We start from the raw sequence: 72,089 nt of genomic DNA, 5'->3' as shown, positions 1-72,089 counted from the left end.
ATCGGTGTAACTTCCAAATAGGGAAGCTCAGAATTTCACCAATGAGTATACAATAAATGTGCATTTTCGTCGGGTTAAATATCCTGTGTTAGTTGGGAACGAAGTGCTATGAGAAATGTGTTTTTCGTCAGCAGTGCTTTTTCGAAAGAACTATATAAACCAAAAGAGTAGGATGTAACTTATAATACTGCCGTTGGCATGAAAACGTTTTATTTAACGCGTGTCACAGCAAAAATGTTATTTATCGGGGCGTCATATTTTTCACATATTTTCATATATTTCATAAATAAGTAAATCAGGAGATGATAGAGGGAAAATAAAAAAATATTTGAGGCTCAATGCCCCAGTATAAAAATACAAATGAATTCTGAGATACTTTTGATTAAAATATAGAATATAAATTTAATTTCTTTCAATTACGTAAAAAAAATTTTTTTCTGAGATTATTGTCAACATTGGATACATGAGCCAACCTTAGAGAAAACAAGGATTTGACTTTTTCGAACAATGGAAGATTCAACTATCAAACTCTCAAAAAATAATGCTCAGCTCAAGCCAAAACTGTAAGTAGAATATAAAATACATGGCTAGAGGCCCTTTTTTTTAACTGATTAAGTTGAATGTAAACGGAAGCGAAGTTGCGTCGAGATTGATTAAGGTAATAATTACGATACCGATAGTAGTAGTAGTTTCCTAATCAAGCGTAGCCAGCGATTAATTCAAGCGAATTTTTCGACCTCTCAGTCGGTGCATGGAGTTTAGGTTGATACCATCAAAGCCTCTTTCCTTCACCACTCGAACAACTCTTCTCAAATCGCTCCGATTACAGGAGAGCGTCAGCAGACGCGGGGGCAAGCCCCTGGGTCAGGGAACTCGGGTCGCCCCGCACATGACGCTATGCCGACAAACACTGAAAGCGATCGCGATGGACGTGAGGGGATTGATCGTTAGGGCGGGGAAGCAAAATAAATCACGCACGCTTCCATTGAAGCGCACCATCTCCTCTCCTCTTCCCTCCCAATACCAACCCTTCCTCGAGTACGCAACAATCACTCCACCCATTCATGGCCGCACGATTACGGAGTCTCTTGTCTTCTGTCGAGGAGGGCGCCACTTGAAGTAGATGGGGGAGATGGTGGGGTGGCAAGAGAAGGATCGCCCTCTGGTGAGTGCGGGTGGGGACGGGCGGGTGGGTAGGGCGCGGTCTACTATAGACGAGACTGTCACGGAGAGCAAGAGGCGGAACTGAGCGAACAGGAAAGGATTCCATCCCAGCGGGAGGGCAAGAAGCTTTCTGCTGAATGAGCGCGTAAAAAGAGCTCCAATCAGCGGTCGTCTGTATCTATCCGTGAAAGGACTGGATTCATTAGTCAAAAGAATTTTAGTGAGAAATACATACCCTCATTAACCATTTTTAGTCGCATGGTTAAAAGACGTTGTGTAAAAATTCAAGTCCAGCATTGTTTGCCGGAAAATTCTTAGAAAAAGTCAAATGCTTTGTTACACAGAACAAGTGCTTCAGTGCAAAACTAGATAATATTAGGGCAGTTGTAGGATACATGAAGTTTTGGTTCACACAAATGAAAGAAATAAGGTATGCAGAATCAATTAGTCGTAGGCCATTGATTGGAAAATAATACTCCTAAGATAATATTGAATGGAATTCAATCAAGGGAAAAAATGACAAATCAAACTGTGATTTGGAGAAAAATGTACGTTATTTTACCGAATAACAGCAAATGTGCAAGTTTGGTAATACCTAAGGTTGTAATTCCAAAACGAATACTTCAGAATCCCTCAAAAATTTACAACCTATCGGTATCAGAGTATGCTGATTCTATTCGCCGCAGGTTCGATTCCATTCCATTTCGAGTCATTTTCGGAGCACCAGATGAGCTGCAGATACGGAGGGGATGATTAGAACAGCTTCAAACGCGAATGATGTGAAGTGCCATGAGGTACGGGTTTTAATGCGACGTTGCGAATTCTCTTTGCGAATGGAGCAGGTTGAAGGAGGCAGCATTCGCGGATGGCACAATGCTCAAGATCTCGCGCGACACACCTCGGGGCCCTACGTGTCATCCTGCTCATTGTTGGAGGAAGCCACTCGCTCCCGAGGCGACTATAAAGACTAGGGAGACAAGAAAGAATGGGATGGAGGTATTAAGGGCTCACTGAGGGAAAGGAGAGAGTGCGTCTGAGTTGGGTGGGGAGATATTTAGAAAGGGAAAAAGACCCAGAGGGCTGCTTCCACGGAGAGAGAGAGAGAGAGAGAGACACGGGGGGAGAGAGATGAACAGACTGGAGGTTAATGGACATGCGCTTTTCACGAAGCGCGACGCTCCCCAAAGCGTGTGTGTCCTTTTTTAAAAATTTCGTTTTCATTCCGAGCAAAACGCTACCCGACGGTTTCTTTAACGAGCAAGGTGGCTCACCTCTCGATTTTTCAACCTCGTAAACGAAATGCGCTCGTTTTTAATGGCCAGAGACAAATTAAATGCAGGAGGATTCATTTGTACCTCTAAATGTCTTTCCCGCAAGGGTTCCAGACGCTTTGACATGATTGAAATTTTTATTTTATGGGATGAATAGTCTTTGGTACGCTACCAAGAAAAAGATACCCTAATATTATGCATCAATATAAACGTAGATAAATATTTATATTTCACGCTTTCGAAAGCGCTTATCACGAAACTTAATGATGACGAAAATATGAATATACGACAGCGCGCCTCTTTGAGAATAGGATAAACGATGATATGGTCCGTCTACAATCAACAAGACAAACCTTACGAGATATCATCACGTATTTGTGCTTCGAAATTCTTATTTCATTCAATCTAATATAAATAGCCCTTATCTTTGACGTTCATCCTTCCCTCCAATAATGTTTCAACCCATTATAAACTCATGGCTGAAGTATAATTCTACTACGTCTGATGTACCATCAACTGGTTTGGAAGATTGTGGGAGATACAGGAGGTGGATGAAATTTAATAACAGGTTGTTATGGTGAAGCAAAAATAAAACTCGGAAAAACTGTTATGCGGTCCGTTAGGTCTCGCTGACAGTTTGGCGAGGAACTTATAATTAAAACGCGTGGGAAATGGGAGGGATGGTGATTCAATAGAAATAAATAGATTGGCTCTAAATATAGTCACGATTTGTTTGAGAGGCGGTATTTTTATCTCACGGGTTGCAGTGAGAGTAAGAAGTCGGCGATTTTCAGACTCAACCACGGAAACGTCTTGACGTCGGTCAAGTGCATATATATACTTATGGCAATAAACATCAAGACTTGTAGTGTATTGGGACACCGGAACACAACAGACACCGATGATGCAAAAACTAGTCTAAATGCAAAAGTTGCGAGTGAAATACTTCACATTTGACTATTTCAGCCTCTTAAAACGCTCTGAATTTGATAAGAGGCGATGCATGAAATATTCTATATCATGGATCGTATCAACCGACTTAAGCCATATTTATATTGAAATGTATATTATGATAAAATTGCGACGCAGAGCTCATCTTGTGACCATCCTATTTACCTTAGGGGGTACCGAAGGCCGAAACAAGAATGTGAAATCGAATTATCTTTTGAAAGATTTCCAAAACATATGATTGAAATGCAATACTTAACGACATTATGAGGTCAATTTGGTCACAAAACTAAGACTAATATACTTTATTCCCCATGGTTCCTGCATGAACTTCTATATCCGTTTTCTTTCCACTGTCAGCTCTTTCCAACCCAAAGCGCACTTTTTAGATTGCATTGTATTTTACGAGAAAAAGTTTGATGAGATGTAATGCAAAAGTTTAAAAGGTAGTTTTTTTGTCTCATGTAGTGCGCATCTAGGCTGATTTTCATACTGATATTCGCGTATCTTGCTAGCACTGGAGTGGGAAAATACTAAATATCAATGATAAATTAATTAGTTGGGTAGAAAAGGAGGCAGTGAAAATAGGAACTATACGATATATTAATTGATTAAGAGATATATACGATAAAAATGGGATACGTAATAAGGATTGCCATAACTGATGAGCTTTTCTCGTATTTAGACAGGATGGATGGTGTCCATGGGTTAAAAATTTACTTTTATTTACCTACGATTAGAGATCATAGAACAAAATACATCAGAAACAAAACAAATTGCATTCAGACAATTGGAATTCATTAATCAAGGTTTGCACTTTAGACACTGAAGATTATCTCTGAAGCGTTTTCCTGCATAAAACTGAAGAATACCCAAAAGAATTGGAAAGCGACTACTTGGAGAAATGCAGCCGTTTTGTGCAATTTTAAGATTTGCTGAACCACAATTATGGTGTCCCCTCTTCGTTCAGGGACCGCAAGTCGACCCCATCTCATTTTATAATATTTTTCTCCCGCACTCGACCACGGGATATAGATAGGACACGAACCGTAAAAACGGAGAACAAGGCGTTCCACAGTTCGAGATGATGTTCACTCCTCCACGCTCTTTAACACTTTCGATGGACTAGAAAGAAGTGGGCGTGGGTGAGGACGATTAAATAATGGCCGAGGGGGCAGCGCGGGTGGTTATGGCCACGGCCAAGTGGGCGTGAGAGACACGGACCAGGAAAGGCAAACCGGGAGCTCATCTCAAAAGACCACACGACGAGATCCGACGGGGATCATATAGGGGAAGGGCGCAAGCCCGCGGGCACCCGCGCATTTTTCTTGCCAAATTATTCCCCCTTTGAACGAGTTGACTCCGAATTGCGAGTCGTCGCCTGTCCCTCGGTTGCTGCTGCCGCGGGAGATGGATCCCTCTTCGCCCACGCGGGTCGTTACACCTCGAGCAATGATGTCGATGACGTCAGGGGTCCGAGGTCAAAGAGACGAGGCCTTCAAAGCGAGCGGCCCTCCTCCTCGCATTCCCCTCCCTCCAGCCCCCAATTCCCATGCGTCGATCCCATTAAAAGATCACGATTCGATTTTATCAGAGCGGGGGAGAGATAGCGGTATTCCCTTGGAGTCGATCTCCCACTAATTTCGAGATGGTGCGATTTAATCCCACGCTGTTTCGGAGGGTGAGCACGAGAGAGTCGTTGATTCATCACGAATTAATGGCTCTTCAAAGGAATGCGACAGTGTATTAATTTGAAAAATAAATCATCGTATTACCATAGAACTTATTACGTCAGCGGGTCAAATGTTGAGGCACAAAAAATGATTTACCCAGATTCATTTAAAAAAGCTATGGAGCCTTTAAATGGGTAAATTTCCGTGATGATAACATTATTATTCCTTCTTTCTTGACCAAAAACATTGCTTTGACGCCCAAGTGGCAAAATTTATTGTTGTATCATTAGTGCATCATCATTTTAGTCCACCCAGATGAGGGAATGTGGGCATATTCCAATCTTAGTCTCATCAATGCTCACGGCTATCATGCAATTACTATGGGTCACTAAGGAATTGCTAAAGGACCTGCCATTATAAATACAGATTAATGAATAATCAACCGTTTTGGAGGTAGGACTCCAACTTCCAACCCCTAAGGTAACAAACAAAATCTTTAATATTTTTCGCACCAGGTATGCTAATAGTTAACTTGGTTTGTAATGTATTAAATCCATAATTTATTTACTACTTAGAGGTTGACCAGCGGAGTTCGACGCAGAAAAAAAGTTGTTCAAATATGCAAAACTTAAACTTTCTATTTACGTGGTGTATAGGATTAAAAAAAGGTGCAATTGTTACCGTTTGAGTTATTAGGTCCACGTCAGAAAAATAAGTTCGTTACGCATAGATAAAATAAATTATGTATTAACGCTTCATTTTAATATTATAAATAATTAACAACAACGGGTGAAAACATTAATGTCTTTTGCTCGTAGTGAAACCTTTTTTTACCCGGTTTCAGCAGCTTTTGAGAGTGGAGCAGCTGTTAAACTTTCTTGAAGGGTACGCAATACTTCCCTTAAATCTTTATCAAGCCAGTCATTGTGAAGCTGCTGCCTGGTGAACAAGGAATGGCCTTTGCAATATTTTTATATATCCGTCAATTTAGCAGTAAGTTTATTCTTGGAAATTTCGTATTCTAGAAACCTCTTGGTATGCGAAGTAATATATTTTGCAAGGAAAAACAAAAGTATCTTCCTTACCAAGGGTTCCACTTAGCTGGTGACCTAAAAGGGGTTAGGAGCATACATAACCGTGCATGAAAAATGGGGACGATGTGAGCCATTTCTTGGGTGTACTGGAGTAATACGATCAAGGCGAGCCATTTCGATGCATTTCATCAGCGAATAAGTTCATGTATTTTCGTCTGAAAAGTGGGCCATATTATACACCGGTTTTTGTAGTTGAAAATCACTCATACTTGTCATGGGAGAAAAATAAGATAGTTTGGACTAGACTTAAGTGCTCAGGCACTTCCGTTTCCGTTGGACATGGACCAAGACTTTTCAGTCGGAAATACTTATCCAATTGTTTCATTAATAAGCAAACGTTGGCTCTTAATCACATACCTCTTTGAAATAACTCCTAGAAGAATGATAACCATTCTCAATAGCCAGTTAGTGTACAATTGGGTCGTTTCCTTCATCAAAGAAAATGAAAGGTATTTATTGCGATTCGTTACCCAACATTAGTGCATTCATAATATACTAATTATTTGGTTTTGGAAATCCCAGTTTAGACGAATGTTAATGGTCAATTTCAACCTCATTTGAAAAAGGCCAGATTGGCGCCCATGCAATGCCACTCCACGTGACGTCACAGGGACCCAGATGCTATACGAGTAGTCAGGAGTTTTACATTGTCTGAGATTACCAATGCATGCATGAGGCACAGAGCTCAGGGAAAAATCTCTTAATAATCACCTTTAAAATTGCCTATGGTAGGAAAGTTTCCTTCCTTTGATAGGGTACTAATAATCCTTATTTAAGCCAATCGCTCCCTGCTAGCAGCCTGCATCGTGCGGTACTCAATGCCTCGCACCAAGGTGGCCTCAAACAGCAGCAGCAAGAACCAGAATGACGTCACACGGGCTTTTCCAAGCATTCATACTTAGCCGTCGCGTTTTTGCGCGCTTGAAAATTTTCACTTTTCACTTAATCGCGAAAAATAGATATCGTCATTTAAAAATCTGAAAGCATTAAATACGTACTCCAGGAGTAATAATCTTTCGATTTAGGCAATAAAAAAAATGAAACCACTCAATTGTAGACAAAAATCACCAGCTCCACGGGTTTATTTCCCCGTAAAATTTTATTAGGGGTTTCGTTGGGTTTTCCATCATTAAATTTTATTATCAGACATTCACTCTGGACCTCAGAAGACCGTTCAAGGAGTGACTATCGCCATCGAGAGCCGAATCGTGCATTAAAACGAACTGTAAAACATTGAACAAACCCTTTCCATAAGATAATAAATGTAGTATTTGACGTGTGAGGCCACAAATCAGTGATCTTTGAGAGCAAAAAATTGCCAATTTCGAAGGTTATTTGCATAGGAGACTGCGTCCCATAACGGTACTCGAGTGGAAAAGTGCCGCTGCCCGCCTATTACTTGGACGATGGACCGCTGGGTGAGAGGCCCGTTCAACCGCTGGAAGAGCCGAACGACCGCATAAATATGGAAAGCTCGGGTCTGTTTCTCCGATTCATTTCGAGCGGTGAAATTTTCATCTCCACTGTCTCGCCACTCTCCGCCTCGTAATCGCCGTCGAAGATTTTTCCTCTCGCCTGGCTCGGAGAAAAACGCCGACTAAGCCTCTTTCTCTGCCTCCATGCCTTTCAGAATCGATATCGCACTGTATCTCTCCCTCTCCTTCCCCAAAATGGGCAGTTGCCCGCCCTGCACACTAGGCACTTGAGGAGATGCACTGTGCCACCAAGGGCTTTGGAAGGGCCTGCACACTGAGCTGGGAGGGTTGACATGAGGCGGGGGAGCAAGGGGAGGAGAGGAATTCCTCCGAGACGAAGGGATGGCGAAGAGGAGACGGGGCTGACAACCATCCCCCCTGCGTTGTTTGAGGGCGTTGCGAGGATTTCCTACTCCCAAAGGGAAAGAGTCCACACTCCTAGCTGTCACTGGAAAGAGGAAGCGAAGTAGACAAGGGGCTAGGAGCGTGAAGAGAAATAATAGGCTGATAAAATTGGAGCTGTTGCCAAAATTGACTGATTTCATGCATACAGAATATTATCATACACACAATCCTGCGCCTTTATATTTTAAGGATTTCTATGTGTGAGGAAAAAAACAGCAAACTGTTTCCCTGGCCAGCCTGAAATATACTTCTCCGCATATCCTCTCTAATTCTCAATATACCCTATATAATTAACCGATCACGTATGTAACTTGAAGAAAAAGTAATTGGTTTTATATTCCATCAGCAAACTAATCACAACTTTTTGTAATACATGGTTAGGCGGTAGTAATTCCCAACAAGTTGGAGTGAGAGATCCATAGGGAGTTACCCGTAGGGCAGCGGTTCCCAAACTGGGGGTCGCGACCCCCAGCGGGGTCGCGGGCCATTAGGAAAGGGGTCGCGAGATGTATACAAATAATATGGTGAACTATGTACTTAAACTTAGACAACCATTTTTAAGGGGTCGCGGCTAAAACTTATGGGCTAAAATGGGTCGTGGAAAGAAAAAGTTCGGGAAACGCTGCCGTAGGGTATACATATTCATATGAGAGGATTCAATCATTAAATCATTGATTTATCACCACATGTTATTTATGAATGAAATAATTGGATAAAGGCGCTGATTCCCGTGTCCGGAAATGAAATATATGCCACTAAAAGAGACCTAAAATCGAAGAGCACGACATCTGTTTTGACATCCCTTGGGGATAACAGCAAGTAAAACTTTGGCATTCAAAGGATTGGCGTCGGGCGGGCGACAGTAAAACAAAAGGTTCAGTGAGAAAAGACGTACACATGTGGGCGCGGGGCCTCCCGCTTTTGTTTACGCGCGCATACGGAGTAGGGCCAGTCGGTGTATGTGTGGCTAAGGTGGACCGCCAGGGAGAAATGTAGTGGGAGGACGGGAGAGAGGAGTAGGGTGAAGATGGAAGGGGGTGTGTGCATGGATTGAGGGAGTGATGGAGAAGGTGAAATGTGGAGGGGGGAGGGAAGCAGGAAGCCGGGAGAGACTGGCAACCCGAGGGGGAAGGGAGGGGAACCGAGGGGCGCGCTGCAGATGAAATCATTAAAGGAGATGGAGGCTCACGCAGGAGGAAGGGAATTTATACGTACGGGAGGCACTCCGTGATGGTGGCGTAAACAAAATGATACGAATCCGGTAAAAACGCGAACGTGCCCGATTTTGGGGCCACGGAAGAGTCTGCCGTGAAGGAGCGACGGTCCAAAATGTTCCAGGAATGCCGGGATCGTTGTTCTTGTCTGGCTTTACCAAATCGGCAGCTTCCATCTCGGAGATGCGGGAAAATTTCATTAATCCGAGAAGCCCACCAACGTTGCCGGGGCAAAATTGGTCTGGACCATTATAGAAACGTCTGTTTCCCACGAGTTATACAAGTCCGTTGAAACAAGGTGACTGCCATGTCATGTCGTGATATCGTGAGAGCGTATATCACGAGGTATATCACGATTAGTCAGACGGAAAATGAAGGGCATGCGTTTTAATAATGATTAACGGATAAAGTGTGACTGTTGGAAAGAAAAGCTACCTTAGAATTCTCTTACAATGAGAAGGAAACAAATATGGACTCCAAATTGATTGAAACGACCAGCTACTAGAAAATTCACCAGCGGACATCAGTGTACCGACGGATCGCATCATTCCTACGACTTTTTGTAAGTATAGATAAAAGTCTTACTATATTACTATAAACTAAGCAGAAAAGTATCACATTCCATGGTAATGCGGGTCAATCATTCAACAGGATGGGCAACAATACATTTCGACGATGAAGGAATGCGTACTCCTTGGATTTTTATCCATGAAGGCAATAATAGTAATTAAATCTAAACTCGAAGCACGTACGTGGTGGAAGGGCTCCATATTAATGCTAGTAGTTTAATACATTCTTTGTGTCCATGCGGCCTAGGGTTTACATTTTTGCTACATCAATTTTAAGTTCATAGCAACCTTGAAATATTTTACTCCAAATCCGAGGATCAGCATGTCAGCATAACTCGTTATAAAATAGCATAGCTCATAATCTTTTTAAATGTATACATTTGTAAAAATGTATACATTTAAAAAGATTTACAAATGTATACAGACTCCGTCACGTCGTGACCCAAATGTGAGCCTGCAATTATCTAATAAAACTCCACGGAGAGTGCGTAATTGAATAACTTGAGGACTCTCTCACAAGCTACTGAATATCTGATATTAAAATAGCTTGGAAGTCATATCTACGTAAGAAATGATAATTTCATACCATTTATCGACGCCCACGGTAATTAGAAAATCTTTGAAAAAGCGCTAATTTAAGCTTGAAGCAAGGAACGATACGCCTTGTTTAGAACTATAGAACGCAAGAGTACGTGACATAAAAATACCTAAGTATTCACATGAAAAAGTAAGATTTTTAATGTGACCCAAGAAAAGTACGTCGTCTAAAAATGTGTAGAAGTAGTGAAGGTGATCGTAAAATGCAAGTGGATGAAAAATTGAAAGACACCGGTACGGTCCTTCTGCGTGTTGTATAAGAGTTAAAAATCATAAGCGCTCCCTAGCTTCGTTCGACCTCAATTGAAGCGGGACTAATAGTCGTCACGCACAAATTATTAACTTATTAATCTTTCAGTGCCACACGAAAAGATGGCTGATAACGATGAAACATCTGAATCTTCGGGAACAGTTTTGATGCATAAGAACGATAGGACGAAGATTACTCTTTTCAATGCCTATGTTTTGTGCTCTGAAGGCAAAATTGGAGAAATTCGTGACCAGAATAACTAATTTTGGAAAGCGCACATGGAAAAAACAAAGTTATACATGAATCACGCAATTGTGTAATCGGAGGTTAATAAAATTATTAGGGACGAGCAATCTGAAAACAGGGCTCTTGAACAAAGACGACTAATTGAGAGGATAATGGAGAGAAGATGTTGTAAATTATATCTGAGCAGTGATAAGAGCAAGGCAAATAATGGAAATTCTGGGAATCATACGGCCCCGGCCGGAGTGAAATTCGTATCGCTGAGGACTTCAGCAGCATTTTGCTGAATTGTGCACTAACATACTCTACCATTATTATTTTGAAAGTGATAGAGAGCATTCGGATTTACCATCAATCACCAATAAGGATATCGCAAAGGCATTTTGAGAGGCCTAGTGTGGCATATTACAGATTAATTGTCATTTTCAAGACACAAATACTTGTGCTTAAGTATCTATCCAGCTTCAATACCGATCGCATATTCCACAAACATTTTTAGCGGCAATTACGTAAGAACTTATGTAGCACACCTTCATCTAAGTTATGGCAGTTTTCCGAGAAGTAAATAACGAATGCACGGCAATACAATAGCTCAATTGTACGAGGAACTATTATAGCTTGTTTATCTTCGGCCGCCTATAATTTTATCCGAAGACTACAGCAATATTTGCTACAACGAACATGTATTTTTCTTTAATTCATGATTACAGCCGTAATTAGCTACATGTTGCATTATTAACATCCTAGGAGGAAGTGGAAATGAAACAATAAGAAAGTTCCGAGAAAATGGGCATTGAAGGACGCATAGAGACGCGGGCAATGAAGAAATTAAATTGAAATAGTAGTAATAAGTTTTGAGGGACTTCGAGCTTTCGAGAGCAAAGGGACTCGTGAAGACGGTCAATGAAGAAGGTTATTGAGATAGAAGGATGTCCGCAACCTTTTGTCATCATATGTTACCACAATGAGTTGAAAAAAAAAATGAAGGAGATTCCGCGCCAATATCCCCACTCACGACCCCGCGTTGTTCCCTTCTCAAGATCGCCGCCAAACTTTCTCCTTCACGATACCGCTGTACCCTCCTCCATAACTCCTCCTTCAACCGTCTCCTCCTCACTCCTTTCCCGGCACTCCTTGTCCATTCCTCCTCGTAAGATTACCTCCCCTTCGTTCTCGTGAAATTTCCAGAAGACATCCTTCCCGTCCACCACGCTTTTATTTCCCTCGATTCTCACAACAGTTCCTCTTATACCTTAGATTACCATTGCTAGCCTACGGCAGTTTAAATAAAAAATTAATCTCATTGCTGCCGAAAAGTTTCTTTGTTTTAGGGCGTTCTTGTTGAACTTGGAAATGTTAACAAGCTGCTTATCTCACCCTGGGGGACAGTTGCCAAATACTCAAGTAGCAATAGTAAACGAGGACGTGATCCCTGATACATTAATTCAACCAAGAAAATTACAAAACACTCTTAAAAAAAGGTAAATTTGTGTAAGAAAACGTTGAATTTCGTATTAGCAATATAATTTGTTGTCTGTTATTATCAGGGTATATTTTTGAATCGGAAAATGCTATGATGACGTATCGAATTATCGTTTCGTTACGCCCCCTCAATCTCAGAAGCTATATTATTCTTTCTCTGCATTTCCTTTGCTCTCCATGGAATTCTATGTCATATCATCTCATCCTCTTTCCTCTTCGACATTCTTATCACACTGTACCAATTACGCATGAGAAGCAAGCAAAATCACTGATGGATTTGGAAATATACCACCAATCTGATAATATTATCAATTAATCCTGCTATTGGAATTTCTGCCATTAAAGATTCGCCAATTCTTCGATTGTATTAAGTTGCTGATTTTTATTGGACCAATTAATTAAAAAATGCAGCAAAATATTATTTTTTGCTAATCCAAGTTCTAGAGCGCTATTTATACATTCCACGCACTAAATCTGCTACATTCAAGTAATGTCTCATCATTAAGCATCCTCAGTCTTTTTGATAGCGAATAGAGCCCTGCAAATGGAGGTCGTACATAAAATATCCATATGTATGATCTAAGAAACTGTATTGGCAAATGATAAAGTTGAGTTTTTGGCATCTTAAAAAAAACAATTTATTTGCGATATTTTGACTGGCAATTAATTTTACTTATTAAAAAAAATAAGAGTATGCCTATTGAATATCCATACCTATTGACAGAAATTTATCATAATTGGAAGAATAAACCGTATTTATGTACGTCGTGAATCACTCCTGCATATCAACTGGATTGGAAATATAATAGTTAATAGTATAGCTAGCATAAAAATGGTTATTGAATGAGTGAACAATGAGCCCCGAAATTACCATAAAAATTCATTTCTATTCCATACATTTTCTCTCGAAATGGTAGCCGACGCATGCGAAATAACAAGAGATGTGCGCGCTGTCGAGGAAAGAGAGATATGGCAGACGAGAGATTGAGTAGAAGAGAAAGGAGAGAGATCGGGAGAGGGCAGTTTTCCCGAAGCTCGTGACCTGAGTACCGCGAATCTCAAATACGATAAATGATGGCGTAAGAATACAATCATCCTCTTACTATTCAATTTTATACTCTTCTCTCGGTCATGTGAAGCTTGCAGAGACTTTGGGCACATGGAAGAGGAGAATGAATTTTAAAATAATATATTCATGACTACAGACATTATTCTCTCTCCTCTCACTCTCTCCCTTTCTCTCTCTCTCTCTCGCTCAATAATAGTATGCTGTTCATTTTTGTGCGATCGATATGATGAATAAAAGATTTTTTTACCTACAATGCTAAAGAATGCTCTTTTTATTTCAATTGATTCACTATCACCAAAATTCAAAAGAAGACGAAATAACGTACATCTTGAACGCATGTTAATATATATTGTAATATAAATTCAGTTATAATATATTTTCCATCCTGAGAAACTTTTTTAAATGTGGTTTCAAAGAATTTTAATATATATTCTCAACATTTTATTGGAATAATTTAAAACTATCGTAACTCTATACAATTGGAAAGGGAACAAATAAAAAATAATAACATTACCAGGTTGGTCTTTAGCATCTTGTGGTCCAGCTGGTTCCAATAATTTTTCGGCTTCTTTTTCAACTTTAGCCTTCAGTGCAGCAGCAGGGTCCTCTGTTTGAATCGGCGGAACAGGAGATGGCATGGGAGACTTTGTTTCGGTCTCAGCCATTCTTGATATAAGAATCACCTGTACCAATGTATACCACTTGCTCACAAAGAAAAACTCCCTCTAGGCTGCAATGATCGAGAGGGTGTTAAATCCTCAAGAGATTACTTCGACACACTATCAATACACAATGGATTCCACGATCTCCACAGCGGATATCCTCGGAAAAAAGAGTGGCGCGTTTGAACGTGTTCGGATGCGTGCGCTGAGACGCGTCCGTGTACACTCACGGAAGGCCCACGGCAACAACACTTCGGAGTGGATTCGTTCGTTTGCCGCGCAAACCAACTAGTGTGCACCGGTAGGGGAAGCTGTTCCGATTCCGAGTTCGTACGGAGAGGCTGCCGCAGTTCCGTAGCAGTTCACTGGGAGAGCGGTGGTGGCGCTGACAACCACTCATCGCTGAAACTGCCAAGCGCAAATCGTTAGGAAGAGTAAAAAAATAGGAAATGAATCTTTTCCATTGGTAAATAATGTTCGCGTTGACAATGTAGATGCTCATTTAACGAAAAGAGTTTGTTAAAACACAGCTGAAATGAATACAAGTTAGGGTAATGGAACTCGCAAAATAGGCCTACCATGTTGGATTGGTACTATTTTCAGTTAAATATTTTATTTAGACGTTTATATTAAGATTCGACATATAATTAAGCATACGTGTTTCAATTTTTGAGGTTTAGGAAGCAATAAAATGTGAAATGGGACATAATCACAACAATATAGGCTGGAGTTATATTACCGTCATTTATTGATAAATGATTTGTAAGAATGTGATAAAAATAACAGTCATTGATTGCTCTGTTTTGGAAATAATTTGCGGAAGTAGACGAATAGGCTAAACATAAGTTAAAATGAGATCTGATTTCCTGTTCTCATTATCATTCATGCGCAATGGTGAGAGCAATATCCCACACAGCACACTCAAAATTTATACCGTATAAAAGTTGCATAAATGGATAGGTATAATATGCAAATAATATTCCGTCGATTATGCACATAATATGCGAATAATATGCACATAATATTTAAATATTATGCCGCCGTAAACTATTACTATAATATTGACATAATATGTATATTATTACATTGTTAGTAGCATTTCATCGTTAATTATGATTCATATAAGAATCATAAATCAGCAGCCACCCAGCAAACTCAAAAATCCTACTCAGTATAAAAGTTGCATAAATGGATAGGCATAATATGCAAATAATATTCCGTCGATTATGCACATAATATGCACATTATATTTAAATATTATGCCGCCGTAAACTATTAATAATATTGACATTGTATGCATATTATTTCGTTGTTAGTAACATTTTATCATTAATTATGATTCTTATAAGAATCATTAATTAACGGCCACCCAGCAAACTCAAAATCTATTCAGTATAAAAGTTGCATAAATGGATACGCATAAAATGCAAATAATATTCCGTCGATTATGCACATAATATGCGAATAATATGCACATAATATTTAAATATTATGCCATCGTAAACTGTGATTGTATCCGTAAAAATCGATGATCATACATCCTCTGTATCAAAAAATGTGAAAAATTATGTTTTAATATATCACTAACAATTTCGTATCGTTCGCAGAATACTCCGCAATTATTATTATTGTTTTATTTTCCACACCGGCATACTCCGGTCTGGCGAGGTAGGCAGCTTGGTAGCCATATTGCCGTTGCGTCACGTTGCGTCGTTGTTAGCATTGTTAGCAGTTGTTAGTCATTGTTAGTTGCATGGCCCTTAGGGCCTTGGTTAGTTGCAGGCAAGGGGACTCCATTGTATTATTCGTGGTTGCGGTTAGTTGTTGCCGTAGTTGGGTGCATTGAACGTATATTGAAAAATCTAAGATTAATGAGGAAAAGATGGGTTTAAGGAGCTATTTTATGTCACAGCACTATTCTGGTAACGCATATACGATAAGGAATGATAAACTTCATGGTATGAAGAACAGGACTTTATTTAAAATCAAAGTAAGTACACGTGAGTCGTTGTCGTTTGTCATAGGGTTTGCAAGCAAATCTGAAATTATTACGCTCCTAATTTTGAGAGTTATTCCCAGTTTTAAATTACCTAAATGTATATATTATGACGGTACTTTTTCAGTCAGAGTCCCATCTTGAAAAGTGAAGGAAGGCTATTCCAAGGAAAGACGAAGTTGCTACTTAGGTACTGATCCAGGTTGTGAGCTGCACTTTCGCCCTGAAGATATCACATACTTGATGATATATGCATATAATTATTTTAATTTGTGATTATTAGTGACAATATGATCTTTATTGTTTCCGAGTGTATTTTCAAGAACGGCTTGCTTACATCGTTTGCGTGATTGCTCGCCACAACTCTATGACTTACAGAGACAATTATGCGATTAGAAGACCTTTTTGTGGTTTGGAATCACATTTTGGACCATTTATAATACATTCGTTAAGAAAAGACCGTAGATGTTCAACCATGCGGATGTCATGGAAGGAATCATCGCGAGTGTTGTGATAGTGAATTCGTGTGACATAGTGCTTTTTAATCTCAATTTCATGAGTAACGATTATGGAAGGGTGAATGTTTGCCTTTAGATGTCATTTACATGTTATTTCAACCAAATTTGCGATGATATAGGACTCCTAACTGAATGTTTGAAAATTTGTGATACAACGCTGAAGGTAGGAGGATTGTGCCCTGTTTTAGTGCAATGTACCTATGGTGTCTCTAGATGAATGATTTATTAAATTTCTCCTCGTTTCCAGAAATCACTTTTTATTTATGTAATTTTCGAATATAATGTAACTGCATATTATCACACATCAACGGTATTAAATGTGCATAAAAGGTACGTAGATATGGTATATATGTGCATAATATGCAACTATATGGCAGCCCACATCAATGGTATAAATCATGCATAAAATGTACATAAAAGGAGCATAGAAATGGTATATATGGGCATAATATGCGCATATATTTTAGGCCACATCCATGGTATAAATTTAGCATAATATGTACATAAAAGGTGCATATATATGGGTATAATATGCGCATATATATAGCCACATCAATGGTATAAATTGTGCATAATATGTACATAAAAGGAGCATATATATGGGTATAATATGTGCATATATATAGCCACATCAACGGTATAAATTGTGCATAAAATGTACATAATATGTGCATATAAATGGTATAATGTCCTCATAAATTGCGATATATGCGCATAATATGCGGAATATATGCACTGATGGAATGGCATAATATTTGCATATATACGGAATATATGAGGACATTATACCATTTATATGCACCTTTTATGTACATTTATGTACATAAAAGGTGCATATATTCCGTATATATGCAAATATTATGCCATTCCATCAGTGCATATATTCCGCATATTATGCGCATATATCGCAATTTATGAGGACATTATACCATTTATATGCACATATTATGTACATATTATGCACGTTTTATACCATTGTGGTGGCATAATATTCGCATAATATTTGAATATTATGTGCATATTATTCACTTTGTGCTGTGTGGGATAGCACCCACCTACAGTTTAAGAACAGTGGGAAAAAGATGCATGATGAGCGTTGTCAAATGAATATATAAATAGCCAGTATATTTTTATATAGATATTTTATTCTGTCTAAATATCATTTCACTTGAAATTTCTTATTAGCAATAAATGGCATTGCCTACTCTTTAATTGCCTAAAAAAGTCATTTAAACGTTCCGCGCTGGCAATAGATGGCGTGAAATGACCTGCAAGTCTGGGATGATAATTGATTGGGTGATTGTCGGCCAACCATGGATGCTAGAATCATTTTGTGTTCAAAATGGGGAAGAGATATTACTGTGATTACTGTGAGCGTACATTTATTGACGATATTCAAGCCAGGAGAAAGCATTTATTAGGATTGAAACATACTATTCGTGTCAAGGAGCATTATGCATCATTCAAAGGTAAACATCCGCACTATTATTTTATCTGATGGCAATTAATTTACTTTTCCTCTCATATTCCTAAACCATAATTTGGTGTATGTATGACTTATGTTAGTTATTCTGTGGAATAATTTGTTCAATAAAGTGTTTTTTAGCCATTAAATTCATTTAATTATTTGGCACTAGCCATCACATTGTATTGCCAATGTATTATGTTCACCTTTGTACTTGGGATGTGTTGACATCGAGAGGTTAGACGTTTAATATTGCGCTCTTGAGTGTGGTAAAGGAGACAAATTTCATTCCGTTGCAGATCCGAAAACTATTCTTACCGAGGAGCTAGCAAAAGCACCTTGTCATAGGTTTCAAAGATCTGGGGAGTGCCCTTTCGGAATCAACTGCCGGCACTCTCACTACGCGCCTGAAAAGCTGAATCAACTCTCCGAAGAAGGTGAGTGCTAAAGTTTTGAGGAAGCCGTTGATCGTATTAATATATATTAATGATGTGTTTTAATGGTCGATTGTTCATTTTATATAGTTCATGTATTTATACCGTTCAAAATTTAGTTCGTAGAATTGAAGAGGCGAAGAAAGCTGATGTACTTAACGAGCAAAGTAAGCTGAATGACGAATTGTCGAAGGATCCAGGCCTACCCACATGGCTGTTGAAGAAGACCTGCGTCATACCTTCTGGTATGCTTTTCTCGTTTACCCATGGAATCGTTTTGATCAATGCAGAAGCCCAGCATCTCTCTAAAGATTTATTGTTTTCCTGATATGGTAACTGCAATTGTTTCAGATGGTATTGAACTACCTATAGTGTATTAGAGGAAACAATGGGAAGCGGGGTTTTAAACTCGGCCTCAGCCTTGTTTTGAGGTCTCAAGAATCCTCATTTTATGTGTCCAATTGATTTTTGGTCATGTATCATGATCACCAGTCAGCAACCCTAAGATTGACTTGACTATTAGTAACAACTGCTGAATTCTCCGTTCAGCCAATCTTTTCACAACTCAGTATTTCTTCTCTTTCACATTCTTCATTATCTACTCCATATATTTTAATCAAAGTCATCTTTTTCCATTCTTGATATCCTCTTGTCTCTCATCTATTGTCTTCATCATGCCTCCTGATAACCCAAAAAAGTTCTCCTTCTTAAAGTTTTTGCAAGTCTCCTCTTCTCTCCTACTTTTCTTAGGAATTTGATAGTGCTCACTTGGTCTATCTATTTCATTTTCATTATTCTTCTGTGACACCATGCTTCAAATTCCTCCACTTTTGATCTCTCTGCTTTTTTCACTGTCCAAGCTTCACTGCTACAGAGAAGCATACTCTAAATTTTAAGTTTTGATCATTTTTTTACTTCTAAGCTTAAATTTCGGGCTATTAGTAGATCCTTTTTTTGGGATGCTCTCCTTGCCTGGGCTACGCTAGTGCTGATTTCTTGCTCTATGCTGTGCTAGTCATTCTGCTTACCAAATTACAGAATTCATTCACGCCTTCCAGTTTTGATATCCTATTATAATGTGTTTATTGAATTCTCTTCTTCGGCTGCTTACTAATTTCTCAGTTTCCTTCATACCGATTCTCAGCTTATATCTACCCCAGTGGCGCAGCAAGGGGTGTTTTGGGGGATAAACCCCCCCCCCCCAGGGCTCAGAGAAATTTTCAAGTTTAATCTATTTTAAAGAAGAAAAGGAATTTCTCAATTGGCTGTATGTATAATTCTCCCTGCTCGTCCACCTTGCAAGTCGAAAAAATTTTACTGCGTTGGTGTGCGGGAAGGGGGAGAAATTCCCCGTAGGGACCAAACACCAGCCTCTCAACCGGAAAGCCCAAAAAACACACACACTCACACAATCACTCACACAATCACTCACACAAACATACACAACAAGATCCTTTGTGGGGGCTGTAGGGACCTCCGCTAAGGATTCTTGCTCCACAAAAAACCGGGAATCTTCACAGGATGGGCCTGTTAAAGACAGCCAGTGATCCGTAGAAACACTTGCACACAATAAGCAATCACTCACCTGTGGATGGCTTCAATGTTCCGGGAGAAAAAAGGTTTGCTCCAAAAGTGCGTCGTCAAGGGGTCGGCAAGGGGACGAGGAAAACACACGTATACGTATTTCGGCTACAAAGTAGCCCTCTTCAGCGTGCTGAAGGAAGAACCAAATGCACTTACAACACGAGGCTGAAAGTGAAGGGGACGGGAGGACAACCAAAAAATATAACTAAGAATAAGAAAGGGGGAGGGTTGAAGATGGAGGGGCCAGTGGGGAGGATGAAAACAGTATTGGGTGTTAAACAGATTAAGGGAACCTATGGCAAAAAGGGTGAGAGGGGAACGGGGGAGGGGAGTGAAGTGATTGGCTAGTGGCAAACTGGGGTAACTTTTTTTTTTCTCCTGGAACATTGAAGCCATCCACAGTTGAGTGACTGCTTATTGAGTGCAAGTGTTTCTACGGATCACTGGCTGTCTTTAACAGGCCCATCCTGTGAAGATTCCCGGTTTTTTGTGGAGCAAGAATCCTTAGCGGAGGTCCCTACAGCCCCCACAAAGAATCTTGTCGTGTATGTTTGTGTGAGTGATTGTGTGAGTGTGTGTGTTTTTTGGGCTTTCCGGTTGAGAGGCTGGTGTTTGGTCCCTGCGGGGAATTTCTCCCCCTTCCCGCACACCAACGAAGTAAAAGTTTTTCGACTTGCAAGGTGGACGAGCAGGGAGAATTATACATACAGCCAATTGAGAAATTCCTTTTCTTCTTTAATCTTTCGAGGCCGTAGAAGCTCAATCCCCATTTTTCCATTTAATCTATTTTACTTAACTGCATTAATATTACTTGTAGAATACTGTAAGTATTAATAAAATATCCCTCAGAAGTATAAAACTCACCATTTTGAACCATTTATCTTAAATTTTTTGGAGGAGGGCCTCTGCACCTCCCGCTTACCATGGCGAGTATATGCAATACCCCCAGGCTCCCCAGAATTAGTTGAGCCTGAAACCCCCCCTAGCTTTAATTCCTAGCTGTGACCCTGATCTACCCTATCTATTATATTTTATTTTTCTGAGTGAGCTGGTGTGGCTAAAGCTACTGAGAGTGAGGGGAGGGAAAGTTTCTTGACGTTTGACTTTCCCTTTGCCAATCGGCAGACGGAAAGCATGGCCTAGCACTGCAGAAATTCAGTTGCTCACAGACCTCCGTCAAGATAACATGGAGAATCTGCTCGTGGAGCGCTGTTGTCACACCTCACATGTTCTCCTTGCATGCTTCTCACCAATGGTGCTGCATTCAGCGTGGTAGCTGACAATGACATGGGCATCTGTGAAGAGACTACCCTCAATACCTTCCAAAGGAGTATGAATATTGTCTCGGCCTGGGGCCAAATGGCCTACCATGACTCACGCTTTCAGTGACAAACTTGGGCGGCTATGTAAATGTGGCAACCTTAATTTGATCTTGCCCTCTGTGTCGGCTTTACCCCTCCCCCATCAACAAAACCCTCCGAGAATGTCCTGGCTCTCAAGAAAGCTCACCCACAAATGTAAAGTGAACAGATTGTAATTGTTTTCTCATGGATCGTTACTCCTCTAGCTTTTTCTTTCAATTCATGAATGGCTTTCTTGATGTAAAAGTAAATTATGGGAGACAGTCCAGCCTCATCTCACTCCTTCCTAATTTTTGCTACTTCTCAGCTGGGTTCTGCTTTTATCATCTTTACTTGGTGTTGTGCCACCTTAGGAACTCTCTAGGCATAAATACAATAGACTCGTTGACACGAACAACCTTATAATGAAGTTCTCGTTTTTATGGAGCAAGTCGTTGGTCCCAACGAAAAGGCTAATCCAGTCTATAGTTAAAGAATCATTATTATGCACACATCGTTATTACAAAATTACAAATCTGTCTCGGTAGTGGCAGTTACAAAAAGAAGTTTACCTAAAAGTTCCACAGATAAGCTACAACATGAGGTGAATATGCTCTATGCTACATTTTAATCATTTTGCTACGTTTAAGTTCTACTTGTGCACTATGCACAGAGCATAAATTGTGGTTCTTTCTTTAGTAGGAGATACTTTGGTGTCCCTGCAACATCATATTATAAGCTTCATTCCTGTCGAATCACGGTGACCCACTCATTATTATTATTAACCCTTTCCTGCCGGCGCCTACAATAGAAAAACGTTTTCGTGCTACGAGTAGCATAAGAATATTTTAAACCTCTCTGTATGGAGCTCTTTTTTGGGGGTGAGTTGCCTGGGTATTTTTGTCCCTCAGATTTGGGGCCCAGCTCAACCCAGCCCAGCACCTGTCCCTTACCCCGGCCACTGGACTTCACCCTCTAACCCTATCATAGCACGAATCCACGGTCAACTTATTGCGTTATCAGTGTTTTTTTCAACCAAAAAGTTGTTGTTGACTTTAAATGATTTACTCTTCTAAAAGAATTAGTAACATTTTTTTAAGCATTGTGGAATTTTAAATAGGTTTCTAGCGTTAATAACAGAAAGTTAGTAAATATAAGGTAATAAGACTATAAGTCTGGAAGTCCGTTATTTTTAATGCTAGAATTCCGTTTAAGAATTGCTTGGGCACAGAGCAAAAACATATCACTGAAAAAACTATTGAAAATGTAACTACTATGCAACGGATTCCTGGGGTGAGGATGGTCTTAAATGGGTAGGAGGGTCTGGCTTTATTGCCTAGGAGTGGCCCTAAGGACTCGCTAAGCTGGGTCTCAGGCCGGGCCTGAATGCATCGGATAATTGCAACCTCAGCGGTCACTTCCCTTCCCTCGCATCGGCCAGAGCTGACGTCCGGTCGTCTGCGTTGAAAAATCTGTGACAGCTATACCCGACGTCAGGTTTCTGCATATGAAAATGGCCGTCGGCTCCAGCCGATGTCCGGTGCGAAAGGGTTAAGGTATACTACCAATGAAGGTAGGTTTCTATGGAGTACTTAAGAAGCATTCTGGGAGCCTCCCTTTCCTTCAAGCTCTTCCCTTCCTATTTTACCGTAAGGCCTATTCCATTTCATTCCTAGTTTTAAGTATACCGGGACTAGCCACGGTGATAATTTAATGGGAGTCACCCACAATGCACAGTTTGTGCAAAAAATCTACTGTGAAAAAAATCATTCGCCTAAATAAAGTTTAGCTAAAGGTGAATGATTTTTTTCTCTGGATTTGTTGCAGCTGAGGAAGTTCTTGGTAAAAGAAGAGTCGTTATGAAAAAACCATGGATCACGCAGGAAGTATTAGATCTCATTGAAGAAAGAAGAAAGTACAAGGCTGGGAAAACAGAGGGAGGACAGAATTGTTACAAGAGAATAAGGAACGAAATATGTCGTAAAGCATGGAAGACTAGAGGAGTGTAGATGAAAAATATTTGTGAAGATGCACAAAACAATCTTAAACAGGTAAAAGTAGAGGCTGCCTATTGGATAGTGAGGAACCACTTTAAGGGGTGTAAGATGTAATACCTTTAGGGACAAAAATGGAGAACTGATGATTGAAAATAAAGACAAAGGGAAGAGATGGAAGGAAAATCTAGAAGATTTGTACAAAGGAAGCAGCCTAAGAACAAATTCTATCAAAAACGAGAGGGAAGTGGATGCTGATGACATGGGAGCCCCAATTTTAAGATCAGAATTTGATGTGGCTGTAAGAGATCTTAGGATAAATAAAACGTCTGGCATTGATGATATTCCCACAGAGATAATTAAAGATGCAGGAGAGAAGACGTTGAACCAGCTGTACAAAATCATTAGTGAAAAGTATTCGACAGGTGAGATATCAAAGGACTTTGAGAGGAACATTGTAATCCCTATTCCATAGAAGAAAAGAGCGGAGAACTGCAAAGATTTTAGGACCATAAGCCTAACTACACATGTGTCGAAGATACTGACAAGGATCATCTATAGAAGAATAGAACGAAGGGCAGAAGAGTATTTGGATGAGGACCAATTTGGATTCAGAAAAAGCAAAGGCACAAGGGAAGCAATATTAGACCTTAGACTGCTTATAGAAAAGAGAATGGAAAAGAACATGCCAACGTTCGTTGCGTTTGTGAACTTAGAGAAGGCATTTGACAACATCGATTGGAGCACAATTCTTGGAATCCTATAAGAAATTGGGGTTCTTTTCAAGAGTTAGGAAAGGAGTGAGACAAGGCTGTGCATTTTCACCCGTAATTTTCAACATTTTCATTAAGAAAGCCATTAATAAAATCAAAGAAAAGGCATTGGGAGTGAATATCCATGGAGAAAAAATTAGCATGCTAAAATTTGCCGATGACATAGCCATTATAGCAGAAACAGAGAAGGATTTGAAAAATATTCTAGTTAATATGGGAATGGTAATGGGTAAATATCAACTGAAAATAAGCATGAAGAAATTCAAGATATTAGTATGCAGCAGAAGAGAAGTAGTCAAGACTGACATTAAAATAGGGAAGCAAAAACTGATAGAGGTGGATGAATTCCGTTATTTGGAAAGTAATTAACTAGTGACGGGAGAAGCAAGAAAGAAATTATCAGCAGAATAGCCCAGGCAAAGAGAGCATTCTACCAAAAGAAAGACCTGCTTACAGTGGGAAACTTAAATATTTAAACAATTTAAAAGAACCTAAATTTGTTTTTGAATATGTTTGATCTTCCTTCTCACAAAGAATGAATTTCTGCAAAGTCACTTGTTTCATGCAGTGCTATTTAAAAAGTTATTAATCTGTATATTATAGTATATTTTCATCTGAGAAATGAGTGTCTATACTCCGCTAAGTATGATATGATCACCTCATATGTATTGGTTTTTTCTGAAGTCATGTCACGTATTTAAGTACAAGAACATAATCCTTTAAGTAAGTCACATATCCTTTTTACAGCAGTATGAACCCCGGGGGTAAATTATTGCAATGACAAAAACATTTCTTGTAGCTCACTGAGAAATAGGTATTCGCATCCTGATTCCATTTCAGCATAATCTACTTTGCCCCTTAATTATGCTGATTAATCAGAGCATCTACTGTATGACAAGTATTGAAAGAATTTATTAAAGCTTTTTTATATATTCCGCCTTCCAGAGAGACAGAATGGCAGAAGAAAAACGGATCATTTTCTCTTTTGCTGTATTTTCACAGAACGTAAGCAGAAGAAGCTGGTAGATGATGTAGCGTAGCAAGGAGACAATAGCATTGTGCTTTTGCCTCCGTAATATTGATGCAAAAACAGTGCATATTAAATGTCAATTAGTAAATAAACTAAGCTGTGAACTGAGGTTTATATTCCTGATGGCATAATCTCAGGGATGCCGACTGACAAAAAATATTGGGGGGACCCAAACTGGGGATCTTGCCCCGGATAATTTGCTAAGCAGTGAGTTTTAAGTTTTTTAAGCATTTTAGAAGAGTCATATGATCAACATTAGAACCATGATAACTCGAATCTAGATACCTGGATACTCTGGGGAAAATCGACAAGCCTGACACATTTTTTCCTCACACCCATAACGAATTTTTGAGGGGGCTTGGGCCCCCTCAGGCCCCATGGAGTCGGCGCCACTGCATAATCTATGTAATACATTACTTTTCTATACTATTCCTTGCTGGTACGAGAACTCAATTTCTTATTTCTAGCTGATTTTTGCATACTTTTCGGCCACGTATTCAAATCCTAATTTTATGACTCAATTTAAGCATTAATATCTTTTTAAGGCTCATTATCATTAAATTTACTGTGAAAATAGGGAGCATCTAATTTTTATGTGAATCGTATGAAACTGATAGCAGGGCTCCAGGTTGTCAACCTCAGCACTGGAGCACCTGCCCAACTTCATACTTTCAATGGGGAACTTGCATGGGTCATCGATTGCAATAAAAACTATTTTGTAGAGGTAAAATGGATACATTAGCTCGCAAAAGTTTCTCCATTCATCATCAAAAGAAATAAAGAAATTGACTTTAAAATCGAGAAAAATTTCTCGAAGCCGACCAATGCATGAAGACACCCGAGTGCTGCTGAAGCAAAGCGTGACATCATAGGTGCCTAAACAGCCATCGGAAGTCAGGAAATACACTGAACTCATGCTGTAAATGTTGTTTTGAGGGAGAATTTAGCCACTCATCGTCACTTGTGTATGTGCTGTTATTCTTAGTAAGTTATCCTATTGCTATTGTGCCACGATTATTACTTGGGATACTAAAAATGCGACATCAGGATGATGAAGTACAAGAGTTTCAGTTATCAGAAAGTGGATGATAATGGTGCTGCTTGTTCGAATAGTACATCTGAAATTCATCTACATCTACATACTACCACGCAAGCCACCTAAAAGGCGTGTGACAGGGTGTGTCAGGACACCAGCCTTTTTTTAGGACACCAAAAATTGATGCCACGAACCTCATGGAGTTTTGTTATGACAAATTATTGTTATACATCGGTGGAAAATCGAGATGTAAAAGAGACTTGTAATACTGGAGGATAAGGACCGTAAGCATACGAGCCGTGCTATTGAATTTGGCAGTGCATTTTAGTGGAGAAGGTTGTCCTATCTGTCCTACGGTGGACCGATTCCCTTCCTGCTGAAAATCCATCAGGAATACTTAGCTGGAGAGCCTTAATCACAGATAAAAACATGTAACTCCTGCGAAAAAACAAATAATCTGTTGCTCTGAATTCTGTTCAAGTAAGAAGAGGGGTTTGGAAAGCTAATGCCAATTCAGAGAGCACAACAAAATCACTTTCTTTAATTATGAAAAATAACTTTTAGGCAGTTATCTATGAAAAGCAATGGACAGTTAAAGAAAATGAGAAGTGCATTCATTGTTGAAAGAAACTTTTATTTCATGGTAATGTGACAGAGTTTCACCATTTCATTGGTTTCACGAATACAAATTCACAGCAAAACAGTGTGCACTCAATTCTCATGTGAGATCGCGAATCAGTTCTTCTGTCAACACACACACAAGCTATAATCTTTTTCAATAATGTAGGTAAATCTATAAACAATATACTAGCACATACCATAAAAATATTGTGGGAAATGGGCAAATACAATTATCAAAAACTGGAAGTCACTACCATTCTTATATTCATCACGTACAACTTACAATAACAGAGCTCATGATGATGAAAACAACTAATTATTCTCTGATTTAAAGCCTTAAATTAACCCACGCAAGTGACTTTTCTCACTACCATTTGTTGATACATATAATAGAAAAACAAACTTCACTCACAGTTTTGATCTTGATAGCTTGATCGTAAAATGTCATATCTACGGTGAACAACGGAGGTGAACACACCACTGACAATTTTAACATTACTGTTAGACATTTATTGATAGCGTATCTTTGTGCGTTACAACCACTGGTGCTGTGATTATTAGCAGTAGCTTGACGGGAATTGTCACATTGAAAATAACACTATTTTGGCACAAAAAAGTTCCTAGATGTCTCCAGTCAGTGAGCAAAAATTGCATTGACTGGAATTCACCTTATAATACAAGCACAGGCAGTCCTAAAGGACAAATTTTCCAGTACCTATGAATAAATGGATGAAGTTATTGTATATAAAAGCACAGCAGACATTAGAAAACATCAAAATTGTTCTAATTACATACTTAAATGAATGAGATGCTGTCGATAACATCAACCTACGATCAACGTATCCCCCATCCAACGGCCGTGGCTCAGACTCCTACAACGATATCTAGGTATTATAAAATTTTTGGTTTAACTGCTCCAGTTTTATATTTTATGCATTTGCTCAGATATTAATATTATAAATAATACAAAATATGAGGGCTTCCGAGCTTCTATCGTCGGATATTTTGCATTAAATTGAAAGTAATCAACACTTCTCACAAACGAAGCTCTCACAATTGCTGGCAACTATTACAAACAATCAAGACAATTGGTTTGATGTTTTGGCACCTAAGACATTATTGAGGCTTCGTTGACTGGCTTGTGGGGTGAGGGAGTTTTTGGTGCCCTTTAAAATTTGTTATATTTATCATTGAATATCTCGTGAAGGAAAACTCAGATTTATATGCGGTTTTCTTTTTTGAATTCAGAAAATAATTATTTATCTGCCTGTGAAATAAAAAAATTCATGTAAGTTCCCCATTGCCTTGTGATGGACATTCAATGTGCATGGATGTCATTTTTAATTTTCCATGGTGAATCTACGAGATGTGTCCAAAAAGTATCTGACCTGCGTTCATATCTCCGCATTGTTGCTATTCTTTGTCATCAGGGCGATGGCATTCTTCAAAGTAGTCCCCATTTGATTGAACCACGTACTCCCAGCGCTTCTTCTATACCTTAAAGCAGTCCTCAAACACAGTCTTTGGAATGGCCTTTAGATCGTGCGTCACAATACTGTGAAGCATCTTGATGTAGTCAAACTGCTTTCGTTTGAGCGACATTTACAATTTAGGAAGCATCTAAATGTTGCAGGAAACTATGTCAGGTCTGTACAGAGGCTAACAAAGCTGTACAATCTTGTGTTTTTCCAAAAATGCCACACGAGGTGCAATGAATGCACTGGCATGTTACAGTAGTGAAGAAGCCAGTCACTGCTTGACCAGAAAGGAGTTTGTTTTCTTTTCATGGCATCACGCAATTTTACAGAACTTCAACCTTCTGTTCTCTATTGGTCGTCTGACTTCTTGGAGCAAATTTTTAGTGCACAACACCCTCCCTCACCATTGTAAAAATAACTAGCATTGTCTTGACATGGCTTTCTCGGCCATGTCAAGTTCGGCCAGAATGAGGGTCACTGTCAACAGATTTGCAGCCATTTTCAAACCACCTTTACCTCTCCTTTACCTGTGTTATGTCCATACTTTCATCCCTGAAGGCCTTCTGTATCATTTCAATCGTCTCTGTAAAACTCTTGCTGAGATTGAAGCAAAACTTAATGCAAATTCAGAGATCTGTTCTCTCTGCCATTTTCAACAATAAACAAATACGATGGACAGAAAAAAAACAAATTGGACATAAACACATGCTGCGCTTGAACCATGGTGTCCAACCGATAACTATGGCATTCAGAGAGGTTGTGAGGGACTACTTGTTACGCTCATGCCCCTCAAAGGCAGCTCGAGCCTTATGGGGTGAAGATATGAACGCAGGTTGGATACTTTTCGGACACACCTCGTATTTTACAAATCTTACTGAATGACTGGTCACTAACAAATCCAATTGAATTTTGTATCAGGCTATCCAGTTTATTACCTTCTTCCTACACCTCTCAAGTGTTCTCTACCATTTCCTCCTCATATCCATTAAACATCATTGATGATACCTGCTTTGTCTAATTCTTGGTCAACGAGTGTCCTACTCTTCATGTACATGCTGTCTACTAGCTGTGAATTCCTTAAAATCACAAAATTCCTTTGATAGGAAAAAATTCTCTGGAATGTTACAATTAAACTGGAATTTTCTTGCTGTTAAACTTATTTCTCAGTGAGAAATCTTGATTCATTTGTGGAAATTTGATGAAACAGTACACTTTTAAGCATAAGTATTAAGAAGGGATAATACAATATGAAATGATTTGTTTGCGTTTTTCTGCCAAATGATTTCAAACTGCACAAATCCTGCTACAATAGAGTGCTTATTACCTAATGATCAGTGAAACAATTATGCATGCGCTCAGTTTTCAAAGTAACTCCAGTGTCAAGCAACTTCTTTAGAAGTTCTTTTGTTCCTGGTAGTTAGCTCTCGGAAGTCATAAGTATGGATTTCCTCCTGGAAATAAATTGTATGGTTATTGATTGTAAGAAGTGTTTTAAAATTATGTATATTTGTTGTCAGCATTGTTAAAATAAGCTTTAAAATGCTTCTAATTTGTTTAGAGCATTACTTTATTTAGTTAAGTTCATGCCTACCTTGTAAGTTAGGCATGTTAAGTTTAGCTGATTGTATATGCCCAGTTCATTGTAACAAATTCTTGTTAAAAATAAGTGAAAGATAGATTCATAGTATCTTGGTTCCTTTCTACTATCATCCTTCTAACCTCCATGATCTATCAAGTTGATTCTTCCCTAATGAAATCTACAGATTCGGCTTCAACTTTTGGACGATTCACTCGAGAATGACACCTTAGCATTGAAACACATCGTACCAGCAAATAAATTCATTAAAAATTTAAAAAGTGTGTTTATATTTATTGATTCTCCCTTCCTAAATCTGAACTGGTCATTCATTATCCAGGTATCCAACTGTTAAATTTGATTTCTATTCTTCCTCTTTCTCTTATCCCCTTTTGCTATTAGGCGTTGGGTTCTACCAGCCACTTTCTAAACTCCCTCCTATTCTGAGCGAGCAGCTTCACATCATTCATACTCTGCCCGTGCTGGGCTGCCAGTCTCTCCACATAGCCTTCCCTCTCCACCCTTGGCCGTCCTCTTCCTCGCCTTCCCTCCGGTCTTGCTTCCGTCACCTCTCTTGGCTTCCTATCCTCCTTCATCCTTGTGTTGATATGTAATGTGAGCTATGATTCAACCTTTAACACTCATGACTATACTCAAATGATTCAGCAGTATTCATGCACCACTGCCTTCTTTCTTTCATAGTGAGGATTAAATTTACATTGTGAGCAAAGCAGAGTATGTACCTACTGAACTGAATTCACATTTGTATCTGATTGATGATTTTAGAATTGTCGTTATTGCTGATTTATAACTCTTTCATCATTTTTCTTTATTTTTTACATTCTCAGCCTCCTCTAATGTTGGTGATGAAGATGACAGTGAAGATATATACACTGGACTTGAAGATTCAGCTCTAATGAATGTTCTTACTGGATGCAAAGACTTTCAAATAACATCAAATCTCAACGTAGATGCCGTTCATCTCCCTCCTTCATTGAGACTTATGTCCGCTGATGACTTGCTAAGAATGTCCTTAGACTCCTGGGAGGATTGGGGCTAACTGCAAAAATCATATTTGGAATATTTCAAGGTAATATCTTGCTCTTTTTTTGTATTAGAGTTTCATACTGAACTTGAATCTGTGCTCAAGGTTTCTGGTGGTTGAGTATAATATTTTTGGGGATTCTGATGCATTATTTCATTTTGATAAAATTATTTTGCCTGGGGATGTCAGGATATACTGCATTATATTGGTTGACTTTGGCTCTACTTGCCTAATAGTTGTTCTGAGGTTTTTTTTGGGAAATTATGTATTTTCCAAGCAGCAGATTGTTAATAACCCTACTCTGTATTGAAGTTTTTTTTTGTATTTAGCCATTTTCTTTTTCTCTTTTATTGGGTGCTTCAAATATCTTTATTTTTTCTTTGAAGAGAATGTATCCTAGGAGGAATGCCTATGTATTAAGTTTTAAGGTAGTCAAAAAGATATGTGACTTTTCATAGAATTTTGTAAAATTGGTCTCATATCAATGAAAAAGATCCCAAATGATGAGAAAGATGAACCCCTAATCATGCTTTTTTTTGAGTTTTTCATCTTGTTATATGAGCAATTAAGCATGGCAATCAGAATGGTTGGGCACACTAGAGTGACAAAATGGATTAAATGGGTTAGTTCTTCCCCGTAAATTTTTCTGAAAAAATGTAAGATTGGCAGATGGTAGTCTTTTGTATTTGTTTGTAACAGAAAACTTATTTTCCTCCTTGCACTGTTTCATATTATTGGCAAAAGACTATCGGCATTCATTTCATTTATATCAGACGACTGAAAGCCATTGGTTTTGGTTTGGCAACTTCGTATTGAGCAGCACAGAGTATATCATTAACAACAGTGTTGTTTTTCAACTCAAAATAAGAAAATTTAGACCCAAAGTTGTGCTAAACTTATTAGGAGCATATTAAATGAAATTACAGCATAATCCTGATTATCAGGCTGCAATTCATCCGGGTTGCAGATTATCCATGCATGATTTTCACTCTCTCTCAATTTTTTCTGTAATCTTTATTTCAAAAAATCGGATGCAAAATCGTCTGAATTACGGCATTAATACTAGGATACACTGAGCTAATTATTTCCGTTAGAATTCCCTTCCTAAAATGGGAGCGATCACGGGCTAGCTGCATTCACGGGAGCACTGTGTTTCTGTTTTCCAAGCCTCGCAGTGCGCGACTGCACTCCTTGATCACGGTTACACGTGGCGCAGCAGTTGCAACCTGGGCAACTTGTGCAAGACGCGACTGAGTGGCGTGGTGCCTGACAGTGTAGTTTATGACGTCGAGCAGTGGTTTTGAAGCATTCGTGCAACCACTTTTCTGTATCTGTGATCACACAGCCTCGGATGTATGGTTTTTGAAACCGGGCCTTACATGGAGCATTAATAATACGAGTAAAACCATGTTTTCACCACTAAAAAGATCGTGAACTGGTGAAGAAAGCTCTCAATGAGTCCGGGAAGCACACTTTAACAACAGAATAACCTTATAAATAATAACATATTGTTAGTTTTACATAAATTATGAACATTGCAAGATATTTGAGTGGAAGTTTGGATTATCGGTGTTATCCGATTACATATTCGTGCCGTCTCTCCCCATCATTAGCCCGGATAATCGGGAGTGTACTGTATTACATTATTGTAGGTCAACTAAGATATCAAGACATGAATTCTGTGACTCAAGTGAGCAAGCAAGTCTTTCATGACCTTCATTCATTTTGGGCCTGACCAAAGCGTAGCCACTATCTCTGGAATGAAGGAGCTTATCCAATAATATTAGCCAAGAAAGAATTTACATTGATTTTCTCTTGGTAGTACAATGTGTCTCACAGCTGAGCCTAAAGTCATTGAGTGCATCCACTGTATTTTGTCAACCTCTAGATATTGAGGTTTGCTATGATATGAGCAAGTTTAAATGTCAAATAAGCAGTTGTGGACAAAAATCGATGGTATTCCAAGGTAATGTGGGTCTATCCATGGGTAAGATAGGCTATCAAAATTGTACTTTAAGCCAGCGACTATATCGTGACTTAGCGATAGGAGGCCGCCAACAGTTGTGCTTCCCAACACCTTGGGGAGAGGGTATCAGTTCTTGCTTGTATGAGTGAAGATGAAGACCACTGTTCAGTACAATGACACTCATTTCACTGCAGGGATGGTAATATTTAATTTTACTGCGATGGGGAAGGCAAGAGGAAACCACCATGTTATTATCCCGAGGGGTTGCAGCTACTCCACCCATAACTTTAAAGACATAATGGCATTCTCTCAAGAGCAATGTTCTGGTGGTAAACTAGTCCCTGTTTGAATCTCTAGGTGGGGACCACTCGAGAGGGTACATTAGTCAAATATGGTAAAATTCTGAGGTTAACACTTTCCTGCCGGCACCCACAATTGGAAAACGTTTTCCGTGCTATGAGTAGCATGAGAATATTTTAAACCTCTCTGTGCAGAGCTCCTGTTTGGGGTGGAGTTACCCTGGTATTTTTGTCCCTCACATTTGGGACCCATCCCTTACCCCAGCCACTGGACTAGACCCTGTCATAACATGAATTATCTAACCCTGTCACAGCATGAATTCACGGTCAACTTATTGCGTTACTATTGTTTTTTTTCAACCAAATATTGTATTTGATTTTCAATAAGTTACTCCTCTAAAAGAATTACTGGCATTTTTTAAGCATTTTGGAATTTTAAATGGGTTTCAAGTAGAGATGTGTCGATACCTAAAATTATCGATTCTCGATACCGATTCCGATACATATAATATAAATTCTCGATTCCCGATACCGATACCAATGATACCATCAATGTTTTATTTAAAGTTGTTCTTGCAAAAAAACCTTAATTTTATTAATTGCTTTTAAAACATCCATTTCAAAAATATAGTCCTAAGATGTTCACGAAAATAGAAACAATTATATTGTCCATAAAACCATTTTTTCTAGTCACACATAAGTAACATATGCCATTAATATTTAAGATACATTGCAAAAACATAAGATATTGCTTAAGATTATGTGAGATTAGTTTTAAAATCATGAACTAAATATGTTCATCCGTGACACTTACATGTAAGCCTATTTCAGATTTTTGTTTTGAAAAACCAACATTTTAATCCTCTCTGGGTCAAGGCGATTTCTTTTTTGATCGCAAATATTTCCTGCTGCTGAAAATAGTCTTTCGCTAAAAACAGTTGATGGAGGCAAGCACAGATATTTTTTTGCAACTTGTTTCAGTCTCAAATGAGGACTGGAAAACCAGTAAGAGCCCAACATGTCGGCTTGATTTGGGTTAAGTGGTTGCTCTTGCAAGTATTGTTCAAGCTCCTCTGCATACCCCACTAATGTTGGCTGCTGCACAGGGGATGACTGGCTAAAAATCTCAGCATATCGTGTCCAAAAACCTTGTTCCTTACTTGACTCTTCTACTGAGACTGGGACACCACTAGTTGTAGAAGAATCTGTCCAATGTATTCTTGAATTGAATGAGTCTTCCCCTTCCATTTCCCTTAGCAATTTATTTTTGGCAGCCAGCAAATGGTCCTGGCTTTGGAACGGGAGGTCCTTGAACCTTGGGTCAAGGATGGTGGCACATGCCAAGGTTAAATTTGCCTCAACTGAGGGATATCTCCTTTTCATTGAGGAAATTAAATCATTCTTTAGACCCATGAGACCAGAGCCTGAAACATCTTGATTTTTAGTTACTTTCATAACTGTGTGGATCAGGGGAATAATCTGGAAAAAAAATTATAGGTTAAGTTATATTACTTAAGTTATATTATATTTCTGTAACTTAGGTTACAGACAATAAGTAAGTTTTTTCCAAAGTTTTTACAATTGCTGAAAAATCATATAAGCATACTTACTTCAGATATTGTTGAATTTTCCTTGCTTAGTTGATTTGTTGCTGTCTCAAATATTTCCAGTAGCTGCACCCCAAATTCCATTGTCTTCCAGTCATCAGGGATCATATCCACCGAAAGAATTGCATCACCTTTGCTTGACAACAATACAATTGCATCTTTCTGCTCCAAAAGCCTTTTCAACATATAATAAGTACTGTTCCATCTGGTAGGCTCGTCTTGTACCATACGATGCACAGGAATGCCTAGCTGTAGTTGGACAGCTTTCAACTTTTTCGAGATTTTAGCAGAGTGCATAAAATTCTCCACTAACTTTCTTGATTTTTTAATTAGATTGTTCATCTTTGGGTTGCCAAGGAAGCCATCTTTAATGACTAGTTGCTAGGTGTGGGCAACACATGAAAAAGCCTCATAAATACTTCTATTCAAAGCAGCTGTGATGTCTGGTCCATTATCCCTAACAATTCCAACAATCTTGTCTGAAATTTCCCACTCATGAAAAACTGACTTGAGAAAATTTAAAATGCATTCCCCTGTATGTGATACTTCTGGAAATGGTGCCACATCCAAACATCTGTGGGTCAAGGTAATGGCATTTCTGTCTTCTTTGTAAAAATGGGATGTAACGGCCATAAAGTCATTTTGAGCTATAGACATCCACATATCAGTGGTGATGGCTATATATTTTGCTTCTTTGAGCTCACTCTTTACTTCACCTATGACTTTAGTATACATCTCACATAAAATTTTATTGGAAAAAGTCTTCCTTGATGGTACAGTATACCTTGGTTCTAAATGTCTCAAAAGTTTCAAAAACCCTTTATTTTCAACAATTGTAAATGGTTGGAGGTCAATGAAAATCATTTCTGCAATTAAATTGTTTATCATTTTTGCTCTTTCGTCATTCTGAGAAAATTTTCTTACCCTGTCAAAAGTGCCTTCAAGGGTAAGCTGCTTTGTTTTTTTTATCTTGATCACCTTTGGATAAAGTGATGGTGATCCTGATGTATCGGATGTCGGCGAGTATGCACTTTGGCCTACTGGCAGTTCAGATCCAGATTCAGTATAATGATCACAGTGGTCACTTACATCTATGCTCAACTCTGATAGGTCATCTGGATCATCAGTATCGTCACATTCTAGACTTACAGCACTAGTATCCAAGTTAGGCCTAATGCTTGTACTTCCCGGGGAGGCTTCAATTCGGGGCTTGAAAAATGCTTCTATTTTACTAGTGGATCCATGCCCTATTTCAATGCTTGTACTTGGTTCACTTGACACTGATTGGGTTAGAATTCTAGGTTTGGGCCTAGTAAATACCGCACTTTCAAGTTTTTGTCCACGTTTTTTATGAGTTTTCAAATGTTTTAACAAGTTAGTTGTCGTTTTACTAGTGTCACCTCTTGAAACTAACTTGTCACAAATGCCACATATTGCAAACTTCTCATTGTTTGGGTCGATTTTATAATATTTCCAAGCTTCTGAAGCCATTACATTGACTAGGCTTAGTTGGGATTCTGGAATGAAAGTAGGTAAAAAAATAACGTTATGTTTAGTAAATAAACAATTTACTAAACTTTAATTATAACATGTGAACTATAATAGGTTATTTACCAAACTTTATCACCAGAACTATACTCCCTAAGCGTTCACTATTCCTTTCTCTGTGCAATCCACAGCGGTACTCACGCATTGAAATAAAACAAATGACAAACTTTACTGCAATTGCTGCGCTTAGCCGCAGTAGTAATGCCGGTAATGCCCGATAGTAATTGTATATTGAATTGAGTCGAAATGTCGTTGTTCAAAAAATATTCACGTGATAAATCATACATTCAAAATTAATTAGGATTATTCGGCAAGTTAAATCAGTATCAGTAGTTATGAAGTATCAGTACTTTTTGACATGTTTGGTATAGGTATCGGCGGTATCGGTACTGACTTTAGGCGATCGATTCTTGATACCAATACCTAGTCGCAAGAATCGGTGGTATCGAGAATAGGTATTGAGAATCGACACATCCCTAGTTTCAAGGGTTAATAACAACAAAGTTAGTGAATACAAGGTAACAATGCTGTAAGTCTGGAAGTTCGTTGTTTTTAATGCTAAAATTTTGTTTTAAAATTGCTTACGCATAGAACAAATTGAAGAATTCATTTCAAAGTATAAAAAAATTTTAGTATGCTGCAAAATATACCATTGAAAAAACTATTGACAATATAACCACTTCCCAATGGATTCCTGCGGTGAGGGTGGTCATAAATGAGTGGGAGGGTCTGTATTAATTGCCGAAGATGGCCCCTAAGGACTCGCTAAGGTGGGTCTGAGGGTGGGCCTGAATGCATCTGACAATTGCTACCTCAGCAGTCACTTCCCTTCCCTCGCATTGGCTAGAGCCAACGTCCGGTCATTTGCGTTGAAACATCCGTGACAGCTATACCTGACGTCAGGTCTTCTGCATATGAAAATTCCCATTGGATCCACCTGACGTTTGGTGCGAAAGGGTTAAGAACGTGGAATGTTGAATCACTCACGATTTTCCAAAGGCAAGAGAAATTGAAGGTGGAAATGTAAAGATTGAACCTTGATGTGCTAGGAATTAGCTAAATGAAGTGGCCAGAAGACGGAGACTTTTGTAGTGGATTATACAGAGAGGATCTCTAAGCGGTAATACTGGAGTTGGAATAATGATGAGGAAGAGGGCTGTTTCAAATTGACATCAGATGATCCACAAGGAAGCATAATCGACCCCCTTTTGTTTATTATATATAATGATGACCTCTGCTATTGCATTAGCAGTAAAATATGTTTATTTGCTGATGACGCTGTCATCTATCGTGAAATTAGTTATCACTCTTACTATTCTAAAATCAGATTTAAACAATGCTCATCTGTGGAGCCAAGAGTGGGGACTCGAACTTAATCTGAGCAAATGCACGGCTGTACATTTTTATGGAATTTGTCCAACTCTAACCATGTTTATGCTGTGGATGGTATTAAAATAAAGGCAGCAGACGAAGTGAATTACCTGGGAGTTACGATAACTGCAAACCTCTCGTGATGAACACACATAAGGAATATTTGCAGCAAAGCCCTGAAGAAGTTAGGATTCATCAAGTGTATTGTGGGAAGATTGTCAGATGAGAAAGTAAAACAGCTATGATGCTATTTTGCACTCGTCCGACTACACCTAGAATATGCAGTGAGCGTATGGGATCTGGTGCAAAAAGGCTTAACCCGTGAACTGAATAAAATACCAAGCAAGGCTGGTTGGTTCTTCAAAAACTGCTATGGGCATACAGGCAGCGTTACCCAGATGTTAAGTTGTGCCAGTCCCGTCTCCCTGTTATGGTTTTGCGCAAACCCCCCCCCCCCTCCCTTCCTCCAAAGACATTAGGACGAGTGAGTTTTGCAAGCGAGACGACACGTACGTATGTATTTGTTTTTCCCCGAGTCGGAGGAGTCACTGCTTCCGTCTACCACTCCCCTCCTCCGATCCGGGGGTAGGGGACACCAATTTCAGGCGGCCAGCGCCGTTGGATTTGCACTAAAGCTAGTAAAATTGGAGGGAGGCAGAGGAATCGCTGCGTACTATGACCCAATAGACGTCGAAATACCCCCAAAAAACACAAAAAAATACCTTTAAACACGAATATACCCTGACACACAATAAACCCTTAGACACAATATTGATTAGACAATAAAATTCAGAACAATTAAGTAATGCCTTCGAAAACAAAAGAAGTATTTTAGTCTTTAAGGAGATTTAAATATCAACCCATTTATAATGGTGAGATCAACACTCTTTAGCAACGTCAGTTTTTGTTTGAGAAAGACGAATTATCGTCAATGCAACTTTGAGAAAACAGAGAACAATGAGGGATTGATAGAAAAACAATGGTCCTTCCTCTTCTTCGGACGAGAGAGAGAGAGCACGAAACACGCACTTTTTTTTGGGGCACACTATTTTAGCTATGACCAGCTTCACGAGGGGAAAATATGGGAATTGGGGCATTGTTTTGTGCGCTTACGCTTCCATTCTGAGGCGAGGGTCTGGGACAGAAGCCACTCAGGCCAACAGCCGGCTGATTGCGTCTGCAAAACATGGCCAGTGCTTCCTCCAGAAATTCGACCCCCCTTCAGCACCCAGGAACATGCGTAGCAGAATACTCAAGGCCCTCTTCAGCCTTTCCTCGTCTTTGGTGCGATTCCGCCGTAGTGCCTTATAATTTCTCTCCTCTGTTGCACGTGCGTCACTCTAGTTCTCCCGGGTGCGTTCAGACTGTACACCTTGTTCTGTCTCTCTTGTCTCTCGCCCGAGCTCGGCCTTTTATCTCAATTCTTTACCCATCGTCCCCCGCACTAACGCCGTCTTCGCACGCACACTGACGACGTTAGCGGGGAACTAAGCGAACTACATTTTCGCCTTTCACTTGTTCACTGATACACTATGATTTGAAAATTATACAATTCAAGCGATACAACCAATTGCATTACAAAATTATATTACACAAAATAAAATAAACCATTTGGCAGCAAAAAACAAAATAAGGCATTCCGTCACAAAGTAAATTAGGCATGGAGTCACTGGAGACTCGGAGGCTGCGCACTAGGCTTAGATTGCTTGAACAATTGAGAATTGATATCTTTAAGAGCAACATGGAGAACATAATACATATTGGAGCCCCACTATATTTCCAGGCCCAACAAAAGTGATAAATTAAGAGAGATATTTATTCGAATAGATATGAGAATGCATTTTCCCCCAATCATGAAGGACTTCAGTAAATGCTAATCGTAATTTCACTATTCCTTTTTATGTGTAAATGGCTGGTATCCTAACACCCTCTGCCACATGCCTTTTAGGCGGCTTGCTGAGTAGAATGTAGATGTATAGTGAGTCATTTCCCATTCCATGTTTATGACAAAATGGGGGGAGAGCCTGCTATCTAGTAGAGTAATAAAGGAAGGACACTTGTGGCCAAGTAAGGCTATGCTCGACAACAAATTGTTTACAGTCATACTCACCCAACCACCACAGAAATTGTGCCCCACTATTTGCAGCTTCTCGTAATGCTCCTACTAGTTAATTTAACTGAGGACCAGCAGTACCAACCTGCCTGTTCCAAAGCCAGGTTGACTCTGCTGAGCTACCAGTCATTGCCTTGTCACCTATCGTTGTAGTGCTGTTGCCTGTCATAGTGTTGTACGTTGCTGGTTGGTAGAGTTTTGCAAAGGAGAACCAATGCATTGGGGAGACAGGAATTAATTGGGGCATCCCATTGTTTGTCTCCCATTTTGTGGTCTCAGGATGTGCACCTACAGGCAAGAATTTTTTGTTTGCATTCAACGCCAGTGGACCATTTCGACTCCTTCCACAAAATACCTACCTTCCACTGTGAACGTCCATCGCCCAAGCGTCATATTTTCTGTTTATTATTGCATTCAATGCAAGTGGACCACTTTGACCTCTCTCTACACTTGCTACCACAGGTGCAAGGTATGGGGCCGCAAAGTTTACGTTCGATGCAGGCAGACTAATGCGCTACAAACTTTACATGCATAGAAAAAATTTGAAAGCAAACATACAAGGAGCTGTGGAGTCCCCCAAATCTGTTTATACTCAGCAGTTCACCGAGGACTTGAGGGGAATGAGTGGTCGAGAATGGCCACATTCAGTTAACTCAATGCTTGAATGCATAGATTTGATTTCACTGCCAGCCGAGTATAAGTTGGTGAGTTTGCAGGGCTCTATATGTATAGCACTAGAATGCTGGATGTGCAGTGGGGCAGTTTGATATTTTTTTGAGAAACTTGTCCTATTGAGAAAAAGTTGTGGAACTAATTCAAAGTATGGCTAAAATTGATGTCTAAAGATTTGAAAACTCTAGGTCTTTTATAGGGTGAGATGTTAAAAATTGATGATTTGTAAGGTCATTTTCAGTTGTGTAGTTGAGTTGGAACCCTTGAGAATAATAACATATTTGTACCTATTAAAGTCAAATTTTTGTGGAGAGATATTGTGGAACAACATCTCGGTTGATAAACAAAGATATAGAACTGCCCACAAATTTTATTTCAACTCTTCACAATAAATTCACTATTTTTTTGGGGACAGCAGGCTACATAGAGTTAGGGTGGTATCGTGGTGAGGGTGAGCGGGCAGCTCTCTCAATCAGGGTAAAGAAAGTGGAAATAATTACAAAAGCTCATCTCATGAAGGTGCATCAGCCATATTTTCTACGTGCCACCCTCCTGCTCGTTAATTTTATGGAGAATCCTATCTCCTGAATGAGACTAACATGTTACCTGTAAAACATTGAAGAGTTTATTTGGTTGAAAGAATTGATTGAACTCTTTATCAAGCATTTATTCTCATGAATTATTTTTGTCTGTTTCTGTTGAGGTGTATTAGCAGGTTTATGGGATGCAATAAAAGACTTGGATCAAAAATCAGTTTGTATTCAAGCTACAACAGCGATTACATCCATTCACACAGAGAGCAGAAGAAGCAATAGCCTGATACATTGCAACAATAGATTGCATGATAGATTGCGTCGCTTGAACATGTTATCCGTGTATGATCTTAGATTTTCCCGGCGTATCAGTTGCAGAAAAGTTTCTTGGGTTTTCCACCGGTTGATGTCATCCATGTCTCCCGACGTTTCGATCTGCGACTTGCTGATCATCCTCAGGGGATCTTCCGAATTCGGAAGAGTCGAAGTGAAGTCTGACGTGAAGAGTCTTAGCAGTTTATTGGTGGCCCTTGTAAGCCAGTGACTATTAGCCTTTATTTTTGCTGTTCTTGATTTCAATAACTGATATTTACTCAGAAAATTTAAGTCTATGCGGTAGAACTCTAATATCATTTTATCTGGCTGAAACTGAACTATACTTAGTACCATAATAGAATAGAATAGATATTTATTATGCTCTGGGAAAAAAACCCTTGGAGCAAAAACACAATTTACAATAAAATGGCTCATCAAAGCAAAAAGTTCATGAAAAATGTCAAGTAAAGTTGTTTGATACACACATATAAAAAAGAAATAACACGTAACAAGGATTGAAATTTGACATCATAGGCAGACAGAATATGTAGGCTGTATTTTTCGTGGGAGAATGTGACAATCACATATGTATTATGTGGAACTGCTAGGTCTTGTGAAAGAATATGCACCCTTGCTGATGGATGTCTTGCATAATATTCAGTGGTGTAGGTAAACATTGATCCTAAGGTAAACTTGATTCTGTCCAGTGGAAATGCATCCTATGTATCAGGTTGTATTAGGATGGATCGGAAAAATCGATTTTTTTCAAATCCATCTGGCCCAATGAAAAAAGTTGTGGGACTGATAAAAATAAGGCCTATAAAATTTGAGACCTCTAGGTGAACCCCTGACCCTTGCTCTAATGCCATTTATCACATCCCCTCCCCTCTTGCCTCACCCCCTCCCATGCCCCGGATGCAGCAAAATTCATCCTGCGTGTAGTGCTAGGAGAGTGCTCATCTTTGATAATATAAATGGGCAGATGTAAGAAGGTAAAAAATAATGCACAGTGAGGTGAATTGCCCCTTTTTTGGCGTCTCGTCGGTGTTAAACAAATCGATGCTACCAAGAAATGGCGCATTTGAATTTTTTGAATATTCCTATCTCTGAAAGTTTGTAAAACGAATGTTCTTAAGAAGAGGACATAGTCTATGGCCAGTTTATGTGTGGGTTGCCCTGCTGGGTCACCCTGATTCCACAGTAAGGAATCTTATTATATGATGTTACATGCATACTGAAGTATCTCCTACTGAAGAAATAACTGTAAATGACACTCTGAGGCATGGTGAACGAGGTGAATTTAAGCATAGCACAATGATTATAATGTAGCATAGTATACATCCACCTAAATGCCATTGATTATTTGTGAAACTTTGTAATTAAGTTCTTTTTATAACCACTGGGACCGGGATTGAAGTTCGTAATAACAAAAATTTCGTTATGACATTTCTTTTGCTAAAGATTGGATTGGTCTTTTTGTAGGGACCAGCTATTTGCTTCATGACAACGAGAACTTCGTAATAAGGTTGTTGGTATCAACGAGAATCTACTGCATTACCCACCGTTTTCTTAGATGTGCATTCTTCCAGTTTTGTTGTAATAATATTTTTTGACCCATAATGTACGGAAAAAACAATGTGAAACATGAAGCAAAGCATTGATGAATGAAAGCTCTTAATAGATGAAAGAATAAATTGTACCTGCACGGAATGTGTAGTACAGTGTCTGTTTTTTACATGAGACAGACTAGCTGGAACAAGAGCCACTGAACTCTTAAAAATTGTCTGTGAGACATTTCATTGTATTCTCATTCATTGTGTTCATTTGGTGATTTTTGTTCAAACCATCATTCCCTAATGAATGATTTTGTAATAATTTTCCAGGGTGAAGAAGGTACTTGCTTGATGCAGCTATGGAGGAAGTCACCTATGATATCCAAGGGAATTATGTTTCTCCTGACAGTGCTGTCTTCATTAGCTTTGCAGCTGTCCTGGAGTCAATCCTGCCTTCCTATCCTGCCAAATATACATTTCCCAAACATACCTATTGCTCATACACTTGGACTAAGCTAGGTGATGGGATGGTATGTATATGGTAGGGTCTGTGTAAATCTCCCCTTTTTAATGACTATAGTCATTTTGAGTTGTCACATCATGCCATGATGAAAATGGCTAAATTATTAAAACAAAAACCTTTGTATGGTTTTAATAATGTCTGAATACAAGGATCACTCAGTGTCTGGTCAGTTTCATTTAAATCTTATTTATGATTTAATTGACATACTGAGATGTGATATGGTATTGATATGCATTTTTTTGCAATGGACTTATGAGGGCCAATATCAATGTAAGTGCCCGTTTAATGTTTTCCTTTTTGTGGACGGACTCCTACTCCTACCAAAATGGAGTAAGTTGAAAGAGGAATTATTTACGTAATTCTCTTGAGAAACACAATGGCACAGTCTTGCACAAATGCAGCATTTACATAATGTTCAACATTTTTCCACCTATCAAGTAGTTGAGTGACGTTGTATTCTTATGTTGATATCTATAAAATAATAAATGAAGGAATTACTATCTAGAAATCTTCGACTACTTTACCTCACATAAGCATCAATGGCAGCCAAAGCTTTACTTGTAATATAAGGGGAAAATAAAGTGGAAACATATGTGTTCAAGGAATACGTAGAGTACATAAAGCTACATACCTATTTTATGTGACGTAATTTTTGTAAGTCATGACAGCCACATCTTCATATGTGATATCATTGTGGAAGTCGTAAGGTATATATTGCCAATGTGTATAAGGTTTTGATGTGATGATTCAAATATGCAGGCATGAAAAAGCCAATGCAGAACCTACTCAATGTTCAAAATTAATATTGAGGATCAATGTTTTTATAGAGGTAATAACATTGGGTTATAAAATCAACATATACCACATTTATGTTGATCCCTTAACCTGAAGACTCAGTAACGTTGTGATGTCTCATATCACATGCAGTCTTATCTGTGTGTATCCTTAAATAAGAAGGTAATTTAGTATTCCTAAAGGTGAATTTATATATATATTAACTGTTGATACCGCAACTCTTAATGATAATATGAAAGATCTGAAATCGCAGTTTTGCCGTTCATTCTATTTTGCAATAACTACAGTAAGGTAGTTGCCACATCTACCTATGTGTAGTACTTTTAAAGAAAGTAACTTTCTTAAATTTACATGTGGCCACTCAACTCAGCTCTTCCAAGTAACATTAGTCTAGTTGATATGAGAAAGTATTTTCATCTTTGAGGTTGTGATTGAAGAGGTGCATCAGAGCATTTGAGTATTCCTTTCAATTACAAACTTGGAATATGTATGAATATTTATAAGTATTTTGTGCAATTTGCATCCAGAGATTATGAATACATATATGTATGTTAGTAGTAATGAATTCTTGGCTCTCTTTTAAAGTACATCTCGGATAATGAATGAAATACTAGTGATTGTTGTACTATAATGAAGAGATGGTGATCAATGGAAAATGTTTATCACCTATGCTATTTTTCAATGGCTTTTGCACAAAACAAAGTAACACAGAAAAGAAATAAAATGAATAGATATTAAAGTGCGTTTTGAAGTAAATTTTGTCAGATTTGGTGATGATTATTGAAACCTAATTTGTCCTTACAAATAAGCGATTATTAAAAGGTATATAGGCATTTCATTTTGGCGATATATCACAAGATTGTGACAATTTTTCTGCTATTTAATCGAAGACATGTAGGTATTTCAGATGCCCTAGTATTTTTCTGGGTACCCATGGACTATATAATTTACTCTGCTCTTGAGTTACATACCTGTGATGGTGATCCTGAGTGACAAGTAGGCCATTTAGAGTACCCCTCTCTCAAAATGTTGTTTTAAAGATTGAGTCTGAACAGTTTTTTTCTGTGTAACAGGATCCTTAGTGCATATATTAATTCAATTAGCTTGAATTATTTTGCGGCTATTTGTGACTTTTCCAATTTACCTCGTCTTCATAAAAAATGGCTAAAGCAAAGCGAGGAGAATCCCACTATGGGTCAAAGAAAGGAAGGAAAAAAGATTACAGAACTCTTGAAGTAAAAACTAGTATCATCCAGGAAATGAAGGCTGGAATCAGTATCAAATACCTTCACGAAAAATACAATATAAGTAATGCAACACTGTATGACTGGCGGAGAGATATGGTAAAGATAGAAGAACAGGCAACTATTGTAGAGAATCCGGATGTGAGTAAATTTTTTAAATCAAGATTTTATGTCTTAGTAGAGGAAGGTCTCAATATTTGGATTCATCATCAATGCAAGCATCGAGCTCCCTTAACTTGTTGTTTGATCCAAAATAAGGCCAAGGAGATTTATGATAATTTACCATTGCATTGTTTGGAAGACAGGAGTCTGTTTAATGCTTCCATGGGTTGGATTTCCAGTTTTATCCAGAGAAATGGTTATCACACGGGGATGATGCATGGAAAGGCTGCTTCAGTAGATGTAGTGCGTGCTGATTTGTTTAAGGAAAAATTTTCTGATCTGGTGAAAGATTATGACCCCCGTCAGATATTTACTGCAGATGAGACAACTCTTTTTTGGAGGTATTTCCCGAAGACTAAGTTGATGGTGGATAGTGAAGAAACAAAAGATTCTAAAGACAGAATCTCCATTTTGTTTTGTTGCAATTCAGTTGGTTATAAATTGAGACCAGCCTGTGTCTACCATGTGAATAAACCAGAAGCATTCAGAAATATACTGTCAAACAGTCTGCCTGTTTGGTGGAAGGCCAACAGTATAGCGTTGTTGACAGCTAAGCTGTTTGAAGAATGGTTTTTTTCTGAATTTACCAGCCAGGTTAAAAGTTATTTAAAGAAAGAGAACCTACCCCAAAAGGCAATCCTCCTTATTGACAATGAGCCAGGTCATCCCAAATTAGCTGAGAATGCTGGTCCAACTTTTAAAGTAGTTTATGTACCACCAAATGCAGTCACACTGTTGCACCCATTCAGCCAGGGGATAAATGCCACATTCAGAAGGCATTATATTAGCAAGCTCATCCAGCGAATGGTTGCAACAATTGAGAAACTACCAGATGATTGGTCATTTGAAGTTTTAAGTCCGTCCTCATTGGAGCCTTATTTGACTGAACTTATGCAAGGTGATGTTGAAGTGGTAGAATACAACAATGAGAGTCTTAAGTCATTTTGGAAAGAGTATACAATTCTAAAATGTATTTATGATATCATTGCGGCATGGAATGAGGTCATGGAGTTAACAGTCATTAATAGCTTTGGGAAAATTTCACCTTCTACTTTACCGCATGGGTTTAAAGGCATTAACAATCCTGCTGAAAAAGAAGTTCCATTGGCGGAACTAGTGCAAATGCTTAGGAGGCTTCCAGGATGCAGTGATGCCTCTGAGAGTGATTTGACTGATCTACTTGTTGAACATAATGCTGAGTTAACTGCAGAGGAACTTGCTACATTCATTGCTAACGTGGATAGTTGCGAAGTTGAGGAGAAGGAAGAGCATTCTCCGTCAAACGATTACCAAAAGGTGCTTGACAAAATTAGAGGTGCCATCAGTGCCATAGAAGATGAAGACTCGGATGCGGAGAGGAGTGCTTTTATGGTGGCCACCTTGGCTAAGATAGAGATGGAGTACCAAAATATTTTAATGAAGAGAAATAATCCAGCTGCAAGTGATGCTGAGTCAGTTTCACAAATGACTGCTGATGAGAAAACAGAAACTGAGCCTTCGTCAACTGGAGAGCTGCTCTTTCTGCCATATTTTTCAGACACTCCTGTAAGCCAATTACAGTCTTCGGACAGTGAAATGATAGACGACCCTGATCCTATTAAATTGGATTTGGATTTCCTTTAAAGGATTATGTGTGACGTGTATGTGTTTTTAAATATCTCTCTTGAATTCTAGTTGTGAGAGGATCCATGTCCTCCTGTAGAGCTTCAATACTTTGAGCAAATTCACATTAAGTGTTAATTCACTCCTGTTCTGCGTTGATGACATGTTGTTTCTTCTCTGTTATTTCATCAAATGATATTTTGTAATTAGGGTATAATTTAATCATTTTCCATCTTTTATGAAGGTAATAGGTTTTGAGCATGCACTTGTGTGGTGGTAGGTGGAGTATATTTCATCTTATTGGTCCACCATTGGTTATGTTGCTCAACAATCCATCCATGTGTTCTTCTCAAAGCTGTCCAACTAGTTGTAGCAAATTACATGGAGATTTGGAGTAGCAAAAGAATGGGATACCTGCACTTCTAATAATTAAGTAATGAGAAAGTTATTAGGTGTGGCAGAAAACCCAATAACATAGCTTTTATTGAGTGCACATGTATTCTGACGTGTCTCTCATTAATGGAGTATTTTTAGCGTGTTAAATGTTTAAGATATTATTTATAATTGTCCATATTAAGTAGCCGCACAAAATATCTCACAGACTATGCTATTAATGCAGCCATTGTTTATTGTACTTAACTCATACAAGGACATTATGTATGGAAAAATATGTTCCTTGTTTGGAAGTCCATACCAAAATGTCATTGAATTGTCTAGTCAGGAGGAATGATTTTAATCGTGTGTAGGCACATTTTACTGCTAGGTTAATGCTGAGTACTGTAGTTAGTATTTCCATAATCTCTTTAATTTAAATTTATCATATTAAGGGTTTGTATAACATTGTTAACCGCTTAAATGTTTACATTTTGGCTTTTAGTTTATAGCCCAAAAATGCAATGTAAGCCTGTGGAATTGTGATAATAGTTATGGAACCCTATTTTAGATGAATCATTGAATAGTGACAATTTGAATGCATGTTGGAAGCGATGACATTTGGGGTACTCTAAGATATGCTTGTATGTATTTGAATTATCGAGGTGCACAAACATATGCCCGGGGAGTTGTGGTACTGAAATAAGGGTCAGCTTCATTTGATGAAATGTGGATATATGTGTTGAAGGAGAAGTAATGATGATCAATTATTGGTCTTGTAGTTCATTTTGGAAGTCTATGTGCATGTTGACAAAGATGAATAGAGATTTCTACAATAGACTACCTATATTGCAAGGATAAAGGACCAAGTTATTGAGTTCTCAAGATAGAAATTAAGGTGACCTTTAAAGTATGAAGTTGCAATTCCTGTAGCATATTCTTGAGATGAGTCCTAAATTTTGGAAGTTTGAGTGCTGTTTTCATCATAAATCATGAATGACGCTGGCAATCCTTTCGTAATGGACGATACAGTATATCTAGTATAAGACAGTTGGTCCTAAGGCTATGGACTCCACTTATGAGTATTTAAGTTGAATTTGACCCTCAAAAGAGGAGAGTGCCTGAGCATTGGTAGTTGTAATGAAAAATGTACTGAATGCAAAGGTTGATACAAACATTCATCATCAAGTAAAGATCAACTGACAACATTTTCAAGTGCCAGATAAGGCAGCATGTAAAAGTTTGACTGCAACACCTATGTTGCAAATCTTTGAAATTATAATCATATATGTTTCCAACCCATGGACATTTAAAGGAACTCATCTTTCTGAATTCCTGAAGACTCTTCAGTTCTCTATATTTCTTTGTGCATTTGTGATCCCTTGTATCAATTTCAAGTCAGTAGAGCCCTCTAAATTTATTTTTTTAACACTTTGACTACTGGAAATTATAAAAAAATGATCCCATGAAGAAATTATTTTCCCTTCTTAAGGTTTTTCTCATGCTAAGTTCTTGAAATCAATCTTAAATTCTTGTATTAAGTATTCATATTACCTCAGCATTTTGGTGATCTAGTTCATTTTGGTGATGCTCCAAAACCTAAATTTTTAGATAAAAATAGATCTGGACTGTACTAATATGCTTATACTGAATAAATTTACCTATGCATCGATCATTGTGTGCACAAGAAATGTGGGGACTTTAAGTAAGTCTGTAGTTCTCAAAGTGTAAAATAATGCTGTACTCCATGCATTCAAATAATCACATTCAAAGGTGGTTCAGATTAATAAACAAAACATCTTGGTAGTTTTGTTCTATACAGGGTGGAGAAATATTGTGTCACGAAATTTTAACTATAGAGCAGATGCCAGTGGGAACCAAAATAACCAATGAAGTTCAAGTCGAAAACACACCATTTTTAAACTACAGAAACTTGTACAACTCTTGACTTTGAATCATTTGCGGGCCAAAGATTGCAATGTATTGAAGGCATGCGACAACAGGGCAAACTCTCTGCCAATCAGAGCGCTTGGCTCAAAGTTTCTGTAGTTTAAAAATTGTGTGCTTTCCACTTAAACATCATTGATAATAGGGTAGTTTTCTTCATCAATGAAAACGAAAGGAATTGATTGTGATTCATTACCCACCATTAGTGTATTCATAATATAAAAATTATTTGGTTTTAGAAATACTGGTTTAGACGAATGAGAATGGTCAATTTTATCCTCATTTGAAAAAGGCCAGATTGGCACCCATGCGATGCCACTCCATGTGACGTCACAGGGACCTAGTTTTTAAACGAGTAGATAGGAGTTTTAAATGGACTGAAAATAGCCATGCATGCATGAGGCACAGAGCTCAGGGAGACGTGTCTTAATAATCACCCATTAAAACTGCCTAAGGTCGGAAAGTTTCCTTCGTTTGATAAGGCTTTAATAATCCTTATTTAAGCCATACACTACCTGCTTGCATCCTGCATCGTATCAGTTCTCAAAGCCTCGCCTCAAGGTCACCTCACTTGCAGCAGTGGTAACCAGAACGACGCCACTTGGGGTTTTCCCAGCATTCATACTTAGCCCTCTCATTTTCGCTTGAAAATTTTCACTTATCATTTAATCGCAAAAAATAGATATTGTCATGTAAAAAGCGTTAAATGCGTACTCCAGAAGTAATAAAATTTCGATTTAGGCAATAAAAAAATAATAAGAAACCACCCTATTTTAGTTCCTACTGGTATCAGTTATTCAGGGTTTAAATTTCGTGACAATTTTTCTTCGCCCCTGTATTGTCTTGAGTATAGGCAAGGATATGCTTAGCATGCTGAATTTTTGTTTGCTCATTTGTTTCTTGAGAGAGATCAAAGAAGAATCTTAGCATACTACTCTGAGTTTGAGAATTGTAACTAGAATGGGTAACAAAAGGATACTTATGTGGTGTGTAATATACTGATAATAGGCCTGTGTGATGATATTTTACTATTGGTGTACCCAGTGGCCAAACAAATGGAATGAATGCATCATACATGGAGTGGCATTTGGAAAGAAGTATGTACATATTTTTGTTATAATCGAAGTTGAGTGGATCATGAATGTGATTGGATATGGGTTTCGTTGTGAGGAATGAATATATATGAGAAGGCGCAGGTAACAGCACAAATAATTAAGAAATATACAAATGGGGTGCAAATGCTTTGCAAATGCATAAGCCTAAGACATTTTCAGTATTATGGTTATATTTTAGAATGAAATTTTTGAGAAAGATAAATTTTTATCCAACCACGTTTCTGACTAATCTGTATTACAGGTGGGATAAGTATAATAAGCTGTTTTGGTGATCATATTTATTAGCCCTGAAGTTAATTGCTATTAATGTTATTGAAAAATCTAAAGATTGTGATTCATGGCCTAAAGCATGCTTTTGGTGTGTCAGTTAGGTATACATATGATATTTGATATATACTATTTATGAAAATATATATTCATATTATATATTTAATAAAGTTTTACAAATTATCGTGGATGTTCATGGAAATTTTTGACATTATTCGTATAAAGAGGCATATGCAATATTCTTCATGTGTGTATTGTTCAAGTGGAAATGTAAAGGAAATAAATTTTTCTATGAAAACACGAAGCCACATATTTGGTTTATATTTATCTTTTCAGACTTATAATTAATCTACTCTGGGATTACATTGTTAATTGTTTCACAGTTTTAAACACCTATGGATAATATGAAATGGGACTTCTAATTGGTTATTTTGATATCTAAAATTGAAACAAAAATTTCTTACTGTTAGTGTTTAATGATAGGATTTTCATTAACCCTTTTGCTGTGGGAGTACATGATTTTAGCTACCAGCCTGTGTGTGGGAGAACCAAAAATATTTTTCCCTCTGGCCTGGTTGAGTGTTTTGCAAGGAGTGAACCCTTATAATCCCGGGCAACCCTTCTTTCTTTCTTACTCAAGGATGGGCCTTGTCGTTCGCATATTAGCGGTGTGGAGCGGGAAGGAGACAATAGGAAGTGGGCAGCACAATAGGAAATGCAAGGAGCCACCCCCTGCCACGAGGGATGGCTGGGGAGAATTTAGCTGCATTAGTGATCCGTACAGTGAGGGAAAGAAAAAACATTCCTGCAGTCTTAAGGGTTAGTTAGTCTATTAATTGGGCATTCATTAATTTTTAAAATTCCGGTCCTAATAAACTCACAATATTTTTTCTGGAGCAAAGTATCATCATGTGATCATTAGATTTACTCATTATCATTCTTTTCCTTTCTTTGCATCCTCAATGAGTAACTTAAGTTAAAATTTTTTGTCTCCTTATTCACATGCTTGTCTCCATAGGCGGATCTGGGGGGAGGGGGCACGTGCCCCCCCCAGACCCTTAAAAAATATGCAAGATTTTTAATACGGTCCCATTATCATTGGTGCGTTTTGTATTGCGAGGTATCCTTTTGCCCCCCCCCCCCAGAGTAAAATCCTGGATACTGCCTTGCTTCTGCCCCCCCAGAAAGAAATCCTCGATCCACCCCAGCTTGTCTCTCTCTGAATTATTTTCTGGTATGTAAAGAGAAAAGCAAAGTCAGTTAGGGGATGGAGAAACTGTGAGACATTTAAGTGCAAGGAGGTTACAGTACAAGGAATAAAAAAGAATAACAGTGAAGACTAGTGCTTACAAATATGAAGATTTACTTCTGAAGCTAATAATGTTTTTCTGAGGCTGTGGCTCCTAAAGTAATCTTTCCATCTCTGCCATTGAATTTCATCGTGGTAATTTCCCTAAGAATTAATATAAATGTTGATTTTCTTATTTGTCTATCTTGCTATTACTATCCTTCTCCAAATCTACCTTTTCACTGCTTCTATTCTAGAACATCCCATCTTTTCATGCCCATATTTTATATCCATGAAATGGCTTGCCCAAAATTTAGGTTTTTGTAAAAGGTTTTCTTATTTATGATTTGGTATGATTGTTTTTTAATTACTTTCTTTTGCTTCAAAAGCCCTCCTTGCCTCTGTTTTATTTCTTCCGTCGAAATCATCCTTCCTAGATGGTACATAATAACAATAATATTTATTGCACCGTTGACATGTGCATGCATGGTTTTGTCAAGAACAGAGAGAGAGGACATAGATACAAGGTTACTTACAACTTTTCAGGCACATACACAAAGATAACTTGGATAATACCCAGACGGCACAGGAAGTTTTCGTACCTAAATACGAGGGTGGACAATCAAGATACAAAAATCGCGCTTAGGAAGTTACTTAGAAGGTTTTGTTTCTTTATTTCCTTTAATGACGAAAAAAGATGCAAGAGGACTGGCAAATTCATATGCATCGATAAAATTGTATCTCATCGATAAAACTGTATTCGGTCTGGGACTATTTTCTTTCGCGGGTGGTGCCATCTGGTGCCATCGTGCCATATCCTCCTAGAAAGATCACATGTCTTCACAAGCTAGCACAAGGCGTTGGAGATCGCATCGTTTACGTTACGTCTCACCACATTTCAGGGATTTTTGTGGTTAAGTTGTGAAAAATAGAGTGTCTGGTAATGGTGAAGTTTCCCTTATTCTTTAATTTCATTCACTGGGCTTCAGAAACGTGTTTGTGAGATATTTTTGTTAAAAGTGCCTTTCGTGTGTGTATTGTCGGGATGTAATGGAAACTCCGGGACATGGTTCAAGTTTTTAGCTTTTCAAAAGATCCTGAGTTGAAGAAGAAGTGCATTTGGGCGATAAGAAGAAAACATTTCACCCCTACGAAAAACTGTGAGGTATGTATACTCTTTCTCGCTGTAATTATTTGGATGTAATTTTAAGTTAGAAGTGGCTTCGGGATGTTGATGCATCAACATCCCGAACTATTCAGTACTGAAGTACTATAGTACTAAAAATGGTGATTCAAAATATTGTAGCAGCAATTCTTTTGAAAATTCTTGCATTTTAGTTGTCTTTTTTGTATTAATTCATTCGGTAAACGTGTGGTTAAAGGAGAAACTAGGAATAAGCTGCCAAGTTTATAGGTTCGAATATTGCTTCTTAGCTTGCCCTGTGGTGTATTACACGTCGGCTTTCATCATTTCAAATTATCTTATGCTATAGTTTAAAACAATAAAAATATCAGGCATAAAAATATTTACTATATTTACGAGCCTAGTAATTTCATTTCTCATGCAGAAATACCAAAAATTGGAAATGATTTGACCTAATAAGTTACATGGTATTTTATTATTTATTAATTTTAGGTGGGTGAGCTTCACATCGCAACTTGTGATATCAGAAAATAATCTGTGGCCTTGGACGAGAAGACGAGGAGAAAATTCTTGCTGAATTGGAGGTGCCCAGATTGGAGGAAGGTACCATTGCTTCACTGTTACCTGTCGCCAAGAAGACAGACATTGTGGCAGAAGTGACATATTTGTGGATGTGGATTTGATTTGTGCAAGTTGGTGCAGTGATAGTGGACGTTCATCGGAGAAAGTATTGACGATAGTTTGTATGTATCGACCAGTCCTCTTTTAAATAATTTTCTATTCGAAAGAGAATAAGAGTAATTGTTTCGCTAAATTAGATGTGGGATAGAAGAGAAAATTGGAAATATTATTGTGGTTGACAATGGAAAATACATAATATATGTATTGTATTTCTGTGGGTTTTTTCTTTCCTGCCTCTTTAAAATTTCTTGCGGTGGTGACTTCATGCAAAGTAAGTATAAAATCGGAGGTGTGATCTAAGAGATAACATGTTTTATTTTACAAGTGTTTATGCTGGTGATTTGGCAGGACTTTCATATTTTTAATAGGGTGATACATTTACTGCAGTGACCTAGGGACTTTTACTCATCCCAAATAATTTTTCAAATACTTTAGCGCCTGATATGGGTAAGTTTTAGTAGCTGAGACTGAACTAAACGTTAATTTTTGCTTGCATTTTGATGAATTCGATCATACTAATAGCAGATGTGTCAGCAATCCTGTTTCATCGGCAATTTTTATTTAAAAATTTTATTTCGTCAGGCTTTAGGGTAAGCTTTTTAATGCTCGTGGGCTATGTGATGTCTTATTTAGTGTCAAAATTAATAAGAATTTACTCTCATTAACATCTCAAGGTTTCCTAGTAAGTACGAGCCACTTAACAATGCTGGATGCTGGGGGTGCGTGAATTAGCCATGAGAATCTCATTTTTCGCAGAGTAATTTAAGTGGCCGAGTAAGTTTTGTAAGTTCTCAATGGGTAAATAATACTATATCATGAATTATAATTACCATGAAAAACTCACAACCGACAAAACTTTGTCGGTCGTGAGTCTTTCATGGTAATTAGAATTCATGATATGGTGTTATTTACCTATTGAGAACTTACAATTCATAATGATTCGTATCAAGGTTCTCGCTACGGTCGGTAGCTATCGATGGTGTTGCGTTCGATACATTTTTCGATCGTGCGAGTTACGATATATCTAATTTTCGACCCAATCGATTGAGATTAGCCTGAGTGCCGTGTTCCTGCGCGCTTCGTATCCAATCGTACGTGCTTAGTAGCGGACATTCACATGCTGCGTACGCGCTTCGTCGACAGGCCGCGAACGGAAATTATCCATTGACGAAAAGCGACGAAGCGGCATAGTATCCCCTTAGTCAATGGGTACTATGTACATACGAATTAGATACGGAGGGTTCTGTGCCGTCTGGGTATTGAATGGTTAGTAGTAAAGTTGTAATTATTTAGAAGGCTTTTTACATCATAATAATGTTAATTAATGAGAAATTCTTTGACTCTCCTTTTGAATGCACCAAGAAAGTTAATAGTTTTAATGATTTTTGGCAGCTTATATGACATAGCAGATATAACATTGAGTCTGAGTGGTAAGTTCCTTTTGCACATAGAGAATTGGAATACTGACGGGTATATATGTAATTTTTAGAGTGGGTGGAGTATTCATGGAAAATAGAGTAAAGTGGGAATTTATCAGGATTTTCTTTGTCAAAACAAACGTAGGTTAAGATTTAAGAAGAGGATAGAGTAGGTATATGAGCTTTACAGGGGCGCAGCTAGGGATTAACACATTCAGTGCGGATGACATATATATATGTCATGAGGGCTTTTCCACTCAGGCGGATGACATAAATGTATGTCTTCGGGAGTACGCTTTTCCGCTGGTCACTAGGGTGGTCCGAGCGCGCCTAGCGTTCCTTTTTCACCCTCCCGCAGTTCGGGATTGACCTTACACCATTGCAGAAGTGTCCGTTTCTAGTTCTACGTGTTCCTTCATTTTTAGTGTTTTTTTGTTTACTTTAGTGCTATTTTTGGAACAATTTGGCAGGTTGAGATTGTTCTTTTCATTTCCTTCGTCTCTTTTTCACCATTCGTATTGTAAATATCATAATCATGTCTTACATATTATTTTATGATTTTACTTACATGATTATTTTTTAAATTTGTTTTTTTACCTTCATTTTTAATTTATTCATATTTTATGTGCTATCACAAAAATTATGATTAGACTAACTTTTTTATTAAAGATATTTATCCCCGTTTCATATTCACTACATTATAAAAAAATGATCTTAGTACGGTGCTTCAGTCAATGATGTTATATTTGAATTTCTTTTGCTAGGAACATTTTTTATAAATGCAAATTACGTTTATCCTGGGTGATTTTTTTTGGGTCTTTTTTCTACTTTTACGGCATATTTTCTCATTCGTTTCCCTAGGTCAATCACCAATCCTCTATTCATTTCGATTTTATTTCATTTTCTGAGTTATTCATACGTGTTGGGTTAGTTGCAGATTTTCTTCCTTTTCATAAAAAAATAACATATTAATGGCGTATGCAACACTGCATTACATTATCTACAGTATTGGTCTGTATTTTTTTACTCGTTTATTTGTTTCCTTAGCTTTGTAAACGAAATTGCGGAAAAAAATAGACTCAGAGGTATTTTAAGCATTACGGCATTTAACCATTGTTTATTCCCTTGAAATAGTATTTTTATCTTATTTTTTAATTTATTCATATCTTATGTGCAACCACAAAAATTATTATCAGACTTACTTTTTGTTAATAACGTGTATTCCCGTCTCAAAACTTACTATTTTATTCCAAAATGTTTCTATGCTGTCCATAAGGACGTATTCTATACTTTATTAATAATTTTAAAATAATTATTGCAAATTACGTTTTTTACATAATTTGTGTTTTTTCTAGAGATGTGCGAATAGTATCCGCGAATACTCGAATACCTCGAATATTAGAAAGTATTCGATATTCGAGGTTTCGAATAGTTATGCGAAAAGTACCGCCTCGAATACCTCGAATACTTTGAATTTCACGTCATACACTGTCGCACGCACGTCGTTGGTAGTTGACTCGGAAAAATGTAGAGAACTGTAGTCATTTAGTGCTCGCAGCGCCGTTTTACGCAAGTTGACGAATTACATCAAATTCGTGGATTTTAGCGGTGAAAAGAGTTCGACGAGGGGAACCGAAAATGGTCGGGTGAAAAAATCCTAAAATCCCCGATTCCCCCCACCAGGAGAACCTCAGTGCCGTGGGATAGTAACCTTAGGGCATTTCCCACGATCCGCTATCCCCCTCCATTCAGCCCTTGCCTCACCCACTCCGAAGCTTTCCTCTTCTCCGAAATCAAACAAAATGTCCCAGATCGCGCAGGGATCGCATTACGAAGACCCCTGCTTCGAAAAAAATATCGAGTTACGAGAACAATAAAAACGTGTTTCACGCCCTCCCCCCTTTTCTCACCCACTGACCTTTTTCTGGCTACCTGCTTCGAAGTTCCCCATTTCTGGAGGTCAACAGCTGTGTGAGTACCGTGGGATACTTACATTAGCGCATTTCCCAAGATTTGGTATCCCTCTCCATTCAGCACTAGCCCCCCTCTGAGGCTTTCCTCTTCTTCGAAATAAAAAAAAGGTCACAGCTCGCGCAGGGATCATATTACGAAGACCTTAGCTTCGAAAAAATACCAAGTTACACGAGAACAATAGAAACGTGTTTCGGGCCCTCCCTTTTCTCCCCCACTGACCTTTTTTTTTCCTACCAGCTTCGAAGTTCCCCATTTCTGTGGAGGTCAACCGCTGCATGAGTCATCTATTAGCACAAAAGGTGTCTAAGAATGACTTTCGTCAATTGATGTTACACCTTTATTGAATTGAAGTATTAGTAATGTGCGCGTAATTTCAAAAAGAATAAGACCAAACACGACGAATTTCTGAGTTTATTTAAGCATTTTACGCAAAGAAATAAATGTCAAAATACGACTAAGACTTAGCATTCTGGCGAAACTCGATATGAGCAGCAGAGCTTCTCGGAAGTTGATGCGGTATTTTTTTCGAAAACATCCCTGTAAACACAAATAGCTGCTGAAGCGCTGTAGCAGCGCTGCACCGTAGCGCTGCAGACGGTGCCCACGCGCTGCTGACGCGCGACAGCAACCTTCAAATTTCCGTTTTTTGAATGCCACACGCGCTGCTAGAGCGCCACTGTAGCGCTGCAGAACAGCTGCGGCAGCGTAACGGAGGAGCATCACGAGCGCTGCTGAACAGCTGCAGCAGCGCCGTTCAGTTGCTGCGGCAGCGCTGCAACAACCGTCTTGCAGCGCTGTAGAAATGCATTAGCAACGCTACACCAGCGGTGCTGCGGCGCCCGAATTTCGCTTTAATTGCGTACTGAATCAAGCTTATCCTTGCCAATTACTACCCGGTGGCCTATCCCCAAAAGCAATTCCATCATTCATGTGCAGGTCTGAATTATCATCGTTGCTATGCTCGTAGATATGCCTACTTGTCCGGGCACTAGTCAGCCTGGCAGGTGAATGAAGAAATAGCTATTGGGCATACGCTATGAAAGAGTACTGAAATAAATTATTAGGTCTTGATTGAATTATGCAGTTCAATCAAGACCTAATAATTTATTTCAGTACTCCTTCATAACTTATGCCCAATAGCTATTTCTTCATTCACCTGCCAGGCTGACTAGTGCCCGGACAAGTAGACATATCTACGAGCATAGCAGCGATGATAATTCAGACCTGCACATGAATGATGGAATTGCTTTTGGGGATTTACACTGAAAGCATACCATCAATGAAAAGGTCCGGAATAACCTGCATAACTATGGCCACAGGGTAGTAAACCAAAACGAAATTACCTTGACAAGGAGTTTGGCACACACGGTAGAATTCCATGACGGTCATAACCTAGAAAGTAAAATTTCCATAGACTTTCACTCTAGGCTTACCATCAGTACTTCACTCAGCCAAAACAGCACTAGTTCTCAAATCTCGAATCAAAAAAAGAATGCAAAATTAAGAACTGGTAACCACTCCATACAAAGCGTACAACAATCCTCAGAATAACTAAGCATACCTTAAACACAGATACTTACTCACCATTCGCTATATAGCATTATCCTTACAGCAGAATGAGTTTATGGTAGAAAAATAAAATTCAAAATATGCTTAAAAAATTTATTTTCAGCGCATCTTTTAATTTGCATCCCAAAAAGTTACAGAACAAAGAGACAGTATGCAAGGCCAGATTTAAATAGCAATTAATGGCAGTGGAAGTTTCTCTGCCCTCTCCTCAGAATATAAATTTGAAAATTAGAGAATAAACAAAATTCATGTTAAGTAATTAATGCATATGTCAGCAGAAGCAATGCAACGAAAAATCATCAAAAGCAAAGGCAACAAACATAGTACTCAATATAGAATGAGAATGCACCACAATTCCTAGTTACAGAACAAAATGACAGTACCCAAGGGCAGAATTGCATGGCATACAATAGCAGTGGAAGTTTTTATGCTCTTTCTTCGAAATACAAAACTGAAAATTAGAGAATAAACAGTGGTCGTTTAAAGTAATTATGCTAGACACATCAGATGAAGCAAGAGCCATTCAATGAAAAATAAAAGCATATATTCATAATAATACAACAGTATACACAATCACTGACAAAAACAGATCTCCTTATCCTGGTGCAATTGCTGGTACCACTCTCCTATCTTTTTATTTATTTTACCAAAACCAACATGAACCAGCGTAGGCTTCTTATCAGCATCTGAGGAAATACCAAAGAACACACATAAAGCAACTACTGATACAAAAGACGCAATCAATGGGAGATCAATTGTAAAAGGAGGGAAGGAATAAATGACAAGAGTAAAAACTATACCAAGAATAGCTTTGTAATAATTATAATATTTATCATGATGAATCATAAGCACGCAAGAGGATTCCCACATGCACACCACACGGTCACAACAATGTTACATACGCCAGAAAATTACACTCTCTCATTTATATAAAGGCTAAACTTGCCAAACACTCATGAAGGCAATCTACCCTGAAGCTAGAACTTGCAAAAACATTGTCAATATTTTCTAATTTGTTCTCAGAAGGTTCAGTGAACACACTCTTGAAGTAGGAATTCAATAAATTGACTTTCACGAAACTGTTTGCTAATACTTATCCATCATCGTATTTTAGCGATCAAACGGAAGATATTTTACATTGCTCGTACTTCCCTAACACCAGACCAAAATGCTTTTGAGTTATCCCGTTACTCCTCTACCAGCGTTTTCATTTTAAAATTCGTCAATGCATTCTTGAAGGCTTACTTAAACTTTAAACAACTTATATTTTTTAATTAGTAACACAAGATAATTACTGGATAAATCAGTATTGACATCTTCCATTTTAGCAGGGCATTCTCTCTGTCGCTTTAATGATTTTTTCACTCCCGCGTCAGCCCATCTCGTTAGACAATCTTTTTAGTATTTTACGAAAAAGGTTGGCTAACTAAAAACTTTTCAGCTGTGAACTTTTCCTGAGATATGCGTTACAAATTTCCTATTTCACTATTAATGGAAACCTATATTATTATTATTTTCAAGCTTATTTCCATGGTTCCAAACATAACTACGACCACGTATGTAAACAAAAACACTCACTCTTAAAATGAGTTTATATTCACCATGAAAGAATGCCAATTCTACCTAATTTCAAGGAGCATTGAATTTAAAGTAACTAAAATTATACATTTTAAAAGAAGATGATAAATTCTTACCTAATTAGAATCCCCAAGGACGATCAACAGTTCCACAACGTTGGCCGCCATAGCCTCAGCAAACTTCCCAAGCACCCTGTTAAACAATCGCGTATCGCGTAGCGGAGGATTGTTGCACAAACTCGCATTTGCAGCGCTCCAGCAGCGTGCTGCAGGCATGCTTTGGGCATGCGCTGTTGATGCGCTGCAATTGCATGTTTCGCCAGCGTGCTGCGAAAGAGCGCTGCACAAGCGCTGTTACCGCGCTTCATTTAAACGGAAACGAACTTGCAGCTGTGAAACCCCTGTGCAGCGCTGCTGCAGCTATTTGTGTTTACAGGGATATATCAAGTTACAATTTATGAGTTAAGCTATAAATCTCTATTTTCACAGTCGAAGGGATATTTTCTCAGGATATTGGGTTTTTTCCCCGCTAGCAATTCAAATTCATCTGCTTATCTCGTGAGAACTTCCAAAGATGGACTGAAAATAATTGAAGAAAATCCGGTGGAGAAGCACCTGTATTTTGCAAAACGCCTCAGATTGTCAGCTAGCACTTGGCAGCAGGAGTGGGGGTAAAGCGATGTTAGTTGAATTAATTATATGCCCAATTGTTTCCATAAAATTAAAATATTCATTAATCAGCTAAATTCCTGTTCGAATCATTTAAAGGAAATCAAAATTACTCCCCAAAATCTTGTGTTGCCTGCTGCATTGGCAACCGAGTCAAACATACCAGCATTCATCATTTATTCGAGGTATTCGAATATTCGAGCAATGATTTAATATTCGAATTCGATATTCGAATTCGAGAAATCTGCTATTCGACCCATCTCTAGTTTTTTCCTAATTTTACGGCATATTTTCTCAGTCATTGCTCCGCATCAATTACTTGTCCTCTGATCATTATGGTGTTTTCATTTTGTAGGTCATTAATACATTCTAGTGTTAGGTACATATACAGTCTTAATTTTCATAAAAACTAAGGTACTAATCAATACACTCCATTTCACAAATTGTACTATTTTGCTGGATAATTTTTAAGGCTCAAGTTTGGAGTCCCTCCCTACCAGCGGCACTCCCAGAGATTATTTCAACTTGCAAATGATATTTTATTTGAAATAATCCTCTCATAGACGGAGAAAAATGCAGAAAGCATTTTCCTCCGAAATCCTTCACCAAGGGCCTTCACTAAGGGCATAATGGATTGGAAGCTGTTGGACAGGGAGAACTGGAAACTTGGCTGGGCCTTCTTCTCCACATGGGCGCAATTAGGGTTAATACGATTTCTAACGATTGGAGGTCAGAATTAGTGTGAGTACCGATATTCGGGAGAAAATGTGCCGTGATAGGTTTTTAGGAATGATGCAGGGTCTTCATTTCTCCGCTGACCGTGAAGGCATCCGTAGGACAGTGACTGCAATTTGCCCAGAATGTGAAGGTCAACCAGGGCTATAAGGCCTTGCTTTCAAATATATCATAAACATTTGTGAGAATTTTTATTGAAATGTTTCAATTTTGCAATAACTGTGAGGTAACATAGATTAAAAAAAATGTTTATCCCATAAATTTATATTTTTCTTGCCGTTCATTGTGTGTTCTACTTCTGTGACTTGAAAAAATTAAATCTACGGCCGTTGAAACAAAAAAAATACACGTAAAGACTAATTCCAAGATATTTCTGTCATTAACCTAAGGAATCAATGGTAGAAGAAGTATTATAAACGGAAATATGAAAAGTTCACTCCTTCATACAAGGAAAATTGCATGTGTGTAATGCGGGTTGCGTGAATTGTCAATTACTGGTGACGGGTGGCATACATGTATGTCATTATGGTTTTTTACAAATTGCTTGAAATAGAAACAAAAAAAATTGAAAATTCTGTTGTATTACTTCCAAGACCACCGTTATGAAGGAAAATCACCCATCCGTCACTGGAGGTTTCGGTGAAAATATCATCCGCATTGAATGTGTTAAGGCTGGTGGGTGTTTTAGGCACAACTAATACTGGGGAGTCTGGGGGTGTGGAATACCCGCCAGGGTAAGCGGGAGGTGTGGGGGCACTTCTGTAGAAAAATTTCAAGATAAATGGTTCAAAATGGTGAATTTACGGCTTTCGGAGGGATGTTTTATTAATATTTACACTATTTTGTGAGTAATATTAATTCAATTAACTAAAATGGATTACATTTTTAAAAATTCCTTAGCTCTGGGGGGGGGGGGGGTTATCCCCCAAAATCCTCACAAAATACAGATATCCCTCACTTAACGCAAACTGTCTTATATGGTTCTCATTATAACACAACTAGGTCTCAAGATTGCTCCCTATTCGTTCTAGCAATCTTCCTGATCTCCCTCAGCAAAGGAACTTGCTGCAACTCTCTTGTCATCTCTTTGAAGGTGTAGTAAAAGCTAAGAACGTGATTTACCTTAGTAACATTCATGAAGGAATTTGCTACGCATTTATACAAAGATAATAATCTCTTGGAGTTTCAATTACTGTGCCCTATCTACAGTATTGATGCCCATAGACACAAAAGAGCCCTCAGAAATATCAACCAATGGCACATAAAGTATATTACATTGCCTGAAATACACCTCTCACTTATCACAAAATATGCTTAACTGTACACTTTTTTGGGAAAATGTCTGTAGCGTGAACTGAGAGTGCACTTTAGCATATTATGAATAATTTCAATGGACAAATTGGATAAATTTTCGTGCCATGAAGGTACTAACGTGTATTTTTTTCACAATGTCACATTTTTATCACATTTTAGGGTTATTTTTTTGTTGTGTATACTTACAAATTGAATTAGCTGTGTTTTTTCTTTGATAAGTTGTAGATTGTTCCATTGCATTACTATTGGGTTTTGGTTGCTCAATAAGGTCATTTAGGGAGTTTGGTTAGATGATGGCTGAAGTATTATCTGCATAAAGTGTTGATTTACACGTGGAAATGTAATTTGGAAGGTTATTTACAGATAGGTGGAACAAAAGAGGCCCTAATATAACTGTTATTGGAACACTGAAGTGTTTGATTAGGGGATGTGATTTGGCTATCTGTGTAGCTGAGTTGCCCCTGTAAAGAAAACAAACAATTTGTCTTCTATCACTTAAAAATGAACAAATGCAGTCAAGTGCTAAACCATAAATTCCTAGATTTTGAAGTTAAAACTTAAGTATGGAATGATCAATGAGATCAAAGGCTTTACTCAAATAAAAAATATACTAACAGTGAGAAGCTTATTGTCTATTACCAAAAGAGCACTGTTTGGGAGCTCATAAATTGCAGAGGTGGTGAATTTTCTATTTTGAAAGCCATGCTCATATTTTATGATAGGTTATGCAGTTTCAAGGAGTTGACTATTCTTGAATGAAATAGATTCTCAGATAGTATATAAATGACTGATGAGGCAAAGGTGTCATCAATTTTACATACTCCTTTCTTTAGGAACGGGGATCAGATGAGAGCATTTGAGAATTGATGGTAATTGTTCACTTTGAAAAGAGGAATGAAGTATGTAAGCAGGGGGGGTCTGGCCAGGTCGGCTGGTCGGCAATAGCTAAGGGCTCCGAGCATAGCAGACCCGCTCAACGCTCCTGTCTATTGTTTGTGTAGATGAAAGCTGTGGTGAAAATTACTCAGATTACTTGAACCAAAGTTTTCTGCAGTTGTAAAATTTTGCATTTTCATTAGTTGCTTTATTTACAAAATACTCGGTCTGAAACGATTGTATAAAAAAAAGTTGGGTGGTTTTCAGTGATACTTTTTTGAATGTAATGAACGTTTGAATGAATGACTTACACTTTTTTATAAAGTTTATTCTTGAAGGTTATTTTAGAGTTTTTTTTAAGATTCCAGTGCAGTTTCAAGGAACAAATTCAATAAATAGATAATACTGCGGAACAATTTTTAACTTATTTTCTGTTGACTTCAATTTTTGAGCTGCTTTAGGGTAAAATAGGCATGGTGATTTCAAAACGGTAGATATTTTTCGTCTACCACATCAAGTTTTTTCTCTATTCTTTGTGTAAATGTCACCACACACTACTTGATTGAGCGTCGGTCACAGGAGGCATTATTGCTCTCCAATTGGGTGACATTAACCTTATGCGACTGTTGCCGGGTGACTGACGCCATAGGAGGCCAGTGGCGAGTGCATAGTTGTCTAGTTATGCAGGATATATTATACTGAGATGCAGGCATCTAGTCAGAAATTTGTTTATTAGGAAGCTTCAGTGTTGATCGGGTCGCATACACTGATACAATTCACACCCAATTGTAAACCATACCATTTAAAAGATCACCCATGAAATACGTTTGAATATTGGTAAAAGTTAAGTTCATCAGTGGCTATTGGCAGACATGAAAGGTAACTACATATATCTCAATGTGGAGGGTTAGAGTATAGGTGCTCCTGGGCTAGGTTCTGATGTGAATTGCGAGTTCTTTTCTTTTTACATTGTTAGCTGTGTTTAGTTTTTATTTACATCCATTTGAAGAGAAAATTGATTATTTCAATATTGAAAAATTCCACTCCATCACTCATGGATCTTCGAATTTATTGTCTGCCTCTGCTAGTCGGTGTCAAAAGGCAAACAGCAATGCTCTCATCAGGAAATCCTGTTTTGTCTATTTTAAGGTGAAAATTATTTATCAAGACAAATACATAATTGGGCCCCTTACAAAGTGAGCAAGCAGTGTTTACAGACCTTGAGGAAGGGAACACTCTACGTTTCTAATTGGTATACCTATGATTTGGAGAGAGCCCGGGGATCACTCATTCTGTTGCATTATTTAGGTTATGTTATGAAGAGCCAAAAAAAGTCTGTACACAACAAGAAAATCAAATTTCAAATAGAGTATCCCAATTAATCATCATCTATAAGCCCAGTGCTTCATCTAGGTGAAATCCCAGTGCCAGTTTTCAAAGTATCTCATTTCATCTCTTTTCAAGTACAGGATTATGAATCTGGTGAAGATCTAGGTGACCCCAATGACGAATAATTTGAAATTGAAGATGATTTCGTTCATAAGAGATTTAACTAGCATGAGTGGAATGATTTGGTGTCTCTCCCAAACGCATTGTCACAGATCAGTGTCCACAGATTAAGCATTACAGAAATAATACTAGAAGTGATAATTTTACACCAATATCGTAACTTTAATGTCGTTCGGTAAAAAAAGTCTTTATTTGATTTATCATAATTTTAACTTGCAGTAACTGCATATAACCCTTATATTAATAAAATCATTCTCTATGGGAAGTATAAAAGGTAAGATTTCCCTTTAAAAGGCCTCATAATCAAATTTTGTGTGACAAATGAGGCAAAATGAGGGTATCCTGTATCTTTAAAAGTTGATGTGATAGATAAAAATGGAGGTTATTTTCTTATCCAGTGGTAAAAGTTAGTAAATGACAAGTCTCAGATCTAAGACAAAAATTTGGTTGTTCCCCTGTGTAATAGAACCATTCTCATTGTGAAATTCTCACTTATCACAATATTTTTCTTGCAAAATTGCTATTTTTGATAATCTTTTATCCAGTTTTTGAGAGTCAGAATCCATATCCGGGCATTCAATTTCCTAAAATTTTCAGGGGAGGGACTCCAAAATCCCACGATCGGGAGGGCCCCCAATCACCCCTGATTGCTGTGGGGGTTAGAGAATAATCTGGCGCAGAGGTTTTAGTGGAGTGGTTAATAATACATATTTCAAGTTAATATGATGAAGTTATTATAGTTTCTGATGCGTTCATAATTGTTAGCTGTCCTTCCTGGTGTTGAATAATAGTGTGCTTCAGTCTTTACCAGCTTTGAAGGACTGATGTGCAGTTACATCACCACAATCGCCATGAAAATGGAGCTCATGAATCCTGTTATACAGAGCCTTGAATTCAGGTGACTTTTAATTTGGATCTGTCACGTTTTTTTTTTTAACTTGACTTTTTGCATGAAAAAGCAGCATTGAATTGCATTAAAAAGAAGCATTTAACAAGGCATTAAACTTTGTGTCACTATCTTACTCTACTCCATTATTATTGCATTATCATGCGAGTAAACTCTAATATTTTCACTAGAGAACACTCTCTTGAATGTATAAACCAGATTAGGGTTCAAAGAAGATTGTTTGGAATTTATTGCCTTATGAAGTCCCAAAAAATCGATGAGCCAGTGTTTATTTTTTTTAAACTCTAAATTCATGATTGGCGATAAAATGGTACATTAGATAGGCAACTGGCATTATATTTGTATAATATTGTTTCCAGAGAAAAGCTTTTATTCTTATTCACATGCAGGAAAAATCAATTTCTAATTTGCCAAAGTTTTTTTTGCAGGCATGTAGTCTTTCTGTTTTGCTGTTGGCAATCCTGGGTATTTATATCATTGACAAGCCTAATGCACAGTTTAATTCATAAATGATATTACCTTTGATTTGCTCCTGTATTTCATCCATAGTATCTTTACTGTATGAGTCAGAAAGAAGTTGTAGCAGTGAATATCCTTTTATTTTGCTTTTTCGTAGCTTGTTTTTTTTCTTTTAAATCCAATAATGAGGTTAATAGATTAACCTCAACTTAAGATTTGCAATGGATAACGTGGAGGTCGTGGGGGATAAATTATTATTTAAGCCTGGAATTGCATATTTCCGTGTATATTATCATCTAATTGCTGCATAAAAATATCTGATAAGAAATCTGTATGTGCATACATGAGTAAAACATTTTAGGAGAATAATTCATATTTGGGCCCCCATTGACTCCGTATGGTATAGTCTCACCATGATGAGAACCGTTTTGACCCTCAGGCAACCTGCACTGGAATAAATGTGTTAAAGTGCTTTAGGTATTGCAATGAAGTGTGTACCTTCTGTCTTGCAATTAGTTGTATGTTTTCATTTTTTTATTCTGTAGGGCAATCATTATTGGTGGTAATCAAAGGAAAGCTAAAACAGATTATGTACGGTGAAAGATGGGCAATCTATTCATGATCATTTCCCAAAGCTTTGGTGTCAGTGTCTTGATTTCTCTGGATTTCTCTGTGTCCTCTGCTCCAATTCCTCAGAAATACTAATTATTCTGTGCAGTTTCATCTTACCACTAATCGTGTTATATTTCTTGGAAACATTTCACAAAATTTGACTATCATAATGTCAGTTGAATCAATCGAATCTCTGTCGTTGACTGTAAGCATTATTTTTTCATTTACTGAATGTCCCAATCCATAAGACTCATTGTTTTACTCACAAATCAGTCAGCGTCTGATGGGCCATATGACTTCGTCCTCTACCAATACAAGCTGCTTAGAATATACTGTCTTTTATTACAACTATTGATGATTACTCTCTTTTGAATCTGTGCTTAGTAAAAGAGTTCTGTTACTGTGACAGTGATTCCTTAAAAATATAACCAATAATTTGTGGTGAAGGCTTTCAAGCCTTCACAAAATTTATTCGATATTTTTTGCCTACCAGGGCAGTTGTAGAATTCTGTAGTCGAGTAATTTTCATAACATTTAGCCAGGAAAATTACAGTACTTCATGTGCGCTTTATAAGCTGGTAAACATGGTGGTTATTCCTTCTTGATGTTACTTACTTCACAGTTAGTCTTGTCAGCCTTAAGTACACAAGCCAGCACCCTTTGCCTGGCATACATAGTATTTTTTGGTTATCAAAGAAACTGGTTGGGTGTGTTTCCTCTTAGTATGGCTATATGCACTTCATGTTAGATATGTGTTTACCATATGTCAGTTGTTATGTGCTCATCATTGCATCGTTGGTTCAGTAGGAGCAATAAAATTTGAGCTGCCAGGATTTCCCATGATTCTTGTGGCAGCAGCCCAAGGTGGGTTTCAGCTGTTCTTCATGCGGCAGAATTGTATTTTTTGGTTCTGTCATTAAATTATGTAAACTAGGTATCGTTATAAAATTTCTAAAATCTATTTCATGAAGCTGTTTCTTAGTAGTATGTATTTAAATTCATCATAAACATTGTATTGGTTATGCGGCACTGTGTAAAGCTGACCTTCAATAGTGCCAACAACCTTGGTGCTTCCATTGGTGAAAATAATCATAGCTATATGTTATAATCATACTAACTTAATTGACAGGATTCCAGGAGGAAAGTGTCACAATTTTTAAATGAAAGATTGGAAAACCTACTTGTTTTCGTTTGAATTAAACCCAATGATGGAGTATCTCTTCTTGTTTCTCAGAAAAATCATTTCTTATCAAAATCCCTCCTATCTTTTGCTTCAGTTCCTTTAAAGTCCCATATCTTCAGCATTGGGAGAATTCTATATGGTTTTAATGAAATTATCTCTGCAAAAGTAATAAATCTGAAATCTGGCAAACCTGAAAATAGCCCTGACAGAATATGGTTTTTGTGTGATCTTGTATATAATAGGTATTGTTTCATATTCCTCTTCAAAGTAGTGGTTACTTCCACCTGGTACAGGCACTTACCTGAGTTTGAGCTGGGATTTCTGGGCTGGTTTTACCTCTCCAAGAAATATCAATGTATTGCAGTGGATTGATGGATCCATCATCAGTTTTCTTGAGTAGTCTTTGATCTTCCATTCATTCATACCAATCATTTTCAAGGATTCCTTGTGAAAACTAAAACCCTCATTCATATTTCCATTGTGCTCATGCTTTACGGGTATCTTGATTTTTCATTAATTTTGTGTTGAGAAGTTTGTTTCTGCACTCAAATGAAAGTATAATTTATGCTGTGTTGTGGTTTACAATTAGCATGTGTTGTTTTAAAATATCCTTGTCCATTTTATTACATTCTATTGAAAAGAATTTGCTTGATTACTAAAAATTTGCTACATATTTTGGTTTGTGATGGAGATTAAAAATTTTAATTTCCTTTTTATTTGAAAAATTTCAATTTTTATCTGTTGTCTAATTTTCAAATCATAGCCAGTGGACACATGAAAATTAATGACTCCCAGTAGTAATGACAGTATTGGTTCATCTTTAACTTTGGATATGCACGATGTGTTGGTCAGTCTATTGCAATTATGTTCTGTATACATATCTGGCTTACCTTTTTTAGACTATTTCATTATTGACACTTATGTCCTTGTTTTATTGGTCTGATGACTGCTAAGTCATTCAAATATCTGTCCATATTCTTATTAGCACCTTTATCTGAAATCATCCTTATCTGTAGGGTCTACTGCTTTGAAAATGTGGGTAAATTTCTATCAACATTTAACATTCTCAGTATTAGCTGAAGTATATTGACAAAGTTTGGAGAAAAGGTCCCAAAACTAAAGGCTAGCTTATACACTGCAGTTCAGACCTGATTATCTTCCTTCTTCAGACGTCTTTCATGTTTTTCCGGTGGATTAGATGCTGAGTGATCTCACTTCACTGCAGGATTAAATGCCAACCCATGCATGCACTGGATCACCAAGCACCAAATTGAACTTTTTGTGTGCCTGTTAATTTTTTTATAGCTTATGTTAATGCTATATATGTAAGGGAGTTTGCAATCGTATGGTGAATTATGCGGTATTTTGGAATTCTAGTCTGAATTGTCTTTGTTTGTTGCTAGTTCATCAGTGTTTGTATAGAATACTTACCCAAAGAAGCTATGAATTATCCTACTTTTTCATATAGACTCTAGTGGGGAATGTAAGTCTTGACTCTTATCATAGGAGGGGGCAATATCAATGGCAGGAGTACTCAGTTCAAGTATCCGCCAATGTACCAAGATCATTTTGACCGTGCTGCGATATTTTGTGGGGGCCTGAACCACCCTGCATATGTTATGCATGCCACTATGATAGGCTTTAGGAGTGCTTACCTATGGACATATTTCCCAAACTTAGGCATCCTATGCTATTCTTCTCGGCATTTGCAACGGTAAATAGGCAAGCTGGCTTCACTCACCCCGACGTATAGGGTTCCAAAGTTTGAGAATAAGCCCATTGAGTGTATTTGATTGTAAAAATAACTCTAGCAGTGGTAGACTTATAATAGAAGTTACATATTTTTGGGAGTTTGTGCTTTCTTGTGGAGACACTTGCTTTTATCCCATTATTCAGTGCGGAGATCAGTTTGAAACAATTGGACACAAACCATTGTGGTCTGAAAGCATCCCCTAGTAGAAAAAATTGTGTTCTTTTGGTGTTCTTTATATGTTCATTCAGTGTTCAAGTGTTCTTTTGATGTTCTTTTGGTGTTCTTTTATGTTCACCAATTTCTTGGTGTGTTCTTTTGATGTTCAATTTATGTTCTTTTTATGTTCATCTCAGTGAACACAAAATGAACATTTTTCTTTATGTTCATTTTGTGTTCCCTATGAGTTCATTTTATGTTCACCATGGTGAACACAAAATGAACATTTTTTTATGCGTTCATTTTATGTTCACTTTGTGTTCATTTTATGTTCACCATGGTGAACACAAATTGAACATTTTTTTATATGTTCATTTTATGTTCACTATTTTGAACACAAAATGAACATTTTTCTCTGTTGTTCTTTAAAATAAACCAGTATAAAAATTCTCATTCCTTGGAGGTGATTGTGGATAACTGCAGTTCATGTGTCATGACAAGTAGCTTTACATAAAACAAGTAATACAGATGATTTTGGAGACTTTGTCTACCAAAAATGAGTTTGAATTTCGCCATCTTGAAATCCACAAAACTGTATTTTTTTAGCAGTTTTCCATAATATTTCTAGAAATTTAAAATAATGAATTTCCGGGAAAATTATCCCAAAATGAAGGCATATCATCAAAAAATGGACATTGAACGATCCGAGAATGCAATCAAGGAACACCTGAAAACACTCTCAATATGTACTTTATTGCATACTAAACAGGGATAAGGCCTGAGCATTTGGCTTCTACTAATAAGTTCGTTTCTAATAAAAAAGCTGGTAATAAAATTATTTGAAACATATCCAAACACTGACATCTGATTCACAAAGATGTGAAAGTGTTCATGGTAATGATGGGACTTCCGTGAAAGCTTTTTCTTTGTTATTCAACAAAATGTTCTTTTTATGTTCATTTTGTGTTCTTTTGATGTTCAAAAAAGTGTTCATTTTGTGTTCAAATTATGCTCTTTTTATGTTCACAGACGAGTGTTCATTTTGTGTTCTTTTTATGTTCTTTCTGTCACAAAACACATAAAAAGAACATAAAGTGAACATTCGGTGAACGTAGAAGGAACACAATTTGAACATTAAATGAACATAAAAAGAACACTGAATGAACACACTTTTTTCTACTAGGGTCATCATCCATACTGGAGTACATGGTTGCTTTTCTGTCTTTTACTTCGCATTGTAGTTATGACCTAAAAC

General features: G+C 37.9%; 3 protein-coding genes across 4 annotated transcripts; 2 read left to right on the top strand and 1 right to left on the bottom strand.

Annotated features, from left to right (window-relative positions):
- The first annotated feature begins 17,902 nt into the window (after positions 1–17,902).
- Positions 17,903–43,667, top strand: LOC124169572 (zinc finger matrin-type protein 5). 2 transcript variants are annotated; one of them, XM_046548214.1, is made up of 5 exons: positions 17,903–18,099; positions 18,395–18,532; positions 18,649–18,774; positions 30,810–31,051; positions 43,314–43,667. In XM_046548214.1, exons 1-4 carry the CDS (start codon positions 17,973–17,975, stop codon positions 31,019–31,021), a joined length of 603 nt encoding a protein of 200 aa, XP_046404170.1. In that variant the 5' UTR covers positions 17,903–17,972; the 3' UTR covers positions 31,022–31,051; positions 43,314–43,667. The 2 variants fall into 2 exon arrangements, with proteins under 2 accessions (XP_046404170.1, XP_046404177.1); XM_046548221.1 differs by lacking the exon at positions 43,314–43,667 and adding an exon at positions 34,942–35,015.
- On the bottom strand, positions 34,094–35,220 carry LOC124164061 (zinc finger BED domain-containing protein 4-like). The gene is made up of 2 exons (XM_046541262.1): positions 34,882–35,220; positions 34,094–34,750 (listed from the first exon to the last, which is right to left on the bottom strand). The coding sequence occupies exons 1-2, from the start codon at positions 35,218–35,220 to the stop codon at positions 34,094–34,096; spliced, it is 996 nt and encodes a 331-aa protein (XP_046397218.1).
- Positions 43,668–45,920: 2,253 nt separating the features above from the next.
- On the top strand, positions 45,921–47,330 carry LOC124163980 (tigger transposable element-derived protein 1-like). The gene has a single exon (XM_046541157.1). It carries the CDS (start codon positions 45,921–45,923, stop codon positions 47,328–47,330), a length of 1,410 nt encoding a protein of 469 aa, XP_046397113.1.
- The last annotated feature ends 24,759 nt before the right edge of the window (positions 47,331–72,089 follow it).

The sequence above is a fragment of the Ischnura elegans genome, chromosome 1, assembly GCF_921293095.1.
Source record: "Ischnura elegans chromosome 1, ioIscEleg1.1, whole genome shotgun sequence".
NCBI lineage: Eukaryota > Metazoa > Arthropoda > Insecta > Odonata > Coenagrionidae > Ischnura > Ischnura elegans.
Note: the sequence above shows the minus strand (reverse complement) of the source record. Positions and strands in the feature narration are given on the sequence as shown.

Bases quoted from the DNA above. Each gene is read 5' to 3' on its own strand.
- LOC124163980 (XM_046541157.1), top strand. From the start codon at position 45,921: ATGCATGGAAAGGCTGCTTCAGTAGATGTAGTGCGTGCTGATTTGTTT.
- LOC124164061 (XM_046541262.1), bottom strand. From the start codon at position 35,220: ATGAACAATCTAATTAAAAAATCAAGAAAGTTAGTGGAGAATTTTATG. The intron at 34,751-34,881 runs GTAAGTATGCTT...TTTTTTTTCCAG, and splicing joins AAAATTCAACAATATCTGAA to ATTATTCCCCTGATCCACAC.
- LOC124169572 (XM_046548214.1), top strand. From the start codon at position 17,973: ATGGGGAAGAGATATTACTGTGATTACTGTGAGCGTACATTTATTGAC. The intron at 18,100-18,394 runs GTAAACATCCGC...ATTCCGTTGCAG, and splicing joins GCATTATGCATCATTCAAAG to ATCCGAAAACTATTCTTACC. The intron at 18,533-18,648 runs GTGAGTGCTAAA...TTCAAAATTTAG, and splicing joins GAATCAACTCTCCGAAGAAG to TTCGTAGAATTGAAGAGGCG.